We start from the raw sequence: 72,089 nt of genomic DNA on the forward strand, positions 1-72,089 counted from the left end.
GAGTAACTTTGCACCGTCGCGGCAACGGAAAGTTGCCGCTAGTCTGAACAGCACTGTACCGGAGATCACGATAAATGCTGATGGATAAAGATGACTGAGATGATCAAAATGGACAGAGTTGATCGGGGAAAAGTTTATGGCTGAACTTCAAGGTGAAGTTGCCTACGTATCCCTAAGATGGGAATCAAGCCTTACGTAGTTCAGGCTAAGGTTCACTCAAGTATTTTCACTCTCCTTTTGCGCTCTAACTTTTGCCAAGGCCGCCCTTTGTGGGTTTTCAACCTTGCGAGCTCAATTTTTACATTTTCTAATTTTTTGTGCTCTGACTTTTGCCTAGGTCGCCCTTTCGGGTTTTCGGCCTAGCGAGCCTCTCAAGGATAGTATTTCTTCAACTTGTCCATATTGATCGGTTGTGAGAACTCCAAGCCATCTAGATCCATCAGAACCACAACCTCACCTGACCAGATAGCTTTGATGATGTAAGGACCAGTCCAATTAGGTTTGAACTTGCCCCTTGGGTCGTGGATGGGAGCTCGGTTGTCTTTGAGCACCAAATCTCCTTCTTTCAGATTCCGAGACTTAACCTTCTTGTTGAAAGCCAGGGCAATTCTGCGTTGATAGCCTTGGATGTGGTACAGTGCTTTCAGTCTTCTTTCATCAAAGAGCATGAGTTCTTCGAATCTGCTTTGCTGCCAATCTGTTTCGGCTATCTGGCATTCAGCCAATACTCGTAACGACGGAACCTCAATCTCAATGGGTAGAACAGCCTCCATTCCATAGACCAATGAATATGGAGTTGCTCCAGTAGAAGTTCTGATTGAAGTCCTGTAGCCCCACAGAGCAAATGGCAGCTTGTCTGGCCAATCTCGATAGGTTTCCACCATCTTCTGTAGTATATGCTTGATATTCTTGTTGGCGGCCTCAACCGCTCCGTTGGTCTGCGGCCGGTATGTAGATGACTTATGGAAAGCCACATTGTATTTCTCCAACAAGTCTATCACTTCTTTCTTGAAGTGGGAACCATTATCTGAAATTATCTCGTTTGGCACCCCGTAGCGACAGATGATGTTGTTCCTGATGAACTTTGCGACATGCGACGCCTTCAACACCGCGTATGATTGGGCCTCGACCCACTTTGTGAAATAATCTATCGCTACTAGGATAAACTCATGCCCGTTTGACCCCTTCGGGGTAACAGCTCCGATCACATCAATTCCCCAAACTGAAAACGGCCACGGCGAAGTGATGTTGTACAGTTTTGACGGCGGGATGTTCATGCGATTTGCATGGATTTGACACTTGTGGCATCGCCGAACAAAGCTAATACAATCCTCCTCCATGGTTGACCAGTAGTAGCCCTGTCTGAGGATTTTTCTGGCCAGCATTACTCCATTCATGTGTGCACCGCACTCTCCCCCATGGATGGCTTCCATCAGGCATTTCGACTCTTCAGCTTCGACACAGAGCTTATGCATTCCCAGATGGCCCCTTTTGTACAGCTTACCCCCGCAGATGATAAACTGAGCAGCCATTCTCCTGACAGCCCTCTTATCTTTGGCATTTGCCCCTAGTGGATATGTCTCCTTTTCCAAGAAGTTCCAGATGTCGTAGTACCAGGGGTTGCCGTCTTGAACCTCGTCTATGGCGGAAATCGACTCGTATGCTGGCGCGAACTTCTGATCAATAATGACTGGACACATCCGGACTCCGGACGGGATGTCTATCATAGAAGATAGAGTTGCTAATGAATCTGCAAACCTGTTGTTCTCTCTTACGAGGTGGGTGAAATTTAGCTTCTCAAACCGAGGAATTAACAGATCCAAGGTTTGGTGGTAGATTATCATCCTTTCCTCCTTGACTTTCCAATCTCCTTTTGCTTGAGACACAACAAGGTTCGAGTCCCCAATGACGTCCAGCCGTTTTGCCCCTAATTCCAGGGCTGCTTCCAGGCCAGCAATACATGCCTCATACTCTGCTTCGTTGTTGGAAACCTTGAACCGGAGCTTGAATGCTAAAGGAATACGGGAATCGTCAAGCGCTATCAGCAACACCCCTATCCCATACCCATACTGGTTTGACGCTCCGTCAAAGTACATCGTCCAAGTTTCATCTTCGACGTGCAGAATGGCTTCATCTGGGAATAGATACTCAACCGCTTCATCCCCCTCAACCGGGTGGTCGGCAAGGAACTCCGCTACCGCTCTCCCTTTCACTGACTTGCGCGTTATATACTTCAAATCAAATTCGGAGAGCAACAGCAGCCAACGAGCTAGCCTACCCGTAAGTGCTGGTTTCTCGAAGAGATATTTGATGGGATCCAAACGCGAAACCAACATTACAGAGTGGGCTAACAGGTAGTGCCGCAGCTTCCTGGTTGCCCATACCAAGGCCAAACAAGCCTTCTCCAGCGGTGTATAGCGGGTCTCGTAATCCAGCATCTTTTTGCTCAGATAGTATATGGCCCTTTCCACTTTGTCTTCTGACTCCTGCGCGAGCATGCAGCCCATGGTAGTCTCAGTTACCGAAAGGTACAATATCAACGGTCTCCCCGGCTCTGGTGGCGACAATACGAGTGGGTTCTGTAGATACTCTTTGATCTGCTCAAAAGTTGCTTGACATCGGCCGTCCCACTGGAATTTCTTTCCTTTCTTCAGGAGACCAAAAAGTGGTTCACAAGTCAAGGTTAATTTAGAAATAAACCGTCTTATGAATTGCACTTTACCCAGAAAGCCTCGCACCTCCTTTTCAGTCCTTGGTGGTGGCATTTCTAAGATGGCCTTGATTTTGGAAGGGTCGACCTCGATGCCCCTTTGTGTAATCAGAAACCCTAGCATCTTCCCTGCTGTAACACCAAACGTGCATTTCTGGGGATTCAGTCGCAGCCGAAACTCTTTGATCCTTTGAAAGAATTTTTGTAAGGCGGTGTAGTGGCCCTCTCTATCTTTGGACTTGACAATCATGTCGTCCACATACACTTCGACCTCCTTATGGATCATATCATGCAATATTGTAGTCGCTGCCCGTTGATACGTAGCTCCAGCATTTTTCAACCCGAATGGCATCACTCGATAACAATATGTCCCCCACGGGGTAGTGAACGCAGTCTTCTCCCGGTCTTCGGGTGCCATCACTATCTGATTATAGCCTGAGAAACCATCCATAAACGAAAGCAAGGCGTGTCCTGCCGTGAAATCCACCAATTCGTCAATGTGTGGCAAGGGAAAGTCGTCCTTCGGACTGGCCCTGTTCAAATCTCTGAAGTCTACACAGACCCGAATTCTGCCGTCCTTCTTTGGCACCGGAACTATGTTGGCCAACCAAGTTGGATATTCAGATACCAGCAGGAACCCTACGTCAATTTGCTTGGTGACCTCTTCCTTAATTTTGAGAGCCCAATCCGGGCGAATCCTTCTGAGTTTCTGTTTGACAGGACGGGCCTCGGGGTCAAGAGGGATCTGGTGCTGTACAATCTCAGGATCGATTCCAGGCATGTCTTCGTAGGACCACGCGAAAACATCTTTGAAATCTTTTAATAAAGCGACTAAGCGCTCGCGCTCCTCTGAAGACAACGTGGACCCGATCTGGACCAGCCGCGGGTCCTTCTCAGTACCAACATTCACAGTAGTGATTTCATCCATTAAAGGTTTAACAAATCTTTCCTGCTCTTGATCAATTAATCGTTGCAAAACTGGAGGAATTTCTTCCTCGCTGTTTTCATCAAAATTTTGAAAATCCTGATTTAAGCAATAAATCAAAGGCACAGAAAAATACTCGGAAACCACATCCACATCATTCTCATTAAATACTTCCAAGCCGTCAGATTCCTCTGTTACAACAGACTCAAAAGAAAATGAAAAAGACGACCTAGACAGGACTGTGGCATCCGGGTTATCACTCCCAGGAATACCGGACTCAGACTCAGTCGAGCTGGAATCTGATTCCGACGTACAAGATTCGGTAGAATCAGATTCCGGCTCACTACCTGACCCGGAACTGCTAGATAAAAAGCCTTCTTCATACTGCCAGATGAGAGAAGGTGCGATAGATGCATCCAAGATCGGCGCTGGAAAGCCCGCAGCTATTTCATCTCCAATCACAGAAACCGAAGAGTTGTCCCCCAAGCACTCTTGGCCGATCGGAGGATCTGATAGTAGACTCGCCAGTGCTACCCCCATTTCAAGCTCTGTGCTCTCAGGATCCACTGCTTCACATTGCTCAACCTCAGTTGATGGGTCTGTCTGCGCTTCGGCAACGTCATCCCCAGATAATTGTATGTCGAAGAATATTTCAAAACCAGGCACGCGCTTCCCCTCCGCGTTTTGCCATGGCTCCGGGAAGCCGCAGAATGGAAAATCTTCCCCCTCCCGGACGAAACGTCCATTTAGGGTACCCCAGATGGGCCTGTGCATTAAATCAAATGGCTTCCCGGCCTTCTTTGCTCTGGCCCTTCCGGCCATTTCTTTTCCTTTCCTCACCCAGTCCTCTTTGGTAGGCAGATATCCCAGTCCAAAGGCGTGAGGGTTGTGTGCCACTTCGGCCAGCACTGAGACGCCCTTCCGGCCGCTTCTCCCTAATCCCATCCCAGGGGTATGCTTTAGCTTGTTCATGAGGTATATGGATTGTGCACTAACATACATGCCCTCATTCGCAGCCATGACATTCTGCACCACTTGAGCCTCGGCCAAGGTGAACCCCGACAAAAACACATCCTCCGTGCCGTGCTCAATCTCCAAGACAGGTGTAGACACTTCCGGCGGCGGATGGATTGATGAATTCCCAAAAACTATCGCTACCCCTTTCCCGTGGGGGTACTTTAGTATCTGATGTAGAGTGGAAGAGACTGCTTTGACCTGGTGCAACCACGGTCGCCCCAAAAGTAGGTTAAAGGTTGCGGGAACGTCCAAGATGTGAAATTCGATGCTGTGTTGTCCTGGACCAACCTTGGTTTGAATTTTAACAGTCCCCATCACTTCTCTGCTGGTATTGTCGTATGCTCTGATTACTTGGGTGGTTGGGACGAAGTCCACGGGCTTCAAACCGATTGCATATGCCGTTCTGGTCGGGCAAACATTAATTGCAGACCCGGTATCAACAAGTACCACCGGTATCCACTTATCTCTACATTCCACAGAAATATAGAGAGGTTTGTTATGGTTTGTGCCCTCAGGCGGTAGCTCCTTGTTCGAAAAGGTTAATGCCGGGGAATCTCCTCCCGGAAAAACCAGCCCAACCAGCTGTTCAGGCGTGGTGTCTATGGAGAGTTTGGACTTGTCCATAGCAGATAGAACAGCTTCTCTGTGTACTCGTGATGCCATTAGCAGTCCCCAGATGGAGATGTCTGCTTGTATTTTCTTTAACTGTTTCAACACAGCCTCATCTTCAATCTGCTTCTCCTTCTGTCTCTCCGCTTCTCTATCCTTCCCGGATGCCTCGGGTTGGTCCAGATGTGGGGGCTTGAAGTACCGCCCACTTCTTGTCATATGGTCTACTTCATCAAGGTACCAAGTATCATCCGGCTGGTTATTCCCCCAGTCTTCATCCGTGTGGGCAAGACACAAGTCGTCATCTTCCCACCACATTCCGCTGGCAACCAACAGACACCTGTCTGGCTTCGGTCCACTCGCACTCTCAGTGCTCTCTGTCCATATACTCGCAGCATTGTCTGTCTTCGTACACACAGCACTTTCAGTCCCCTCAGGGCCTTTAGCTTTTCTAATTCTCTCAGCCTCCTCAAACTTTCCTTGTTCTAGCTGCGTCAGTACAGCTGTTTGTTCAACAGTTCCCATATCCATAATGCCCATATCTCGAGCGGAATTCTTAACACCGGCGCTCTCCGGCGATACTACTTGGTTTTCGGCCATTCCGGCCACAACTGATATTTCTACCCCTGCCAGGCTCTGTTCTGGTTGGGTTTCCCCCACTACATCCGGTTGATCTTCGAACCATCCCGTGGCCTCCTCTGATCCCTCGTAATCATACCAATTAATCGACGCATCCCCCAGTTCTTGGTCCTCGAGAAATTGCAGGTTGGCAAAATCCTCCTCGACGGTTGTCAGATTATCTGCCCATAGCCCAGACCCATCCCCCCGGATCATGCATAGCTCTCCTGTCTCTGGCAATTCTACGCCTAGCCCGATTCGGCTCGTTGATAGGATGTGCTTGCTTGGATCATAGGCTCCCTCAGCAAAATTCTGCCCAGTCCCTGATTCAGCAATCTCGTTCTTTCCCAAAATCTGCCCTGCTCTGTCTTCGACGGTCACCACCATCGGTTCTGGTCGGGTTTTGGAGATGTCCACCATGCACAAGAAATCAGTGCAATCGGGGAGGAACACCTCCGGCTTGGGTAGGTGGGTGGGTGTAATATAGATGCTAGGATCGTAAGATGCGACCCCAGTCTGGATAAAGTTAATTCTTTTGGGAGGAGGAGCTTGGTTATGTGATGGGAGAGGGTTGGTGGTGACATTGGGTTTATCAGGAAGTGCGATCACTTGTTTGTCAATAAGATCTTGGATCTCATGACGCAATCTGTAACAACGGTCGGTGTCATGACCGTGTTGTTGGTGGTATGCACAGTATTTTGATGGGTCGTATGAGGGGGGGAGTGGATTCGGTAATGGCTTTGGTTCCAGGGGTTTTAAATGATTCTTTCTGATCAGTATTCCCAGAACTTTGGTCAGAGGCATATATAGTGGGGTAAAGGTTCTTTGGCCTCGCGGTTGGAATCTGTTGGTGGCTTGTGTGTTGCTTCCGGACGCGCCGGAGAAGGGTGTGGCAATCATGGGCCTTGGAGGGGGAGGGGGAGTGGTGGTGACCATACCAACTTCCGAGGCTCTCGTATTTGCAGCGCCACTCGGGCCGCATTGTTGTTACGGTTAAAGGTCCTCCTCGGTTGTTCCCTGTCGTGGTCAAACAGACCTTATTTCATTGCGTCTTCGATTTGCACCCCCATATCATGTAAATCTGTGAAAGTAGGGAAGGGGACTACAATCATTCTCAGCATCAGTTTTGGGTGGAGATTGTGCACAATCATCCGGATTTGATCTTTGTCTGTGGGCCTTAAAGTCATTGTTGACGCCTTTGCCCTCCACCGGATCACAAAGTCCGAAAAAGATTCCTTGGGTTCTTGCCTTGTCGTTTCGAGATCACGAGTTGTGATCTCGATCTGAGTGTTGTATGAATATTGTGTGATGAAGGCCTCAGCCATCTCATCCCAATTCTTCTTCACTTCATCTTGTAATCTTGCGTACCAATGGGAGGCCACACCCGACAGGGTTCGGCCGAATAGTGAGAGCTTCTGTGGTCGTGTAAGGCCCATTGGCCGTAAGACATCCGCAAACAATCGGATATGGACCATGGGGTCGCCGGTCCCGTCAAAACGGTCGATTTGTGGCATTTTGAACCTATCAGGGAGTGTTACGGCCTCCTCGGTATATCCATCTCCGATATCCGGCATAGCCTTGACCCATTGGGATTTCTTGAAGAGTTTCTCCAGTTTGCTCAATTTCAGAGCTGTATGATCAACCTCGACCTCGAATGGAGAGTCCGGGTGATTGGATGTATGGACCTTGGACAGTTGTGGTAGAAGCGGGGGCGGAGCTGGCCCCGTTGGAAGATTCGTGTCCTCTTGTACATTTTGGACATGCGGTAGGGTATTCTGGGCATTTGGGGGAGCGTTCTGAACAGTAGGTGCCTGCTCAGGTAACGGAGCCCCTGCCGGAGGAGGGATTTGTTGTGAAGCAGATGCTGTATTCTGCTGTTGCAGCCTGGTGATTAGTTCGGCCTGTTGGGCCATGATCGTGGCCTGCTGTTTGGAAAACTCCGATTGACGGGTGGCATCATCATGCATCTGTCTCATGCTCTCCTGCATCTGGCCCATCAAAGCCTCCATTCCTGATGTATTCTGTTGATCCATCTGTCTAACTGGTATGTCTAGTTCTACAGCAGTAATTGAGACCTCAGTCCTATAGTCCTCTGATGAAATAACCCACTGCTCTGACAACCTCTGTTCTGACGCACTGCGCCTTTTCGGCTTCCTTTTGGTAACAGGGGGTAGAGAATGGAACACTGGCTGTCCGTCGATTAGATCCTTAGATCGGTGGAGTCGACGACCTCGTGTCCAAGGTGCTTGGGGAATGCCTGTTGGGTTGGAAGCAATCGTGCTAAAACTGACCTAGCAAAAGATAAATAAAGCGAAAAGGAAATAAATAAACAGATAAACGGACAACATAACAGCTTAAAATAAAATGCAAGACACACAGTCGGGCATAATCAACACACAGTCAATAAGCTGAATAACACACTGTCCTCAAACACTGATTATTATCCCCGTATCACTGTCCCCTAAAACAGAATCTGATACCCGCAGATAGCTGATTCTCAAATACTAGCTGATGCCCGCAGGCCTAATACCCATAATACTGATCTGATGCCCGCAGGCTTGATACTGAAAATACCGAACTGATGCCCGCAGGCTTGATGTTCAGACTCATATACTGATCTGATGCCCGCAGGCTTGATACTGAAAATACCGAACTGATGCCCGTAGGCTTGATACTGAACTCATATACTGATACATGCATTCCTGTAGAGACGCACTCTAAAGCACATAACAGATAAGTGAGAGCCAAAACACCCCTATGTTGGGGTAGGATTTCCCTGTCCTATTGTGTCAGGAGCTAGAATTTCATTACGCACACAGCGGTTTCAAACAACCTATAAACGGGTAAGCATCCTGTCCTAATTTGGAATGGTCACTATGGATCCGAATATGCACTAGGTCGAATGGTCAAAGAGGGTGCCCCGGTAAAACCGGGGTTTGTGTTCCCATACTGGCAGAGCCCACAACCGGTCAGCCTTATGGTCATGCCTTGACAAGACAAGCCTCCGGCAAACCGTTCAGGAATAGCAGATGGCAAACACGGTGTCCTAGGCGCACCAATGCAAATGCAATGCAAAGAAACACACAAGTGTATTCAAAAATAGATATCATGAGTTCGAGTCAAATTCTCTAAATCCCCAGCAGAGTCGCCAGAAACTGTAGACGTCCCCCGAACGCCCCGGGAGGGTTAGGTCCCGTTCTGTTCATTTGGGGTTACTACAGCTCGGACTCTTAAATGTCACGGTTCCTAATCTGAACCAAAGAGTCCAAATCCGGCAAATCGTTTTGAGAAACAGATTTTTGAAAAAGTAGTGCCAAACATGGACTGCTTTGCCAGATACAGAGTCGCCACCTAAATATTTTATTTTGGGAAATTTAGGAAACCCTGACTCGGTGCCAAAAGGCTACGTGTCCGTCATCACCAAAGTTGCCTCGGCTCGGGAACTTGGGTACGATTGGGGAAGGTCACTTCGTGAGCACCCCCGCTCGCCCGGTCATAGACCGGCCTCTACTAACCATGATATCAATTTTTGGAAAACATTGTGAGTTCTTATTCCGGTTATTAGCCTAGGTTACTATGTGATGCTCACAGCATATAAGTATAGACCGGGTCGCCCAGATTGGAATAAAACATTTCATGTTTGTTTTTGAAAATGGTTTGCTACCCGCAGGTAGACTTGAAACATTTGATGATTTATCCCAATTCAGATAACCCAACCTTCACCCACAGGCATTCAGGCAGTTATATCACATAAGCATTTAGCCTCATGGTAAGCATGCTATCATGGCAGCACTCACACGCATGCAAGGATGCTAAAGCATAAAGCTTACCGAGTACTCCAAGCCAAAATAGAAACTCATTAGAAATCATGCATGATCCTAATTATACAAAAATGCCCAATGCAACACATGCAAAATGCAACTATAGCAGGCTCGGCTATTCTAAGATGGCATATGAAATGCTACAACTATCATGTATTCAATTTGGAATTGAAAGTACAATACAGTTAGTATGATGGGCCGAGCCCGGTGCATGCAATACAGATGAATGATGCAAACATGCTGTCATACTGTATGCTAATTTAAACATGCCCTAATCTAACCATCATAAGCGGATAAATAAAAGGGAGAAAGACGTGGGGTTGGAAGACATACATCACACTCACGCACACTTATTACAATTATGCCCTCGCGCAGAGGGTCCGAATAAATAATACAGTCCCAAATGAAAGAATATTACAGTCCGAAATATTACAGAAAATCCTAATTAATTAATGAATTAACTAAGAAATCAAATAAAACTGTCGTGCAAGCCAGGGACCGCCTTGCTTCTGATGGATGATGCATGTCCGGATCGTCTTGCGCGGAAATCCACCGGAATGCCCCAATTAGCCTCTGTTTACACCTGTTCTTAAAATGCGTGCCAAGCCCCAAAAAGTTGTTGATTCCTGATTTTGCTGCAACAGAGAGCAGGAAAGGGGCATAGCAATGTATTTGCACAGATATATGCATGTCTGGAATCTCGTGCCACCAATCACGCATACCGAGGCATGATGGCCGAGGAGTCGAAATGCACAACTCAATATAGAATGAATGCATATGAAACTACAGCTAAAACCTAACTCCATCATGGATAATCCGGAATGTCGGTGACTGGGTAATTGAGACACATTCCGTCACTCGGAGTACGAAATGTACCTCGTTTCCCGTGCCCGGGCTAACTCCTATTCCGGACACAATGCAATATGCATGACATGCATGAAATGCAACTAAGATACAATCCTAACATACACAATGCTATGAAAATGAGGTGCCTCGAAATGTGTGCACTCGGGCATGCAAACCGAGAAAATGACATGTGTCTCGAAATACGTGCACGCGGGCATGCAAACCGAGGCAATGATATGTGTCTCGAAATACGTGCATGCGGGTACGCAAACCGAGGTGATGATATGTGTCTCGAAATACGTGCACGCGAGCACGCAAACTGAGGCGATGATATGTGTCTCAAAATACGTGCATGTGGGCACGCAAACCGAGGCGATGATATGTGTCTCGAAATGCGTACACACGGGCACGCAAACCGAGGTAATGACAGAATGTGATGAAATGATACGGAAACATGATATGGACTTATACCAACATGAGTGAGCCTCAGCCACACTCACATGGGATGCCGGCGGATAAAAAAGAAGTGCCTCGAAATGCGTGCACACGGGTACGCAAACCGAGGTGATGACAAAATGCAATGAAATGGCATAGAAATGACAAATGGGCTTATACCAACGTGAGTGAGCCTCAGCCACACTCACATAGGATGCCGGCGGATAAAAAAGAAGTGCCTCGAAATGCGTGCACACGGGCACGCAAACCGAGGTGATGACAAAATGCAATGAAATGGCATGGAAATGACAAATGGGCTTATACCAACGTGAGTGAGCGTCAGCCACACTCACATAGGATGCCGGCGGATAAAAAAGAAGTGCCTCGAAATGCGTGCACACGGGCACGCAAACCGAGGTGATGACAAAATGCAATGAAATGGCATGGAAATGATATGCAAGCATACTAATGGAATTTCAGCATTAAAATATGGGGGAAAACAGTCCCGAAATGAAGCGAAATGACATGAAATGCAAGGAAATGTCCCGAAATGCGAATTTAGGCACCCGAAATGGCCTATGGCTATGCTAAACATGCACAATATGGACATGCAATGCAAAGACAGATGCTAGACAGTCCAAAAAGACGCACTTTCACAGTTATAAACATGGCCAAACAGCAAGTATAGGTATGGCAAAAATAGCATGCAAGAATAGGGGTCAAAAGAGGGGTAATGAAGCAAGTGATATAAACAAAACTCAAACTGAAAAATTTCCTTCTACAACATTGAAGAGGGACCAAAAATATGAACATTTACAGTATATGGCAGACCTCAAATCAGTATACAAACATGCTAAAAATGTGATACAAAATTAGGCTCAAAAGTGGCTACAACATGAAGTATACAAAATAATCACCAAACAGCCAAAGAACCTTGATAAAACATGTAGAATGGACCAAAATAAGCACTTTTATAGAACTGTAAAATGGCCAAAAACAAAAGCATGGTAGGTTAACTAAACATGCAAGAATGGGGAATAAAAGAGGGATATAACATGAAGTGACCTATGGAAGCCCCAAACCATGAAAGGACCTAAAGGAAACATGAAGTATGGATCAAAATAAGAACTTTTTCAGAACTGTAAAATGGCCAAAAACAAAAGTATGATAGGCTGCCATTGCATGCAAGAATGGGGAAGAAAAGAGGAGTATAAAGGTAGGTACAACATGGAAGTCCCAAATGGTGTTGAGCCCTTCTTCAATGTTGAAGAGGGGCTCAAAATAAGCCTCATATCAGTTTACAACATGTTCGAAAATAAATTTCTCATGGGTCAAAAATAGCATGCAAAATTATGACATACAAGAGGATCAATGAAGCAAGTGTATTATAGAGGGCTCAAACAGGGTTGAGCCCTTAATGAAAAGTGAAGATGAGCTCAAAAGAGGGCCCTTTTCAGTTAGGGCCGGAGCTTGAAACAAAAAGAAAGTGGGGCTTAGAAATAGATCAAGAAAAAGGGTCAAAAGGGTAAAAGTGTTACTTACCCTTGAAGACTCAAGCTTTTGTTGCTTCTTGGATGGATTTGCAGCTTCTTTGACCTTTGAGAAACCTTCCTTGTTGCTGGAAATGAGATGGTGGTGGTAGAGCTTGGTGGTGTAGAAGGAATGATGGTTAGGGGCTTAGGGTTTTTTGAAGAATTGAGAGGTATGGAGATGAAGTTCTATATGGGAGCTTGAAGATGAAGTTTTCTAACCCCAACAAAGGAGGCCACCAGCTGGTTATAAGGGTTCAAAAGGGGGTGTAAAGGTGGGGGAAAAGGAGAGCAAAATTCCCCCACAAAATATCCTCCGGATAAATATCTTGTCTGGGGGATATTGCCCAACAGCTGTAAAGTGCACAGTGCAAGGAACACGGCCGGCCTCTCACTTTTGCTGGAGGTGGCCGGCCGGCCACACCCCCTAGCCGGCCGGCTAGGGGTCAAAAGGTTCAATGAGATTTTCTGGCCGGCCAGCTACTGGGGAGGTACCCCCATGTGTGTACAACACAGCCATGTGGTTAAAATTCCAAGAAAGTGGGTCTAAGGGGTTGAACACTAGCTCGGAAAGAGGGGTTCAAAAGGGTCAAGTTGAATTACTGGCCGGCCATGAACTTTTAGGGGCCTCTCATGTGTGTAGATCACAGATATGTGGTTCAAAGTTCAAGAAAAAAGGTCCAAGGGGTTCAACATTAGCCCGGAAGAAAGGGGTCAAAAGGGTCAGGTAACCTTAATGGCCGGCCACCAACTTTTAGGGGCCTCCCAGGTGTGTAGATCACAGATATGTGGTTGAAAGTTGGCAACACTAACCCTAGGGTGTTCAACATTAGCCCGGAAGTTGGAAAAACGGGCGCCAGGAGGCTCCGGAGGAGAGATAACTGGCTGCTGCAACAATTGCTGGCCTCCCACCCTTCAGTGACCTTCCCTGTGATAAAACAGAGGTACCTGCCAAAAATGAACGAAAACCGATGCAAAACGAATGTTTGGGGGCCAAAACACGCAGTTCGGGGCCCCGAAAACTGGGCTGTTAAGCACCGAAAGTGGCATTCGGCCACGAAGTGGGTTTCTCAGACCCCAGTGTCCCTCAAAAGGGATGAAATAGGAAGTATGCCAAAAATCAGAGCAATAGGAGATGGTTAAGCGGTCCCGAACCGAGGCACACGGCCAACGGTCCCGAAAACCGGGAACCGGACTCCGAAATGGGCAAAATGGCCTACGGCCACCAAATGTAGCCTACGGACATTGAGAGACGGTCTACGGGACCTCTCCCTTCCCTTAGGAAAAGAAACAGAGAAAACCGAGTCTGGTTCGCAAACCGAGACAAGGTACAGAAGAGGGTTCGGAAGTCCGGAGGCAGGGCTCACAGCCGCAACTCTGAAACTTCTGAACAAGCACATTATGCAACATCACCAAGCGCTCAATCGGTGACGTCTGAGTCTTAAGGTCGGTCAAAAATGGGGTGTCTAATTACATGAATTTGATTTATTAACTGAAACTAGAGAGCTATCTAATGGGGAGGAGTCGAGTAGAAGGGAAATTAGAGACGAGGTGTGGAAATTAAGTAAAATGCAAGAATGGATTTGGCTTCAAAAATCAAGGCAAAATTGGGCGCTCAAAGGGGATAAAAATACCAGATTTTTTCACGTTATGGCAAGCTGCAGACAGAATAGAAATGTAATTGGCTCTTTGAAATTTGATGGAATTGTATATGATGAGCCAGTTCGAGTGAAGCATGAAGTGTTTCAATATTTCAAAGCGCATTTCATGGAAGTGTGGAGTTCAAGGCCAAAATTGGTGGGAAGTTTCAAATCTATTGGTAGCATAGCAGCAGTGGAACACATTGAGGCCGAATTTTCTGAGGCAGAAATTTGGGCAGCAGTGAGAAGTTGTGATGGTAATAAAACTCCGGGGCCGGATGGATTTAATATGTTGTTTTTTCAGAAATGTTGGAAGGTTGTGAAGAAAGAGGTAATCCAGTTTATGCAGGACTTTCATCGGTATGGGAAATTGGTGGGTGGGATTAACAGTTCTTTCATTACTTTAGTGCCTAAAAGGGACAATCCTATTAGTTTTGGGGATTACCGACCGATCAGTTTAATCGGGTCTGTCTACAAGATTCTCTCTAAGGTTTTGGCTAACCGGTTAAAGATGGTGATGGCTAGAATTATTAGTGAAGAACAGTCAGCGTTTGTGGGTGGTAGAAGTATCCTAGATGGGATCTTAATTTCCAATGAAATTGTTGACTGGTGGAAGAAGACTAAAAAGCGTGGTATTATACTGAAACTTGATTTCCAAAAGGCTTATGACTCAGTTAATTGGTCATTTCTGCTATCTATGATGAAGAATTTTGGCTTTGGAGAAAAATGGCTGACTTGGGTGCAGGAGTGTATATCGAATACTCGAGTCTCAGTTCTTGTGAATGGTTCCCCCACATCGGAGTTTAGCCCATCTCGAGGCCTTAGACAAGGGGATCCTCTCTCCCATTTCCTTTTTAATATGGTAGCTGAGGGCCTTAACATCTTGTTGACCAGGGCTAGGGAGTTAAATCTATTCAAGGGTGCTGTTCTTGGGGCGAACGAGGTGTCAGTGTCCCATCTTCAATTTGCGGATGATTCTATTATATTTTGTGAGGCAGAATGGGAGGCAGTGGTGAATATTAAGAGGATTCTTAGATGCTTCGAAGTTATGTCTGGGCTCCGGATCAATTATCATAAGAGTGTGATTTCTGGCATTGGAGTTCAAGATGCCTGGTTGGAGGAAATCGCCGGTAGGCTAAATTGTAAGTGTCAAAAGCTTCCATTTAAGTATCTTGGGATGCCTCTTGGGGCCAATCCAGGAAGGTTAAGGACTTGGAAGCCTGTTGTGGATCGAGTCAAAGTCAAGCTGGCCAGTTGGAAAAGAAGGTTTTTAGCTCTTGCAGGGCGACTAACTCTTATCAAAGCAGTTTTATCTAGCCTCCCGGTATATTATCTCTCCTTATTTAAGATGCCTGAAGGAGTCGCTAAAGAGCTAGACAAAATTCAAGCTGCTTTTCTATGGGGTGGATCTGTCATTAAGAGCAAGATTCACATGGTTAAATGGTCTGAAGTTACTAAAAGTGTTATTAAAGGAGGGTTAGGCATCAAGAGTCTTAGGGATGTGAACGCATGCTTGCTACTTAAGTGGTGGTGGAGGTTTGGCGGTGATGAAAAGTTGTTGTGGAAGAGAGTTTTGTGTGGAAAATATAACATCCAGGGCAGCAAGTGGTATCCAACTACGGAAACCACCCAGATGCACTCCCGGTTATGGAAGGATATTATCTCAGTGGCAACTTCCACCCCTGCTTTGCACAGTTTCTTTGTTAGGAATACTTGCATAATGGTGGGCAATGGGGATAGAACTTTGTTTTGGGAGGATAAGTGGGCTACTGTTAGATGTTTAAAGGATGAGTTTCCTCGATTATGTCGTATCTCTCCTGATAAGCTGAAAACAATTAAACAGGTGGTTGAACTAAGAAGGAGCTTACATGACTGGGAGGTAAGCTTCAATAGAATGCTCCGAGATTGGGAGAAGGAAGAGGTGGTTCGTTTGGTCAATTTGGTAAATAACACTCCGGAGTTAAGAGTTGATAAGGTTGATGTGTTATGTTGGGGGGCTGAAAAATCGGGGTGTTTCAGTGTATCATCTGTGTATAGGTGGTGTGAACACAGCCTACAATCTATAGATTTTGGTACAATCTCTAAGATGATTTGGCAGAACGTATCTATCCCTAGAGCAAAAGCTTTCGTGTGGTTGGCTTGGCGGCAAAGGTTAAAAACGTCCTCTTACCTACAACGGATTGGTGTCATTCCGGCTGCTGCTAATACTCAATGTGTGTTTTGCAAAGCTGAAGCGGAGTCGGTTAATCATGTTTTGTTGTGGTGTCCCTTTGTTTGGCGGGTGTGGGCTGATATATTTTTATGGTGGAGATCTCAGTGGGTCATGCCAGCAATAGTGGATGGAGTTTTACAATTTTGGGCTGGTTTTTCAGGCAATAGCTTTGAGAGAAACGTATGGAATGTGATACCTATTGCTACCTTGTGGTCTATTTGGAAACACAGGAATGAGGTGTTGTTTTCTGAGGTGCAACCTGACCTGTTTAGTCTGTGTGATTTAATCAAAACCAGGACTGCTATGTGGATTCGAGCGGCTGATGTGAAGCTGCCCTTTTCGGTCAATGATTTTTTGTATAACTTTCAACAAATCAAGTTTTGTCGGAGAGGAGTAGGTTGAAGGTCTGGAGTTTTTCTTTTGGTTGCAGCAGTACTGCCTCAAAGCAACAGTTCTGCGAGGTCCTGCTAAATTTTGCTCTGTCTCTGATTGTATGTTGCTCGGTTCAGTGAAGTATACTTGTTCTGCTGGTGTGTTTGGGAAGTATACTTCGGCTTGTTTCAGTTGTATTCTACAGAATTGTGCACTGCTGGTGTTTGGAGGGCTTACTGCGACGGGGTTTGTTGAGGCATTCTGCTGGTTGCTTTGCAGCAGTTATCTCCTAGCTGCTCTGTTTGCTCTGCTGTCCACTTGGTTTCTATTAGCTGTGTGTGTCGTCCCTAGTCTTGGTTGTTTTTTTTCCACTTCTTGGCTGACTGATCTGTCTGATTTATTTTTCTGATTTTTTTTCGCTTTGTTTTGCGCGTTGGTTTCTCACCAACTAGGAGGTTGGAGCTTACTTTAGCTCCAAGCTCCTCTTTATTGATGTAATTTTCCCTTTCCATCAATAAAGTTTTTGTTTGCCGATCAAAAAAAAAAATTGGGGGTGATGAAATGGGGATGGAGCATTTCTCTAATATATAATGATTGTGATTATGTGATAATATATAAATATAGTGTAAAAAGACGGGAAAAATATAACATTAGTGTTTATTTATTGGAGTTGAAAACCACACATCACAACAAAACATTGGCAAATAATGGTTCGAGTGTTTGGTATGGAAAATTTTTTGAGACATTTTATTTATCACTTAAAAAAAATATTTTTAATGATGTATTTGATAAGTATTAAATTTTAATTTGTCAAATATTTTATCATGTGGGGTTTAACATCAATGCCATATCATTAGGGGTCATTTAAGGGTGATAAATTAAGGGAGGTAGTATTGTTAATTTGTAAATCATTACTTTAACAAATGAAAAAAAATAAATGTTTTCTTTTGTGTGTGTATAAATTTTCATTGAATCTTATTACTACTGTGTTGAGAATACCAATTCATGTGTTAATAGGACAAAATAAAAATTTCATTAAAAAAAAAAGAGTAAACATTTACATCCAAATGGTTTTGTTGATATTAATTTTTGTCATATATATTGATAACTCCACACTCACTCACTCTCTCTCTCTCTCTAAGAGAGAGAAACAAGGAAAAGAAAAAGAAAACCCACCCATCCATGGTTTTAAGTTGTTGGTCAAATTTTATAATGCATAATTTTGAGAATTATAGTTAGGAAAACAAGTCACTAATAAGAGTTAAAAGAGTTAATCTCATTTTTCAAGACTGATGTTTTGATGATGTCCTAAAAAGGGATAAAGGTTGAATGGTCCTCTCACGCTAATCATGCTAATAGATTGGTCCCCAATAGCATCCACTAAGATTACGAACCAAATTACCGACATTAATATGGTAACTTTTAATAATATAACATATTGATTTACAACCTTGTGATTGTGACAAAATTGGCATCTAATTGAGCAACAAGTTGCAAATGTTGCCTAAATCACTAACTTTTAGTTTGATAGGATTAGGGAGTATGGTGGCCAAATCATTACACTTTTGATCCAAATATAATGGCAAATAAATTATCCGATGCATGACTGAGTAATTATTTTATCGACAGTGATACGTAGCTCGAAATCAAGCGGATCGAAATGGCTCGAATTCAAAAACGGCCTCGTTTTTTAGATGAGGGTGAAGCAGAACCAGAAGCAGGGGAGGGAGGAGGAGGAGGAGAGGAGGAGGAGGAAGGAGGAAGGAGGAGGGACTGGAGGGGGCCCAACATTTGGGGCTGGAAGCGGGGGCCGGGGGGCGGAGGCGAGGCAGAGCCGGCGATCGCTGGTGCTGCGACGATCGGCGATAGTGCTGCGACGATCGGCGATAGCGAGGCGACGGCGGTGGCGGTGGCGAGGCGAACAGCGACGATCCTCTCTCCCTCTTTCTCCTCTATTCTTCCTCCTCTCTTTTCTCACTCTTTCTCCTCCCTTCTCTCCCTCTTTCGAGCCAATTCGAGCAATTGGATTCGAGCTACGGCTCATTTCCGTTATTTTATAGTACCAAAACAATATATATATATATATATATATATAAGTAAATAATTATTTAGCTTTATTTGATTGTTGAGAATGTAATATAACTAATAAAGTTGTGTCATCATTTAATAATTTAAGATCATATTTGTTTGGGTAGACATGAGCTTGGGATTGGACTAATAGTCCAATAAAATTATTAATATGATATTTGGTTAAACAATTGAAGTACAAACTAACAATCCATCCAGATATGGTATCTCACATATGATAAACTATTCAATCCCACCCACAGAGGGAGGTGAGATATAAATTGAAGGACTAAAGTCTCTCCTTATAATCCTAACTCAATTCAAACATAGGGTAAGATATACAACCCAAAGGGATTTGTAATTCTATGATTATTAGTCATGGGAATGTTAATCCAACCTAATCAAGTCCGCTCAAACAAACATGGCCTAATTTTTAAAACAATTAATAATTAATAATTTAATATAATATACATGAAAGAGCATAGAGAATTTATTATAAATAATAAAATTGACCATCTCTTTAATTATTATTAATATAATAAGAATTCGTCACATAATAAAGAAAATATAATTATCATAATATTATTCTAAAAGGTACCTAAATGAATAACTTCCCCCATATGCTACCCACTATCTTAGAGATGTACATCTTGCTTGGTTAAAATTTTAGAATCTATTTTTTTTAAAAAAATAAAAATAAATACTAACTTGATGACTTTTTGAAAATTATTTTTACCCCAAAAATAAGAAAAACATATGAAAATGATGATTTTTTTTTCTTTATTTTTTGGGAGACTTACAAGCCAATTCTAAGTTCTGCTCATTTTTTCACTTATCAATATAATCAACAAGTGTTGGGACGAAATAAGTAATTTAAGACCATCACATAGGATTGAACCGTAATTTACCTTTTTTTTTGTATTTTTTTTGTACCAAACTAATTTTTTTTTATTTATTTTAAATATAGAATATAAGTTTTAAAAATTCAACCAAACATGATTATTAAAAGCTCTCACAATAAAATCTATGAAGAAGATAGTACACAAATTCACTTTTTAAACTCGTTTTTTACATCTAATGATATGTTAGTGATATATTTAATTAATAATTAGGAAATATATAATTGAAAATTGAGTGTAATTTTTTAACTTAAATAACAATGCTTATAATAAATATATAGGGGCCATTTGGGAAGAAAATTAAAAGTTGCGTTTTGCAGCTTGCCAAAACCGCTATCAAAATCATTTGGGAAGGTAGCTAAAATCTACCTGTGAAATTACAATTATACCTTCCATGTTTACATTTGTGGGTTAGGGCAAAATCCTTTGGGTATAGGTATTTTGGTCATTTGAATATGATATGACAACATAAACAAATATTAATAAAAAAAATCAAAAAGCAACTTTTTATCAACTTCCCAATTGATTTTCTAAAAAAGCCAAAAAATTTAATTAAAAACCAAAAATTAATTTTTAACCATTTTTTCAAAAAACCCCATAGTTGAAGACTTTGAAGAAGATTAGAAGTATATGACCAGAAAGGGGCTGAGCCCCGGCCCAAATTTTTAAGCAACTTGAAAAAACAAAAACAATGTGGTCCAAACTTATACAAAAAAATGTGGTCCAATGTTAGCACTTGGTTGATGGATTAGAGAACCTAGGCCTATTTTGGAAAATGACTTATAAGTTTTTAATTTCTTTAAATTATATCATCTTTCTATATTTTATACTTTCTTTACAATAAATAAATAAATAAAAACTTATTTAGAACTTCTCAAAATAAATCTTGACCTATCAAATTTTTGAATAAAATCCATATTTATAGTGTGGTCTTTTAAAAAAATTTGTACACCATGTAATGACTCCCCAAAAATTTAATTTAACATCCTGTTAGAAAAAAAACATTACCATAAACAAAGAATATTTGATTTGTGTGAAATCAATATATTTATTTATTTTTTTAAAAAGAAACTTTTTCTAAAAGGATTTTAATTCTGCTAGAGAAAAGATATTTCAGGGGCTTTTTCTTTTTTTGTTTTTTTTGATGGATTTCTGTAGTTTTTTTAATTAGACCATTTGGGAAGGTTTAAGCGACTAAGCATATTGAGTAATATCTAAATAATTACATAAGTTTATGAAAAGTGGGTAACATGTCTAAACTTAAACCAATCTACTATTGTTTTTAATTAGACCAATTAGTCTATATTGAGTAATCAACAATGATTCATCCCCCCTTTTCCCCCACCCCTTTGACCCCCTCTCTCTCTCATTGGTTACATTTTCTTTTTCTTTTTCTTTTTTTTCCTGCTCCTCCAATCACCACCCGCCACGTGGCAAAGGGGGGTGAGGGGGTGACCCCCAAAAGGGGGTCCCAAGCATTTTTCATTGAGTAATATTTAATAATTATTTAATTTGTTTGAACTTGACCCAAACCACTATCCACCCACACAATAGCTACCCTATGCGCTCCTCCTGTCTCCTCCAATGAAAGAATCCTAACTTCATTCTTGAGGCCAAGAGTTGAAGTTCCTGCAAATATTACCATTATGGGATAATTAAACTATTATTTCTATAAAAAATATATATAAATAAAATGAAAATAAAGGAATAAAATTAGGATTGTTTGACAGCTAATGACATCTCATTTCGTAGGAGTACTACAAAATCCTAATTTAATATAGAATCAAAGTGTGATTACGGCTATTCAAGACTGGGGAAGGCTTTGAAAAGAAAAAAAAAAAAAAGGCTTTTTCTTATTCCTCGTTGTCGTGGTGTCTATGAGTTAAACAGATCAACCCGATAATTTTCTAAGTCAACCCTCCATGCGAGCCAGTAGGAAATGAGTCCAAAGTCAACTATGGCACAACGAATTCATTTTTATTTATTTATTATTTTTTGGCTATAAATTAAAGAAGAAGAATTGCATGACACTTTGATCTGTAAAAGCAAACAATTAGGCTTGAGAGGAGGAGGAAGATGGCACCACCACACTCCACCGTGGTTTCACCGGTGGTCACTCTTCTATTGAGAGTTCTTACATTCGTTTTCTTATTAATTTCGCTGATCATCCTCACCACCAACACCGCCACCTTATCTCTCAATTTGTCTACGTTCAAGATCCGATTTAATGATGTTTATGCATATCGGTATGTCTCTAACTATCCTAAATTTTCTTCCTGATGTCTCTGTCATTTTCTTGAAATTCTTAGGACTACAATTAATGACTAAAAAGTCTAGTTATCCTAAAATTTCTTCCTGATCTCTCTGTCATTTTCTTGAGATTCTCAGGACTACAATTAGGCTTCGTTTGGGAATAGGCTAATTTAGTAACTTTTTAGCTATTTGGCTAAAATATGAGCTAAAAAAATTAGTATGTTTGGGATGACTTTTTGGCTTTTTACGAAAACATGTGTAAAAAGTAGAGAGAAAAGAGAATCTTTGGCTTTTTGGTATGGGTTGCTGGCATTTTGGCTAATTTTAGTAACTTTTTGACTTTTTGACTAAGAAGGAGGGTTCCCAAACTCACTAAAAAGTCTCTTGGAAGTGATTTGTCAATCTTATTACTACAATAGAGTTATTAATGTTTAATCTGTAAATTTTCCTACATAGTTCATGTGATGCTAGTAAGGGATTTTGGTACAAGAATTCCGATTATTAATCATAAGAGTGCAATTCGGGCATGTTCAACTCAACAATTCAAGTTTAACACGTAAAATTTTAAGACTTTGTAATTCAAATTGGGCCAGAGTCTGAGGTATGATGGTATCTGAACAATCTGAATTTTGTTATTTAAAAAAAAAAAAAAAAAAAAAAAAAAACTGATTTGAGTTATGTACCAAACAGTAAAATTCAAAGAAAAAAACATTAATCAATTTTATTGTTTGGTACATAACTGAAATCAGTTTTTTTCTTCTTTTTTTTTTTTTTTGTTTTTTTTGTTTTTTTTTTTATCGAAAGTGCAATATATTGGTCTAGGACAGTCTAATGCTCAACTCAAAATAATGTGTTGAATTCAAGTAACTTGAGCCCAAACCAAACTATTTCAAATAAACACGAACTTCAGCTTAGGCAAGTTAGATCGGGCTCAGTCTAGTCTTGGATAAATCTCTCAACAGTTTGGATGAATTGAGTTTGAACAAACCTTAAACCTGACTGAGTTACAATCCTAATTTCATAGTGAAAATATCATTTAGTAGAAAATATAATAGTCTGCCCCAATCTGAACCATTTGATTTGGGAATCATATGAGTGCACTGCAGGTATATGCTTGCAACTATTGTGATGGGAATTGCATACACTTTGCTGCAAACTGTGTTCACCATCTACCAACTGAGCACCGGAAATCGCCTCGGTGGTGATCGCCTTTTTCAGTTTGATTTCTACGCCGACAAGGTATTATCTTTTTAAGAAAATATTTCATGTAACAGCTATATTACAATGTTATCCCTCTTTCTCTCACATACATTAGTAGTTATTTTTTGCAAATCCAGCTTTTTATTTTTTTTTTTTCAATTTACACCATCCAAGAAATGTTGGAAGACGGGGAGAGAGAATGAAGGAGACCAAGAAAATTAGAATTTTTTGTTTAGCTAATCTTGTATAATTCGTAGGGTTGGGCATGGGTCGATTGTAGCTATGAAATTTTTAATTCGCCATCTGTTCGTCAGATTGGCGAATTGAAAAAAATCAATTCGCATCTATCCGCCAATCCGCTAAATGTGGATTGAAGTGATTGGCGGATTGGCGAATGGATGCGAATCGGTTTGGCGGTTTAAAATTTTATAAATTTTTAACATAATTCAACTTGTGCACTTCCTTAAAAAAAAAAAAAAACCAAAAAAACAAAAAAAATATTACAGTCAATGACTTAAAAAAGTATTACAATCAGTGCATGCTTCATCCAAATAAAAAAAGTTGAAATTTTAGAATATTACAACTACATGCCTTATCTACATATTACAATTATATCATGTCTCATCCACATAAAGTATTACAATATGTGGTTCTTAAAATATAAAAAATAATTCAAACTACCAAAACCATAAATAAAGTAGTAGTAGTAGAAATTGTAAGCTTCTGTATTGTTACATCTATATCTGTTTTTGAAAACAAAAACCAACCAACATATATAATCTTTTTTATTTATTATCTTTAGAGTTATATTTAAAAACCAAAAAAATATAAATAAATAATACATTAATTTTTTAATTTAAAAAATATATTTGAGTTGAAAACTATTTTTCAACAGGATATTTAAACTCTTTTTCAATTGAAAATACAAATAAAATATCGAAATAAATTAAAAATACAAAGTCTTACAAATTACTAGGGGTGCTCGTGGTTTGGCAGCTCGGTTGTGGCTAAATGAACCTCAAATCCACCATTCATCCAAAACTAGGCAGATTGAAAAAAAATCAATCCACGACCATCCGCTTGTCATCACGTATCGGTCCAAAATGTGGCGGATCGAATTGGATCGGATCGGTTCGGTTCGGTCGGTTTGGACGAATCGATATATCCGCTGCTCACCCTAATAACTAGTCAAATTTAACTAATAAGATTGACAAGTGGCAACACCATGAAATACCTCTTTCTCTCATATACATTAGCAGAAGTTATTAATCGATTTAGGTAGGAGTGTAAAAATGGCTCGTGCCCTATGGGCGGCCTGAAATTCACCTACGGCCCGGGGTAAGCTCGGCCTGTTTGGGCCCGGGCCTGAGCCTAGCCTAAGCCCTTATGCTTAGGCCATCATTTTGAAGTCCGACCCAGCTCATCGTCCCCGCTTAAGAACTACTCGAGGCCTGACTCGCCTGAGGCTTGGTGTTTTTTTTTAGTGAAAAATAATAAAATTTTGGTAAAAAAAATTTTAAAAAACAAAAAAAAATAGTCAGGCCCGCCCAACGCCCAAAATACCCCTGGGCCTGGGCCTAATTTTTTGACTCGTGGGCCAGTCCGACCGAGCCAGATTTACACCCCTAGAGTTAGGACAGTGTCATGTGGATGACGCTCTACATATATTATGATTGGTGGAAGAAATAAAATTCACGATTTTATAATTGGGTAATTGAAAAATATAAGAGGATATAAAAATTTGTGATTGATCAGGATCAACCAATAATTTTTCCATGCGTTAGTAGTTATTTTTTGCAAGTCCAACTCATTTTTTTTTTTTTTTAAATTTACACCATCCAAGAAATGTTAGAAGAGGGGGAGAGAGAAAGGACACCAATAAAATAATAAAGAGTTATGCTAGGCATCTCAAATAATTTATCGAATTTTTTACCAAACTTCTCACATAGGTATGAAACCTACATATATGTGGATTTGTATGAATCCCTCACCCATGTAAAAAGTTCGATAAAAAAATTTAATAAATTATTTGAAGTCATAATATTTTTCAATAATAAATAGAATTTTATGTTTAGCTAATCTTGGATGACTAGTCAAATCTGACTGGTAAGATTAACAAGTGAGAAGAATGTTTGAACAAATTGACACAATAATTTTATGAAATTGCTAAATGCTTCTACTTTTTTTTTTCTTAGGATCTTTTATTTTTTTGAATTCTTATCACCAAAATTGTTTCTTTTCTTATTTTTCTTTGGACTCCTTTCATAATGTCAAATATATTCTTTAAACTCTTCTCTTAACACTTTTTAATCAACAATCTCCTCCTACCTCTAGCAACCCCTTTTTCTCATCGGCAACCCTCGCACAACCCTTCTCCTTAATTAGAGACCTTCATTCAGTCTCCTCCTTCATCGGCGACTTTTCTTTTCTAACGACCCACCTCCCTAGCTCCATTTTCCTTCTCATTCTTCCACCGACAATCCTCCACTTCGTTTCTTTTACCCAAATATCTTATTACACTAATTTCAGCCATTTGTCATTGCTAAGACCCATAAAACTACCCTAGATCCCTTTTTCACATGCTCATGTTCGATTTTTCTTTATTTGAAATCGTCTCGCTTGGTTCGGAAAACCAGTACGGAATATATGGTGAAAGTTTGGATGTAAACCACCAAACAAAACCACTGAACAAACGGTGGTAGCTTGGTTGTAGACCACTGAACAAACGGTTGTGGTTTAGCCCTGAACTACCAAACAGAATATGGGGAAATCGCAAGCAGCATTACAGTCATGACAATCGTGCAAGGAGAGTAGATTTGCCACCATCACTGATCTTTTTGTGATTGCGATTGCGATCTGGTGAGAAATAGATAGATAAAGATAAAGAAAAAGAAAGAGAGTCTAAGAGTGGTATTGGTGGTGGCATTGTTGGTGCTTAGTGAGTAAGGGTGGAGGTGTTAGTGGCTAGACGTCAAGTTGGTGATAGTAGTGGAGGTTGTTGATTGAAATGAAAGGAGGCGGCCGGTGTTAAGGTAATTGAGATGGTTGGTGGGATTAGGGTTAAGGTTTGGAAAATTAGGGTTAGAAAGTTAGGAATGGGGATAAAAATAAAATTTTATCTTTAGACAAAATTAGAATTAAAAATAAATAAATAAAATGGTTACAATTAGCACCTATCTAATTTCTTTAGACTTTCCACTTCTTTGAATCCCTATCCAACTAAATGAGTTCCCTCCATTTTCTCTTTGAACCTTCATCTTAATTCCAATTAAATCCTTTTTCTTTTGGACCCAATTTCTCTTCTTTCTTTCCCTTGCCAGCAGCTCTTGCTGTCGACACCCTTCACTTATCGACGTCACCACCTCACCGCCACAACGTCGCCCGTCTACCTTTCTATCACCTTCATCGCTAGCCGTTCATTTTTTTCTATCTCTCTTGAAACCCTAACCTTAGACCTAGGGTTTTTAGACCCACAACCCATTACTAATAGAGCATGCATGACCCACCAAACCCAAACAAACAAAGACTGAGCAAAACAGAGTAAGAGAGAGATAGAGAGAAAAAAAGAAAGAGAGAGATGAAAGAGAGAGTTACTAGTGAAAAGCAACCGAAAATAAAACCCACATGCTCCACCTGAAAATAAAACCAAAACAGAGTGACAAATTACCAACAGATTTGTAATTTAGCTTTATTATAGAGCTACAAAGCTTAATTGTAAAATATAGTATGTAAATAGGTTTGGGTGGTTAGAGAGAGAGAGATTGTCGTAGCGGTGGGGTTCGATCTAGGGTTTTAGGAGAAAATTAGGAGAAAGAAGAAGGAGGAAGAGGGTGAACGGTAGTGCTGCAATAATGGCGGTGGTTGGGGGTGATGGCGATGTTGCGTTGATGGCAGTAGTTGGACAGCCAGCGTTGAAGGTAAAGTTGGATGTGATAGAATTAGGGTTAAGGTGTGAAAAATTAGGGTTAGAGGGTTAGAGATAATGGTAGAAATAGAATTTTATCTTTGAAAAAATTGGAATTAGAAAAAAAAAAAGAAAAAAAAAAGAAAAGAAAGAGAGGGAGGTCCAAAGAAATAAGATAGGTAGCAGCCCTCAAAATAAAAGATGTGGGGGGTCTTCAAAAAAAAAATGATAGAGGTAAATAGCACTACTCTAATTTTAGGATAAATTACAAATATATCTCTTGAGAGATTTGTTTAAAATACGAATTACCCCATATGATTTGAAAAAGTACAAATAATCCCTTGTTGGAATTTTTTATTTAATAAAGTTAACTGAAAAATGAAATTCTTAACTGTTCTCCTATTAAATAATAAAATTATTTGAATTTTTATTGAAATAAATTTTTGCTGTCATTATAATTTGTTAATTAACTTGATAATTTCTTAATAAAAGAAGCAATTTGTTATAAAATTTTAAACTTCAGAGGGCATGATGTAATTTTTAAAATCACAAAGAACAATTCATATTTTAAACAAATCTAAAAAAATGTATTTATAATTTACTCATAATTTTATTATTAGTAATGGGATTCTTAATAATACAGATCTTATTCTCCACAATATTCTTGTTATTTAAATTTATCCTAATGCATGCCTAAACTTGTATTTTTTTTTAATTTGTTAAAAAAATCTTATTTGGGAAGAATTTTTTGACTTTTTAAACTTTTTGTGAAAGAAATAATGTAATGATTATGGATTTGATATTTTGTCTTCTTGGATTAAAAAATATGTTTTGTCTTTTTGTAATTAAAATAATTCCAAACCCAACTCAACCCTACTTCCCAAATGGAACCTAAATAACTTCAATTTTTTTGTCATTTTTTCATGGAGATTCGAAACCAGACATTTGAATAGTTTTCACACGAAAATTTAATTATTATTAATGAGAATCCTATTTCTATCAAAATTTATGTCATTCAAACCTAATTTTAATTACAACAATGATTTAGACCACTAAAAAATGCATCACTAATAGCACTAATACATTGGAAATGACAAAAAAAATAATAAAAAAATAAAAATAAGGCATAGAAAGTGGACGGAGCCCACTGCCACATCATTAGTGCTCCCTTTAGTGATCCCCTTTTAGTGCTCCCAAGCATTTTTCTTTTAATTATAATTGCTCAAGTAGGTTATCTCCTACATTCTAGCCACCGGTGCTGCTGCAGGTTTCGGGGCAACAGTAGATTTGAAGTCAGTGTTTGAGGGGACTAGCTCCAGCTTTGACCAATTTTTCAACAAGGGAAAAGCCGCCGCTAGCCTCCTCCTCCTTGGTTTCTTGTGCGCCGCAGTGTTGTCAATTTTCTCATCTTTAGCTCTTCGGAAGAGAGGTTATTAACTATTGTTGCCAAGTTGATCAAGATACTTAATTATTAAAAAAAAAAATTTACTATTGCAGATCGTAATAATGTTATGAAAATATCAATTCGATGGAAGATTACTTTGAAATTTTTATTTTTATTTTTTGTTTCTTTTCAATGGTTAATGTGAATTTGGTTCAAAGTTTGTTGTGAATATTATCGTATTAAACAACTAAATATTTGTTGGTATATTAGTTCGTGTTTTAATAAAACTTAAATTTATTTATGTTTGGTACACCGATATATAACATAGATAGCATTCTAATGTTTCATTACTAATATATATATATATATATATATTTACCTTGTATTTTGGTCAATCTCATTAACGTTAGAAAAATGATATTAAAACTTGACTTAAGTATAAAAGATTGATTATTAAAATTGAAAGTAGAGTTATTAAGTGAATTTTAATAAAAAAAAATTACAAAAAATTAAGTTTGATTTACCCCCAATTGACCACCAAGAGTGGTGGCCCAGTAGTAAAGGCATTGGCCTTTTCCAGTAGAGAGTCAAGTTCAACTTCTAGGGGCGCAAAATGTTGAGTAATTTTCAGTGGTTCTCTGCAAAGATCTTACATTGTATTCCGATTGAAACTTGGCCCTGTTAGGGGTGGTCAATGAGCTCCACTGGTGTCTCAGTGATGGGTCTGTTCCTATGAGTTGAGTTAAATCTGGTTAGCAACTAGCTATCTCGAGACCTGAGCCCACGGATGCCATGATGACACATTACAACATCCTATTTTTGTTCAAAAAAAAAAAAAGAAAAAAATAATTACCCCCAATTGGCCCATGCAAAAAAAAAAAAAAAACAAAAAAAAAGTTCAAAATTAAAAATAGCAAAAATAACAAGTCCTAGGAAAAGTCAATAAAAATCCATTTAAAAAAAAAGAAAAAAAGAAATAAGAAGCTATTCTACAAATATATATAATCAATCATATAAAATAATTCTAATAATATACGTTAGGTTAGGAACAGCGGCTAAAGAGATTACCAATTCACATAATTTCAAATTTTTTTCTATGATTGATTATGTTGTCAATTTTGTGTTTATAGAATTATGAACTCAAAAATAACTAAATAAATAAATCCAACACAGCCTTTTTTTCTTATTTACTCCTCATTGTCGTGGTGTCTATGAGTTAAACAGACCAACCAAATAATTTTCTAAGTCAACCCTCCATGTTATCCATTTTTTAAAAAAAAAAAATTTGGCTACAAATTAAAGAAGAATTGCATCAAGCTTTGATATGTAAAAACGCAAACAATTGGACTTGAGAGGAGAGGAGAAAGATGGCGCCACCACCCTCCACCGTGGTTTCGCTGGTGGTCACTCTTATGTTGAGAGTTCTTACGTTCATTTTCTTGTTAATTTCGCTGATCACCTGGCCACCAACAACGCCATCTTATCTACCAATATCGCCACGATCAAGATCAGATTTAGTGATATTTATGCTTACAAGTATGTCTCTAATTAACCACAAAATTCTATTTGATCTCTCTATCATTTTCTTGAGAATCTTAGGACTACAATTAATGACTCAAAAGTCTCTTAGAACTTGGAAGTCTTATCTCAATCTTATTACTAGAATAGAGTTATTAATTAGTGTTCGATCTGTAAATTTTCTATTTAGCTCATGTCATGCTAGTAAGGGATTTTGGTACAACAATTTCGATTATCAATTTGAAAAATACATTACCCACAATTTTTCTTTTTTTTTTTTATAAAGATATTGACACTATAATTTGATTTATGAATTATCATATTTACTAGAAAATATAATAGTCTGCCCCCAATCTGAATCATTTGATTTGGGAATCATATGAATCTACTGCAGGTATATGCTTTTCACTATTCTGATCGGACTTGCATACACTTTGCTGCAAACTCTGTTCACTATCTACCAAATGAGCACGGGAAATCACCTTGGCGGTGATTGCTTGTGGCACAGTTTTTTTTTTTTTTTTTTTTGCTTTTTTGTGTTAAAAACTATAGAGAATTGTTTTGAGCAGCTTATGTCCTACATTCTAGTGACAGGTGCTGCAGCTGGTTTTGGAGCAACAATAGATTTGAAGTCAGTGCTGGAGGGGAATGGCTCCGGCCTTGACCCCTTTTTCAATAAGGGTAACGCAGCTGCGAGCCTGCTCCTCCTTGGTTTCTTGGGCACCGCTGTGTTGTCAATTTTATCATCTTTAGCTCTTCCTAAGAGGCTATTAACTACTGCTTCACAGCAAATATAATTAGTATAATTAGTATCATCTTTAGCTCTTCAAATTTGAAGGTTTTTTTTTTTTTTTTTTTTTCCCTGGTTTATGTGAACTTGGTTTAGAGCTTGCTGTGAATATCATAGTAAATAATGAGTATTTGTGTTCAACTACATGTAACTTAATTCGATAACTGCTTTCAATATATAGCAAAATAAATTAATTGAATCATCAAAATAAGTCTCGTGGTAAAGATACAAGACCCGAACTGCACACCGTCTGTCTGTAGAAATGCTTCGGACATGCTCTCCCTTCCAATTTGAATAAAAGATTAAGCAAAAATGGGACTGATGAGCGGTAGAATGAAATAGAAAGGATTGTTATGACATATGAGAAACCTACTAACCATTTTGACTTCCATTCCATATCAGGTAATACATGTGTTGAAGATCCAAACTGAGAGGGTAATTTTGGTGAAAATTAGGCCGAGTTATGAGATGGACTTTATGGCCTAAAGTACGAAAGATTGGGTAAAAAGGCCGAAAAGTTACTCCGGCCCAAGAGAGATAAAGTTACTCCGGCCCAATAGAGGTCGTAAAGTTACTCCGGCCCAATAGAGGTATAAAGTTACTCCGGCCCAATAGAGGTATAAAGTTACTCCGGCCCAAGATAAATGTAAAGACACTCCGGTCCGGCAGCGACTTGAAGTTAGGCCGGTCTTAGAGGTAGTCCGGTCATGACATATTATGGCTAAAATAGCTAGAACCTTGTTACTTGGTAGCTCGGTTTAAACACACCATGGGTCGTGCATGAGAGAACCAAGATAAGGTGTAACGAGCGGAAGAACCGAACTAATGATAGTACGGCTTACTCTGTGGCTCAGCATAGCCGTGGGTACTTCGGTCATATGGGAGTTCGGCCATGGTAATAACCATCTCACTTGGTTTAAGCAGTGAGGGAGGTGTTGAAGGATAAGCATTATCTTTCAGGAGTATGAATCCTAGGAGGACTCTGCATGGAAGAATAGAAGTCCTACTAGGATTGTGCCGCACAAAACCTATAAAAGCTCACAAATATCACCTTTGGAGAGGAAACACACAATTTTGCTTTCTGAATACACAGAGTTTTGTCTATTTGTCAAGGTTACTGACTTAGGCATCGGAGAGGTTTCCGGCACACACCCGCCGGCTAGCTCACGTTTGTGTTTTCAGGTGATAAAATGACGACGTACGGAGGAGCGCAGACTTGGTCAACAGGATTATACGAGAAAGTATATTTCTTTCCCGTACACAAACAAACAAAAAAAGAACATAATGAGGATTAAGAAAATAAAATAAATAAAAATAAACAGACAGACAAAGACTAATCCCATTAACATACCTTGACTCATACATATTTTCAGGATTTATGAATTTAACTGGACTAAGATTTCCAGAAGCGGCACTACAATTCCTAATGTATCGCTGGAAATTATACTTACTATTGCTGCTACAAATGGGCTTACTGTCTTCAAAGTCTCAATAATGCCATTAACAGTACTTTTGTCTGAGTTGGGCATCATAAGCTGCAAATGTTAGATTTATTTTTCTAGTGTGGCCCAATAGCCTACATATTTTCTACATGTTTTAATTTATTTGGACTCCACAAATAGATAAAGCCAATATTTGAGATCAAGTTCAGTAAATAGAATTTTAATATAATCACTCTTCTAAGATAAGAAGGAAACCTTGATGGATTAGGAATTCTTCTGATAGAGTTCATCTGACCCTCTTCTCTCCTCTATATAAGGATGGGTGACTCCCCTTTCATATCATGAGTATTTTTCCATCACTTTAAGTTTTATAGTCATCCTAATTAAGAGAGACAGAGAGAAGAAGGTGAGCCAAAATCTAAATGTTCAACTCTAAAGGGTATTTTCTCAACTTCTCTAATTCAATGGCTGACAAAGGTATATTCGTTTTATTCTTGAGTTGTATTGAATTCAAGATCCTGTAAAGTTTAATTCCGCATTATTATTATGGTTACATGTATTATTAAATCTTACATGTGGTATCAGAGCTTTAGTTTGTGAATCAATACACCTTGGAATAATAATATATTTATGAATATTGTTATTATATTATAATTATAATTATTCATAACAACATTTTTTTTTTTATTATAAGGTTTGAACTCTCGGCATGTGTTGGTTATCTTGAATATACGCTGTATGTTCAACCTTGTAAGCTGCATGCCATATTTATTAGGCAATATCTGAATGGTACATATAATCTCTTTCATATTCATTATGCATCAAAGAAACTCTTTTTGTGTTGTTAAAAGTCAAAGGTTGTGTAAAAGAAGATTTCATTCCTGATTTCTAAATCGTAACTAAGTATGCACATCATGGACTCCCTCACTCACTTTGTTTTGTGATATGTTAGGTGCAAACTTTTGTGTAATTCTATATGCTGTTCATATGCATGTTTTGATTTATTATCAATTTTAGTGATAATAATTTTTATAATCATCATAATATGTTATTGAATTGAGTGTATTGCTTGCCGTTATAATAAAGTGCATAGATTAAAAGCAATTTTAGAATTTTGTTGAATCGTTCGGACTATTAAATAAATATATTTATTTGATTGTATCACATTAGAGAATTATGTTTTTGCTTTGTTTAATTATGTACACTTATTGTCTATTATTGTTAAATATTTATATATTTTCATGATTTAAAATTGATATCATGATATAATTTTATGACATTGAATATTAAATATTAAAGTGGTTAATTCATATCAGGTGTAATTCTTATTAACCATTATTTTAGATATTCATGATTGTTATAATACATATATAAATATTCCTGTTCATCCAGAGTTATTATTTTTATATTGGTAATAGCAATCACATAAAAGAAATTTTAAAAATCATAAAATAGTGATCTCATTAAAATTGTGATTGAATTAATGATAATTAAATAACTCAAAATTAATGAATAGAGAATATTGTTGGTTAGTTCCGTATTCATAGGGTTTACTAATTTAGTAGCTGCCAAAGTGGCCTAGATTTGTAAAACTTATGAATATAGAACTACATAAAAGAATTGTTAAAAAGGGTAACATTAAGGTTGATAATATTCTCAATTGCAGTTATAATTAGGAGATTGATACTAGCCCAAAGGAGAGTCACTTTCAAATAATTATGAACTGGGTAGGATAATGTAACTTATGTAATTTGAAAGATTAGGATTGAATACCCAAAGGTAACATGACTAGCTGAAAAATTGCATAAATTATTTTAGACCTACATAAGTGATTCTTGACGAATGGACAATAGATATGCCTAAGTTTTGCCCAAAGGAAAAACTTATGTGATATCAATAGTTCATCATAATTCTCAAAGCTTTAATATGTATATTGTTCTATCTTATTTCAGTAAAAGTTCCCACCTCATTGCACTCTCTTGCATCGGGCGTCCCTCTACTTACTGGCTCGAATTTTTCGGAATGGTATGAACATGTTCAGTTTACACTGGGTGTGTTGGACCTCGATATGGCATTGCTTGAAGATAAACCTGCAGACATTAATGAATATAGTACTGCAGAACAAGTTGCCCTTTCTGAATCTTGGAAAAAGTCCAATAGACTCAATTTGATGTTCATGAAGATGACCATTGCAAATAACATCAAGACCTCCTTACCTCAAATTGTTAATGCATTGGAATACTTAAAGGCTGTTGAAGATCGATTTAGATCTGCTGACAAGTCACTTGCTGGCACTATTATGGCTGAATTGACAACAATGAAATATAATGGCAACCGAGGAGTTCAGAATCACATCCTCAATATGGCTGACAAAGCTGCAAAGCTTAAAACTTTAGGAATGCAAGTTGATGAAACTTTCCTCGTGCAGTTTATTCTCAACTCACTTCCATTATAATACAGCGCATTCAAAATTCACTATAACACCAATAAAGATAAGTGGAATTTGAATGAGCTGACTAATATGTGTGTTCAGGAGGAAGTGAGGTTGAGGGACGAAGGACGTCAAACTGCATTGGCTGTAACTCATGGAGCTATAAAGAAAAAGAAGGGTAAGTTTGTAAAATCAAAGAAAAATCCACCAAAGAAAAAGAATGAACCTGGGGAAGAAAATCAAGCTAAGAATGGTTTCACTGTCAAGTGCTACTTTTGTGGCAAGAAGGGACATGTGAAGAAAGACTGCAGCAAGCGAAAGGCTTGGTTCGAAAAGAAAGGTAAGAAATTTTCTTTTGTTTGTTATGAATCAAATCTTGCTGAAGTACCTTCTAATACGCGGTGGATTGACTCTGGGGCCACGACCCACATTACAAATGACATGCAGGGATACCTCTCAACCAGGAAACCGAAGGAAAGTGAAAGATTTGTCTATATGGGGAACCGTTTCAAAGCTGAAGTCGTAGCTGTAGGAACCTATCGACTGATCTTAGAGATGGGTCATCAAATGGATCTAGAAGACACTTTTTATGTTCCTTCAATTTCTAGGAATTTAGTTTCGTTATCCAAATTGGATCGTGTTGGATATTCAGTTTTATTTAATTGCGGAAAACTCAATTTAATGTTTAATTCAAAAGTGATTGGTTCTGGTAATTTATGTGATGGTTTATATAAAATTACCTTAAATCATGAGTTTGCACAATCATTAGTAACTCTGCATTCGAATATTGGCTTAAAACGTGGTCTAATTAATGAAAAATCATCAATCTTGTGGCATAGACGGTTGGGGCATATCTCCATAAATAGAATTGAAAAATTGGTGAAGAATGGGATTTTGGAAAACCTAGACTTCACTGATTTTCATATATGTGTGGATTGCATTAAAGGAAAGCAAACCAAACACACCAAGAAAGGTGCCACAAGAAGTAATGAGCTTCTTGAGATAATTCATACAGATATTTGCGGGCCACTCAACATCCCATGTCTTAGTGGTGAAAAATATTTTATCACATTTATAGATGATTTCTCACGTTATGGATATGTGTATCTAATTCATGAAAAGTCTCAGGCTGTTGACATCCTTGAGGTGTACATAACTGAAGTCGAGAGACAATTAGATAGAAAGGTTAAAATAGTGAGATCAGACAGGGGTGGTGAATATTATGGTAAATATGATGAGTCAGGCCAAAATCCTGGCCCATTTGCCAAATTCTTAGAAAAGAAAGGCATATGTGCTCAATATACAATGCCTGGTACGCCACAGCAGAATGGAGTTGCTGAAAGGCGTAATCGTACACTTAAAGATATGGTTAGGAGTATGTTAAGTTACTCAGTTGTACCTATTTCAATGTGGGGTGAAGCTTTAAAAACTACAATGTATATCTTAAATAGGGTTCCTAGTAAGGTGGTCCCAACAACTCCTTTTGAGTTATGGACTGGTAGGAAACCTAGTTTGAGACACTTACATATTTGGGGTTGTCCAGCAGAGGCAAGAATCTTCAAACCACAAGAGAAAAAGTTGGACTCAAGAACAATATCTGGATATTTCATTGGTTATCCAGACAAGTCTAAAGGGTACAAATTTTATTGTCCTAATCACAGTATGAGGATAGTGGAGACTGGTAATGCTAGATTCCTAGAGAATGGTGAAATCAGTGGGAGTGAGAAAACACGAGTGGTGAATTTCGAGGAAATTAGGGTAGATGTGCCAACAGTTGACCCTTATCGAAAAGTTGTTGTTCCTCAGACTATTCCACAGGCTGAGGAAAACGAACAACATGATGAAAATCCTTCACCACCTCATGTTTCACCACTTCATGAAGATACCACCATTGAAAATATTGTAGAACCACCACAACCGGCAGTTCTGAGAAGATCTCGGAGGGAAAGAAAGCCTGCCATTCCAGATGATTACATGGTGTATCTACAGGAATTTGATTTTGATATTGGGATTAACAAAGATCCAGTCTCATTTTCACAAGCCATGAATAGTGATGATTCTTCTAAATGGGTCAACGCTATAAATGAAGAGTTAAAATCCATGGAACAGAATAGTGTTTGGAATCTCGTCGAATTGCCTAATAACTGCAAAAAGGTCGGGTGTAAATGGGTCTTCAAGACCAAGCGTGACGCAAAAGGCAATATTGAACGATTTAAAGCCAGACTTGTTGCCAAAGGTTTTACTCAAAAAGAAGGCATGGACTATACAGAGACCTTCTCTCCAGTATCTAAGAAGGACTCGCTTAGAATCATCCTAGCATTGGTAGCTCATTATGACTTAGAGTTGCATCAAATGGATGTGAAAACTGCTTTTTTAAATGGGAATTTGGATGAAGAAATTTATATGGAGCAGCCCGAAGGATTTGCAAAGAAAGGTAAAGAACATTTAGCTTGCAAATTAAAAAAATCCATATATGGCCTTAAACAAGCTTCTAGGCAATGGTATTTAAGGTTTAATGATACCATTACCTCTTTCGGATTTAAGGAAAATGTAGTTGATCAGTGCATATATCTGAAGGTTAGTGGGAGCAAGTTCATTATGTTGGTGCTATATGTGGATGACATTTTGTTAGCTAGTAACGACCTTGGCTTATTGCATGAAACCAAGGAATATCTCTCCAAAAACTTTAAAATGGTCAATATGGGTGAGGCAAACTATGTTATTGGCATAGAGATCTTTAGGGATCGATCTCGAGGATTGCTAGGACTATCTCAAAAAGGATATATTGATCGTGTTTTGGAGATATTCAATATGCAGTTTTGTTCAGCCGGTGATGCACCCATCATGAAGGGTGATAAATTAAGTGAAAAACAGTGTCCAAGGAATGACTCGGAAAGAAAACAAATGAAGGACATTCCATATGCATCAGCTGTAGGGAGCTTGATGTATGCCCATACATGTACCAGGCCAGATATTAGTTTTGCAGTTGGAATGTTGGGAAGATTCCAAAGTAATCCTGGAATGGAACATTGGAAAGCAGTAAAGAAAGTTATGAGATATCTTCAGGGAACAAAGGATTATATGCTCACCTATAGGAGATCAGAACAGTTGGAAGTTATCGGATACTCAGACTCAGATTTTGCTGGTTGCCTTGATAGTAGAAAATCTACATCGGGTTTTGTTTTTCTACTAGCTAGTGGAGCAATTTCATGGAAGAGTGTGAAGCAGTCCACTATTGCCTCATCTACTATGGAGGCTGAGTTTGTGGCATGCTTTGAGGCTACAAATCATGCTTTATGGTTGCGAAATTTCATCTCAGGACTTGGTGTTGTTGACTCAATTGCCAGGCCGCTGAAGATATATTGTGACAATACCGCAACAGTTTTCTTCTCTAAGAATGGAAAGTACTCCAGTGGTTCCAAACACATGGAAGTAAAGTACTTGGTTGTTAGAGAGAGAGTCCAGAAACAACAAGTGTTAATTGAAAACTTAAGCACCTCTCTTATGATTACTGATCCATTCACAAAGGGATTGCCATCAAAGACATACAAAGAGCATGTTATCAGGATGAGTCTTTTAAGCAACCCTTGATGTGTATGGTTAATCATGAGTGCTTATTTTTTTGACACTATTTGCGCAATAATAATTTTGTTTCTGTTTTTCCTGTTTCTAAAAGTGTGTGTACACATTATTTTGAATATTGATAAACAGAAAATGTCTTAACAAGACAAATTACAGGGGCCTTTCAGGCAAATAATTATATATCCCAATAAAGGACTGGGTTGGTGAAGGTTATCAATGGTGTGGTGCATAGAAGGAAATATGACATAAATGTTATATAACCGCTATGACTCACATTGGTGATATGAAGTAATCACAGTATTATAGTTTCTAATATATCTGAACTTATTGGCTATTTTTTAAAATTCGTGATCACATGTCAAAGTTTTTAGTGTGGAATCCAATGAGTCAAAATTTTTAAGTTGCATATTTTTTGAAAAAAAAAAAAAACTCATAATTGCATCATATTCGGCTTAATGGGCCAAGTGGGAGAATGTTAGATTTATTTTTCTAGTGTGGCCCAATAGCCTACATATTTTCTACATGTTTTAATTTATTTGGACTCCACAAATAGATAAAGCCAATATTTGAGATCAAGTTCAGTAAATAGAATTTTAATATAATCACTCTTCTAAGATAAGAAGGAAACCTTGATGGATTAGGAATTCTTCTAATAGAGTTTATCTGACCCTCTTCTCTCCTCTATATAAGGATGGGTGACTCCCCTTTCATATCATGAGTATTTTTCCATCACTTTAAGTTTTATAGTCATCCTAATTAAGAGAGACAGAGAGAAGAAGGTGAGCCAAAATCTAAAGGTTCAACTCGAAGGGGTATTTTCTCAACTTCCCTAATTCAATGGCTGACAAAGGTATATTCGTTTTATTATTGAGTTGTATTGAATTCAAGATCCTGTAAAGTTTAATTCCGCATTATTATTATGGTTACATGTATTATTAAATCTTATAGCAAATCCATTTCTTTGAGTGCTGTAGAAATATCATTGGCACTGTCATCAATGATAACACCTTTCTTCCAAGCTTCGTGCACCATTTCAGTAATGCAATACACATGAAAATGAAACTTGGTTCTTGTACAAACATAAGAACAACCACCTGGATCGTGCGATTTTGTACTACTCGATGATGCTTGCTTCTTGCACCACATACACTCTGACGATGATGATGATGATGAGACCACCTCATCTTGATGAACAAAATCCATGCCACATAATTTGATTTTGAGTTTGGCACAACATGGATGTAGATTCAATTGATTTGATTTGCAATGATAAAAATAGCCATGTATACTTTTTCCGCATGCATAACAGGACCTGCTAGAGAAAAGTAATTTGAATTGTTAACAAGCCATCTAGCAGACCGGTATCTAGGTGAAAGCCCCAAAAGACATTGAGAAATAAGTTCCCACAAAAAACAATCAAAATCATACTTTCAGTGCTAACAAATTCATTTTTATCGATGGTATTAGAGTTTGCTAAAAATTCTAATAATACCTTGTACTTTGTTTTGGTTGACGACAAAATTCAAAGATGACTATTCGAAAAAACTCGGGGGAAATGGTAGGTTCAGGTGACGTGCACTCCTGGTGCAATTCATAATTGCAGTCCTCGCATCAGTTTCGTGATCCAAATCCATCCTGCATACATCCATCGCATGTGAACCGTTTGTTAGACTTTTTCAACTTGAGCTCACGGTTGCACTTTGGGCAGCAAACTTGAGATTTCTTCACAGTCGGTTTGTCAACTTCATACAAAAACATTTAGAAGTAAGCCGCATTGATAAAGTCTTCAATTACAATCACCAAAATAGAATATTTGATGTTTACCTGGCTGTGGTGGTATCATATGTTGGTCACGAATTCCTGAAACTGGATTCTGTGGTAATACAATTTGCTTTTTGTGGTTGTTTATGGTCGGGTTTTGCTCAAAGTGCTCCAAAACTTGTTTTCTTTTATTTTTAAGAACTGTTTTAACTCTCGATGGATCACCAGTGATTGAAATGGTCACCTTATTTCTTGGACTTCAGAAAATTTTGTAAATTCAACCAGCATTTTCTCACAACTTCCACAGGGGCAACAGTAAAACTCGAGGATAACCATTGTGTGTAGGCCAATTCAAATTTCAAAATGACGACCCAAAAAAAGCCTTTTCTTCTTTTGAAAAACCTCCTCTGTAGGCAAAGAGAGTAAAGGATTATTGAGAATTTTTTGAGTTAAATCACTGATTTTTTTAATTTTTTATATTATCAAATACATATAGGATATTATTTACATTCATTATTTTCTTAAATGACTGTTTGCGAACAAGGAACAAAACAAATCAGGATCATGGTTATGACCAAAAATAGATAGCATATAACATGAATTTTCATTCTATACATAAATCAATTGTGATTGATCATAAAAATATATAAATTAGATGTGGAAACTAAAATTTGACAAAAGTTTTTGCCTGCCAGACCGGTTCATCACAACCCTCTGTTTTCAAACCCTTCTTCCAGTAAAAAGACCATCTGGCAAAATAAACCCAAATCTCTATTTCCAAAGTGATACATATAATATTCATATATAATCTCTTACCATAGACACTCAAAAAAGACCACATACACACACAATAGCAAAGATTCTTCCTTTAAAAAGCATTAAAAGAAAGGGGTATGGAGAGGAGAAGACTCACCGGACATACACCAGTCGCGAGTTGCGTTGGTTTTAGATCTTGTATTGAGTTGGGATGTTAGTTTGTGTTTCGGCTGCGGAGGAGGGTATTTAGACAACATATGAATTGGTAACGTACTGATCACGTTGGTCTTGGAACACCGCCATTCAATGGAGTAAGGATTCTCTCCTTGCATTCCCGTTTCACTTCCTTGTAATGGTTAAGATTCATCTTAAAAGAATTTAATGGCTCGGATTACTTTATTAAAAATTAAAAAATAATTTTTTTAGAATGATCTATACCATTAAATTTTCTTAAAATGAATCTTGGCTATTGCAAGGAGGAAGTGAAGTAAGAAAGGCAGGGAGAGAATCTTTGCTCCATTCAATGATATTTAACACCGCCACTCAATGATGATATGGTGATTAATGAAAGAGCTGAGTGCATAAATTTATGTTGGGTGATTTAAATGAAGAGTTAGGTTTGGAATTATAAATATTTTATCAAATATTCTATTAAATTTTTTTATATGAGTGTGAGATTCACACCTATGTAGATTTGTATGAATTTCGATTTTATCAAATTTTTTTATATGAGTGTGGAATTCATATGCAAGTGAATTTGTATGAGTCTCACTCCATGTGAGAAGTTTAATAAAATATTTGATAAAACATTTGAGATACATAACATTTTTTTAAAAAGAATGAGAGAGTATAATAAATTATGATTAGCCTGGGGTAAAGTTATGTGATGCTCTGAAATTAATCAATAATTTTTTTTTATGACAGACTCACACGTCTCCAAACGTGACTAAATCATTCATGAGAGTAATTATTTATGTTGGCATTGTATCCAATCAGTATTAAATTGTTAAATAAATATATGATCCTAATAATAAGTAAATAGTGGATAAAATATAATGTTTAGAAAACTTAATATTCCTAACTTATTAGAGCATCCACATCAATCTCTTTAAATTTTTAGTCAAATTATAACTTAAAAAGCTATTTTGTTATTTTAGCTAGTCATATTTTTAGTACCCACTTCATCAAATCTCTATTTTAATTTAATTCTATTAAAATATTATTTTTTATTGTATTTGTTTTTCTTTCTTTTTTTTATTAAATTAATGGATTGGCTTGATCAAGTAGCATTTCCAGAGGCTTGATCAGGTAGCATTTCTTGGAAGAAAACAGGGGCTTGCGGTTTGGCCCGGGCAACCATCGTGCTGATCTCCGATTGAGTTGAAAATTTTTGTAGTTGATCTACTTAATAAACTCTAAAATATGAACGGATCGGATCATTAGAAAGTCACTAACACGGTAGCCAACTAGTGCGTTTCGGATAAAATATAAAGACCCCAAATCCAAAACTACACCATATTCTTCAATCATTCTGCTGTGCATGCCAACGGCTCTATTTATCAACGGTCAAAATTTTTCAAACGGTCATATTCTTCTACTATAAACAATAGCATATGTTCTCTAATTCTCACAATCTAAATGAAATATTTTTCTTTCATTCTATCCTCATTAATTTTTTATATATGGATCTTCATTTTCTAGACATGATTCTTTATGACTCCGACTCCGATGATGAGTTGGAGATAGTTACAATAGCTTCTATGGAAGCCGAGAGTTCATCAAGGTCACAACATGCTGCTCGTAAACGACGCGAGTTTGTTTGGCGTAATCCTTTGCAAGGCCATCAAAGGCTTTTTCTCGACTATTTTGCTGATCCACCAGTATATCCTCCCAAATTATTTCGGAGAAGGTTTCGAATGAATCGTTCTCTTTTTCTCCGCATTCAATCTAAAGTAGAAGCTTATGAACCATATTTTGTTCAGAAAAGAAATGGTGCTGGAGTGCTCGGTTTGTCTTCTCTTCAAAAAATAACTGCGGCTCTTAGAATGCTTGCTTATGGAGTAGCAGCTGATTTTATGGATGAATACTTGAGGATTGGAGAAAGTACTGCAATGAAAAGCCTAAAGAAATTTGTCAAAGCAATGGTTGCAATTTTTTCTGATGAGTACTTGAGGTCACCGAACAACGACGACATTGCTAGACTTTTAGCTGTTGGCGAAAGTCGCGGTTTTCCTGGGATGTTAGGGAGCATTGATTGTATGCACTGGACCTGGAAGAATTGTCCAACTGCATGGAAAGGTATGTATACTGGCCATGCACATGAGCCAACAATTATTTTGGAAGCAGTAGCATCATATGATCTTTGGATATGGCATGCATTTTTTGGGTTACCTGGGTCTACTAATGATATCAATGTTTTAGAACGGTCTTCCGTATTTACTGAGCTTGCTCAAGGGCTTGCTCCTCGAGTTAATTACACCATTAATGGAAACGAATATACCATGGGATACTACCTTGCTGATGGTATATATCCACAATGGGCAACTTTTGTTAAAACAATTCCTTGTCCACAAGGAAAAAAGAATAAACATTTTGCTGAGGCCCAAGAGGCGTATACAAAGGATGAAGAGCGTGCATTTGGAGTGCTTCAAGCACGTTTTGCAATTGTGCGAGGACCTGCAAGACCATGGGATCTTCAGACTCTTACAGATATTATGAAGGCTTGTGTAATACTACACAACATGATCATTGAGGATGAAAGAGATGACGGAGGAGAGCAAAACATTGATTATGAACAAATCGATAAAATCCCTCTTTCACAAGTGTCACTTGAACGTACACCTGACATCATGGAATTTATTCAACAACATCGTCGCATAAGAGATAGAGAAACTCATTCTCGACTCCAATCGGATTTGGTTGAGCACTTGTGGCAAATCTATAGCCAATCTTAGGTTGGAATAAGCAAATCTATAGCCAATCTGGAATTAATGAGAATGGACCTAAACACTAGGTTGGTTCTCATGATTACAACCTTTGCAGTAGCTTGTAAGTTTTTTTTGAACTGTTGTAGCTTGTAATTTGAATTTTTGGAAAGTCATGTGTTAGACATATTGATTTTGATGATTTTATTTATATTATGTTTTTTTATTTTGGTTGATGAATTCATTTGATCAAAATGTTATAAATTATCCATATGAATTCATCCTATTATTTTGTAGTTTCTGGAGGTGAAAATGAAGCCCAAATTCAGCACAAAAGCAGCCACAAAAGGGCTCCAGATTCAGCACAAAAACAGTCACAAAACAGCCCCAAATTTAGCACAAAACAGTCACAAAACAGCCCCAAATTTAGCACAAAAACATCCACAAAAGAGCTCCAGATTCAGCACAAAAATAGTCACAAAACAACCCCAAATTCAGCACAAACACAGCCACAAAAGAGCTCCAGATTCAGCACAAAAACAGTCACAAAACAGCCCCAAATTCAGCACAAAAACAGCCACAAAACGGCCCCAAATTCAGCACAAAAACAGCTGCAAAGCAACCCCGAAACAACAGCAAAATAGCACTGAAACAGCAGCAAAATAGCTCCGAAATAATAGAAAAAACAGCAGCAAAAGTATCCGAAACAGCAGTAAAAACAACCCAAAAAATAGCAGTTCAGCTCAGTGTCATTCTGAAATAGAATAATCTTTGTACCATCAAACTCCAACAAGTAGAGCTTACAAAATGCCAATGTATTATATAGGCAAAGGTTACAAAATATACATAAACCTTACTTTAGTCAAAAGTCACAAAACAGAACCCATGTTTCTACATCATGAAACCGTATAGCAAAAAAGGATCCAACTATTTCATCCAAACAAAATCTACCAAACTAACAGTCAAAAGTCACAAAAAACATAACAGCTTCATAAATTACTCGGAAATGTTGCTCTTTCTTCGACTCTCAATGATTTCCATTTGACGCTGATAATAGTATTCTTGTTGCATTGGGGACATCCCACTCGTATCCATCATCATGATTCTCTCTTCTTCCTTCAATTTCTCCAATTCAGCTTTTTCAACATGAATAATATATGATTTCTCAAGCATTTCAAGTTTTTTCTCAGTTCCTTTCTTTCTATCTTCTTTCATGTCAATTAGCAAGTCTACAATTGGGGAACTTGTAGTATCTTGACTCTTCAATTTTTTCGGCCTTTCTTTTTCTTTCTTCTTGCCAATTGGTCTCTCCAATTGTATATGCGCATCTCGTGAGATCTCATCTTCCTCTAGATTGACTAACTTTGGTGTTGAAGGTGAAGATGTGGAATTTCGACTCCTTTTTGGATTTTTCTTTTGGTACGTCTCAAACCATTTTGGTTGATGCCTCAACACATTCCAACAATGTTCGAATGGAAATGAGGTGTTATGAACCTCCTGGTACATAAGTTTTGCCTTGCCAATCTGGAAATATATATATATATATATATCAAAATTTTAAAATTTATTGAATGGTAAATGTCTAAATATCTATGTAATTGATACCTTGTATATATACTCACAACTTTTACTGGAAGAAAGATATTAAATTTCCCTAAAACATATAATTTCAGGAGCTCCAACTATTTGACCTGGTAGTTCAAACATCAAATATATGTGAAAAACACAACTTTTTGAACTCTAACTATATAACCTAGCAGTTCATAGGCAATCCAAGTGAGGTTATACATTCTCACTTTCCATTTCAAAGGTAACAAAGAAGAATAAGTTTTGACAATCTATGAAAATCATGCCTGGCATATACGTACTTCACCAAAAAAAAAAAAAAAAATGCTAACAAAAGGATGAAAATCAAGTTTTTACATAGTTGTTTACTAAAATTAAGTCTTTACATAAAATCAATTATGAAAATCAAGTCTTTACATAATTGTTTTCTAAAATTTGAATTTTTTTCTTTTTTGAAAGGTGCTCATATATTGACCACATACTATCCATGACATCTCTCAAGTGGAAAAATGTGCTCATATATTGACCACATACTTATAAAATGCTCTAGAGTTGATTCTGTCATGCATGTTCTTGAAATAAAAGGAAGAAAGCAGATTTTCGATTATATTATAGGAAAACACCTTTTTCAATTTATTTGTTGTCTAACTTGAACACACTTCCCCTTTATCAAACACTTGTGATACAATTTATTGATTCTGTCAATTTATAGGAAAACACCTTTTTCGATTCTGTCAATTTATTTTCTTTACCCAGTTTTAAAGATTTTAAAAATATACAAGTAATCTAAGCTTTAAAATATCAACATATATATGCATTCACTTTCATTGAGGCAATTTATCAAACACTTGTGATACAAGAATTTTGTGCATACAAATTTTCAAAGATGTTCAAACAACTTAATTCAATCAAAGAGGCATTGATGGTTCTCAAATAAAATTACAGACCCCAATTCATCCCATCTAATCCAAATCTAGAATACAGCAGCACAAAGAGAGAGAGAGAGAGAGAGAAAGAGAGAGAGAGAACCTGAGTTTCAGATATGGTGAAAGCAAATGCTGTGTAGTGGTTGCCGCTATGTAGTTTTGGCGCGGAAGAGAAAGAGGGTAGAGTTTGGCGGGAAAAAAAATAATAAAAAAATGAATAACGATGAACAGTAGCTCGTTTGTTGTAACGAGCTATTGTAGCATCCTCAAATTTTGGCGCGCTTGTAGCGAGATTGATGCACCTGGTTTTTTGGAATTCATCTCGCTAGTTTAGCTGGAGAAGCTGTCTACCGAGTTTGATGAGGTTGCTCTAACATCCTCTCTTTTATCTTCCTCTAACTCTCTCTCTTTGCTATCCATTGCACCGATTGCCGCTGTCCACCCCCTGTGCCTCTCTATCTATCTATTTTTCTTTCTCTCACTCCTTTATTTCTCTTTCTCTCTCATTCATGGCATTAATCACGTGGTCTTTTACAATGGACAACTTCAGATTTGAGCGACGCCACACATATCTCAAAGATGTTCATTGCGGCTTAGATTTGGAAGGAGCTCTCCGTCACCGATCTCTCTCTAGATTTTACTGTTGTTATTTTTTTTTTTTTGGATTTTTATAGCCTTATTTTGAGTCATCTTTGAGCCCAAATATAAGTGAGACTCATACGTTTTTCGAGGTAGGTCCAAGTGATGACGTGTTTTTTGTCACATGGCAACTCACATGATGAAAACGGATCGTCAAAACCATTTATGAGTGAATGGGAAGTTGACGTCGTTTTCGAGTTTGTGAAATGGAAAGTTGAAGACTCAAATGTAAGTTTCCTTGTTTTGGGTGTCCCACATAAAAACTTTAAGAGAACTTATATTAGTATATAAGCTTTAGGTTGACATACTTGGGGTGGGCCCTAAGGGGCACCCCAAATTTTGGAAGGTGAGGAGTTATAGACAAAGTAGGGTTGACCCAAATCCACCACATGCACGCCACCACTGCCGTCCGTCTGTCCGGTCGAGCCGGGTGCGAGTTGTGGGTCAGGTCTTAGCTTAATTTTTTAGACAAAATTTATTTGAATTTTTTCAAATTCTTGATAGAAAAATTTGAAATCCTAACAGATCTATTTAAACGTTTGAGCCAAATTTGAATTCAAAATTTTTCCCAGAAACAGTGCCTTTCCGGTCACCTCTCTTCTTCAGTCCGGTCACACCTGTTCGAAGGGTTGTCTACCTTTCTAAACAAACACCATATGGCCGATAAATACGAGGTCCCTCTAACAAATTCATTCATTTCAAAATTTTCCTTTCTTTCTTGCATATACTACATTGTTCTTCATATTAGTTCATAGAGAGTTGCAGAACACAGGTTTGGTTCGCCTAACAGATTGTTTGTAGTGCTGCTACAATCTGTGTAAGTGATCATTGTATCCTGGGAGATAAACGCCGATACTCTGTAAGCACCTGTGCAGCAACAAATCTGTCTTAAGGATAGAGTGTCACATACTCGCCTTGATTATAGTTTTATTGGTTTTTCTGAAACAAAGAACTTTCTGTGAGTAATAATATTTTATTTGTTTCAGTTTTATTATTTGTTTTACATAGAAGATTGTTCCAACACTTAATACCACCACCACTACCACCACCACTACGTCGCCTACACTTTCCAGATCTTCGTGCAAATCTGGCGCTTCACCACCAACGGCCGTGAGATCTAGATCCACCGCCGCCACTGTGAGATCCAGAGCCATCATCGTTCTCTTTGCACTCTTCCTCAGCTTTTCATGGCACCCGATCATCTCCAAAATCGGTTAATTTTAGAAAAAATTCTTTAAAATAGTTTTGGAAACAATATATCAAACAAATTTGTATGTTTTCCAAAAAAATATAAAAACAAATAGGGCAATTGTCATGTTGGCTTCTAAAAAGCATTATGGCTATAATGATTAGGGTTTATATCTCAAATCTATAGAATTAAAATTACTTTGAGATATTAATTACATCAACTTCTTATATGCTATAACTACTGAAGTTGATATTTACAACTATAGTGGCGATGGATTTCATAATATTTTATATATTTTGTCAATTCTAGAGAACATTTTCATAATTGTATTTGTGCGTTTTTTACTCAGTCTCTTTGAGGATGACATATGATTTGGTGATGGAAGAGGAAAGTGATGTTGGATCTAGTGTGGCTTGGCGTTGGATGCCTCTCAAAGAGACTACTCTTCTTCATTTTCCTCACTTTCACAATCTCTGATGATGATGACCATCTCATGATGATACATATTATTTGTATAAAATCATATCGTTGTGTTATTATTATTATTATTATTATTATTATTATTATTATTATTATTAGATATCATTGCGTTATTCAAATTAGTTGTTTGTTGTTGTTGTTGATGATAATTATGACAGTAATAAAACATGTTGCAATTGATTAAAAAAACATAGGTTTAAAAGAATTTGTATTGGATCTATTCAATTTTGAACGGGCAGATTTCAAAAGATAGGGAAAAATATAACAAGTTTTAAACAGATAGATAGAAAAATTCACAAATTTTAAATAGATAAAGGGAGAAATTCACATATTTTGAACTGATAGGGGAAAAATTGAATAGATAGGGAAAAAACTCAACAGATAGATACAAGTTTGAATAGATAGAAAAGAATTTAAACAGATAGATATAAATTTAAACACACACGCGCACACACACACACACTGTAACGCCCTAATTTTCATGCCCAAATGATAATACAATAATCATGGTTCTTTTATGTAAAACTGAAAGTAAATCTTCACGCTTGCAATACATGATACAAATAATCCTCATGCAAAAATACATTCACCTCAAATCAAGATGACATAAACAAACAAATACCTTCATGGGTTTACAAGTTTCCAAGACTTAGGCCCGGTTACACAAATCAGTTATTCAAACCATACAAATATAGCCCTTGGCTTACAAAATAGAGTCACGCAAAGTGAGAGCATTGTACTCCTAACACACACATTTCCACACCATCAGTTGGGCGGAATCACCACGTCTTTTTCTGCACAATAATCCCGTAGGGTGAGCATAAAGCCTAGTAGGAAATTCTTAACAAAGTATATACGTTTTATACAAGTTTCAAAAGATGTATGCATATGCCATACTATGTCTTTTTGCAAATAAATTACATCTTCCTCTTTTAAAAATCATCATGCTCAATGATGTGATGCAATTCCATTGTTCAAAACTTAACAATTTCATTCAAGGGGCGGTAAATACAACTCTGGTAATCCTTTGGTCGGTGTCTGCAAGTAGACTATACAAGTACTACCAAATTGTCATTTTTACCGGTATTAACCGGAAGGCTCGACACCTATTCGCGCGACTTTCTAGTCTTTCACCAAGGACACTCAGGCCAACTTAATCAATTTCATCTACACCACCTATCGAGACTCACCACCGTACTTACCCCAAAACCATTTCATGAAAACCCGTTTCCAAATATTCTTTTCTCAATGCAAGGTTTTCAAATCAACATTCAAAGCTCAATGTAACCAAATGAATTGATGTGCCAATGCAACAATAATCAATACAATACAACAATTCTTCCATTTCCAATTCTTTCACACAATTCTACCATTATGATCAAAATTCTAATTTCTCCTTTCCATGCAATTTCACAAAATGAATAAATATACATTTATTCCAATTCATCTGAGGAATAGCACATCTTCCATATTTCGAGCATTTTCAACAAATTAGCTATTTCAAGACTAAATCAACATTTGAATAACAATTTTCAAAATAAACAACAACTCTCATATTTTCTCAAAAATTGTCATTTATACAATATAAACAAGAAAATTTTCAAACATCACTTATTTTGGGCAATCAAAATAGATATAACAATATCAACCATGGATTTTCAACATCATATAAAAATCCCCCATTTCTAGGTTTTTCTCACCAAAAACCATCAATCTTCAACATTTGAGAAAAATCTCACCAAAACCCTCTTTATTTAATCAACATAGTTTAAAATCCTCGATTTCTAATTTTAAAAAAGTAAACCCACTTTCGAAAATTACTTATCTTCTTAAATAAACTACCCATTTTCAAAACTAATCAAAGAATGATTTCAAAATCATTTAGATCTTGCAAAAAAACATATATATAACTCAAAGAAAATCTCTACCTCAAGTTTGAAGAAGAAATGAGTTGGAAACCCCAAAATCAACGACGACAAAACTCGATCTCCACCGCACACAACGTAGCTCTTGTCTAGACAACCAACTTTGATAAAGAGCTTAGATCTAAATCTCAATGGATTTGGAGAAATCAAAGATCTTGTGAGGTTTTTGGTAGGAAATGTAGAGAGCAGGAAGAGAGAATGTTTCTAGAGAGAGAGAGATACAGAAAAGTGACACTTAGGCCTCGTTTGGCAAGAGGCTATTTTAGCCAATTAGCCAAAAAGTTACTAAATTAGCCAAAAAGCCAACAACCCATACCAAAAAGTCAAAGATTCTCTTTTCTCTCTACTTTTTGCACATCTTTTCGTAATTAGCCAAAAAGTCATCCCAAACATACAAGTTTTTTTTACCTACCTTTTTAGCCAAATAGCCAAAAAGTTACTAAATTAGCCTGTTCCCAAACGAGGCCTTAATCAGCCCAAAGGAGGAGAAAATAGAACAAAAATTCGGATCCACTTACCTCCCGCACGTGCGGCGCATGCTCCAGCACATGCAGGCAACACTCCCACATGTGTGACCCTCCTCTCCCCGCACCTCAGCCGCACCTGCTTATTTAGCAGTGTGCTGCAAACCTTGCCCCTGAAACCCGCACATGCAGCCTCACACCCCGCATGTGCGGCCCTGACTGTCAGCCCAGAATTTCCTTGGTTCAGATGCTCCAGACCGACCTCGGACAAGCAACATCGAATGCGTTTTGCATTTTTGTTTTGAAGGGCGCTGCCCCCCGGACCACCGCAAGCTGACTGGGCAACTCGACCCCACCAGGGTGTTGCCCTTGGACCCGCGAAGGAGCGCTACCCCCTCGACCCCCGACCGGCCCAATCGAAGTGGCAAAATATAAAAGGAGGATCGAAACCGGGATCACTACACACACACATATATATAATTTAAACATATAATCAATAAAAAATAGGTTAACAGTAAGGGGTAAAATTAAAACAAAATGTCCTTCAAAACTAATAAAATGACTTCTCACCAAACTATTTAACAAATGATAGATCTCTCACTAATAAAAAATATTTGCTAGACATAATGCTTTATACCCTCTTTAAATTGGACTTTTCAACAATTTTTTCAAATATTTTTTAGTTGTTGAAATTAAGTATTTTTTCATAAACAAAAAAGGATAGTGTTCATCAATTATCTCACGTTTTGAGAAATATATTAATTTCCTACGATATTATTTTATAGAGCTGTATTGATGAAATTTTAATAAAATATAATTTTTTTAATTGGTTACAATTTTTTTTCTCATAATTTGGAAAAAAAAAATTGATGAATCTCATTGTTGCTTATGATTTTGTAATATTCATAATTCTTACAATTAAACAACTATTCTTTGAAATTGCCCACATTAAATGAGAAGGATAAAATTAAAATAAATTACACAATTATTATGAAGAATTGAACTTTCCAGGAATATTTTATAAAAAAAATAAAACTCAGTTCTCCAATATAAAACTTGATAAAAATTAATACTCCAATAATCTTGAATGCAAAATAGTAGTTATTAGTATTTTTTATTTTTTGGGGGCATATTCATGAATTTAGCAACGGTTTCTTCACTTTTCTCTCGCACTTGATCTGTAGAAATGGGCCGAAAAGGCCTGATGCGGCCTCGAGCTAGGCCCAAAACAGGTTGAGCTACGTCAGGCTATATCACTATAATTTGACTAGTTGGGCCAAACAAAGGAGGGCTTGGGGTTAATTTTAAATGAAATAGACTGAGTAAAAGTTGATTTTATTTTATTTATTTATTTATTAGGATTTACGAATAAGTCTTAATAGATAAATTTATTATCCAATAAATCTTATGGTAATTAATAATATTTTTCATCAAACATTATTAAAAAAAGTCACTAATTATTAATTTTCAATGATAGTTTAAAATTTGTACCATAAAAAATACAGAGAAACGTCACTCACTATAAACAATTATAAAAATGGTGACCAAAAAAGTTTTAATTTTTAGCAACATGTAAAAAATGTTACAAAAAATTATTTTTACCAACAATTTTACAAGGACTTATTTTTAATAAAATTTTATGAGAATTAAGTCAAACTATTTGTAGTTTACCCCTTTTTTTTTCTTTTTTTTTTTTTTAACGGGAATGATCTTTTTTACTCATTATTTGGGCTTTCTACCTGTTGTGTGGGCAAGACAGTGGAAACCTTGGGCTTTACCAGAATAGATTGCCAAAATGGGTCATTTGGGCCAATTTAATTAGACAAACTATATGGGTTGGACCCATGACCAATCTTAGCCATCAGCAAACCCATAACTAATTTTAGCCATCAACACTTCACAAAATTGTAATGCACAAAAAAAAAAGAATAATGCTTGGGACCCCCTTTTGGGTATCACCCCCTCACCCCTTTTGCCACATGGTAGGTGGTGATTGGAGGAGCAGGAAAAAAAAGAAAAAGAAAAAGAAAATGTAACCAATGAGAGAGAGAGGGGGTTAAAGGGGGTGGGGAAAAAAGGGGGGATGAATCATTGTTGGTAAAAAAAATACCAAATCACAAAAATGTGTATCAAAAAATCAAATGTGGGTCGAATTTATTTTAGATGCGGGAATCACACTAATGAACGGCATATTAATATTTCTATGCACTTTTATGTGTACATAGCATTAAATTACAAACAATTTCTTTATTATTGTTATTATTATTTGAAATACAGTTTATATATTAGCATATTCAAAAGGAGGATGTGGATAGAAATACGGGCATTGTGCATTTTACTTCCGGGTCCAAACTAGCTCATGATGAAGCTTGACCCGGTGTCAAACATTGATATTGAATATGATAATTAAATTAATGAATTATAATTTATAATAACAAAGATTAAATATAACATATAAATCATACAAAGAAAATCTCAGAGTGAGAGAGAAAAATATTCAGTGTGTTTGGTTTCAATTTTTTGAATTCAATTTTTTGGAAATTGAATTTTTTATTCTTCGTATTTTTTTTTTATTTTTAGTGAATATTTTTTAAATTTTAAGTAATTTTTTTACTTTTTAAATGCACCTTATTTAGATGTATCTAAAAAGTAAATATTTGTAAAAAAAATATTTTAAAAAATCAATAAATATACAAAAATACGAAAAATATATTGAATTCTTGTATTTTTTATATTTTTGATATTTAGTGAATTTTCTAAAGATTTTTTTTTTACAAGTATTATATTTTTTTAAGTATATTTATGTTGGGTATATCTAAAAATTAAAAAAGTTACTTAGAATATTAAAAAAATTCAGTGAAAACAAAAAAATATAAAAAATGAAAAATTTTAATTTTCTGAAAGTGAACCTTAAAAATTCAAACCAAACAATCTCATTGTTATCCCAACAAATACATCAAATGTTGGCGTGGATAGATTTAAAACACTGACCTTCGAATGAGATTGAGAAAATGAATATGATATAGGAAATAGAAAGTTGACTATTTAATTTTTTAATTATTTTAACGTGATTAAAAAAAATTGTGTTTGAAAAATTAATTGACTTTTTTTTTATATTTATTTAATAGTTTTGAGAAAAAAATAAAATGATTATAAATTTAATGTGACATTTTATCTTATTAAATATTTAACTTATTTTATCTTTTAATGGACTATTTTCATCCAACCATCTTCTAAAATACTTTTATAATGGATAAAATAATCATACAGATTACATTAACAAAGCACAAAAAGGAAAATAAGATTCAAGCTCACAATTATTGAGGGATTAAAAAAAGAAGACATATATATATTTTTTTAAAAAAATCTCACAATGCTTATCTAAGGAAACAATAGCAAGCACAAGCTTCTTCTTCTTCTTCTTTTTTGACACTGTAAAAAAATTAATAAAACAATGCTTCAAAAGAAGGGGATACAAGAATCTTCTCCCAAGTACAAAACTATCATGACCTTTCCCAAGAAAGGAAACAAAAACAGACTACACAACTCCTCTAAAATTCAATACAAGAGATGAAATCAAAAATCGGAACAACTATAACTATTCAACCCCTACACACCTTTACCCAGCAAGCAATACAAACCAGTACCATATTCGTTCTACTTTGAGAGTAACTTTGGGAGCGTGTTCAAGAAAAATTCAATAAGCACAGGCATGAAAGCTCCAGTTGGATCCCCCAAAAGAATACCAATTATTGTCCCAAGGAATGTGCCTAACGTCTTCAAAATCTCACCAAATCTCCCACCACTTCTATTTGTGGGTCAAGAATTCCTGAAACTGGGTTTGGTGGTAATACAATTTGCATTTCTTGGTTGTTCATGGCTGGCTCAAAGTACTCAAACCTTTTGCCATACTTTCTAAGCGCCTTAGTGACTTTGTACGGATCTCCAGTAACTAAAATGGATGCCTTGTGTTTTTCTGCATCTCTGTCTATTTGCTGCACTTCAAGAAATTTTTCCAGTTCAACCAACATTTTGTCGCAGCCCATGCAGGAGCAGCAATTAATCTCGAGGACACCATTGTGCTGAACAGCCATTGTGCCGGAAATTCAAAATGGCAATCAAAATTAACCTCCTCTTTAGGAAAGCAGTTGCTGTTGGCAAAAAGAGTGAAGGATTATTGAGACAAAGCTAGCCAAGAAGATATTTCTTCACATTTTAATTATCTATATGCTATTTGAATAATTTCACTCTACAATAAAATGGCCACACATGATTTTGGCATTTTTTTTTTTTTTTTCACTTTAACTCTATACCATTATAACATAATTTGGTGTTAAAAGTGCAAATTTGTCAAAATTAACTTACTGTGGAATAGCAACAAGAAGCCACAACATCAACAAAAACAACTATAAAATAAATTTCCATCTCACAATTCTTTAGCTTTAATCTATATCCTTTTTTAAGAAATCCTCACTTACCAAAATATAAAATTATGATGTAATGTATTTCATCTATGGCATATAGTTAACAAGTCTAATTACCGATGAGATTAAAATAATCTCATAATTAAATAAGCACAACGGTTAATCAAATCATGATGATTGCATGTTTGCAAGGAATTTAAACAAATTCTAGCCCTAGATTTCTTAGTTTACAAAATCTAAAAGGCAGGAATATTGGGGGCCGTTAGTTTCTGAACAGGGGTAAAATCTTTCGAGTATTCTATATGATTCATGCTATGTATATCACCGATTTTTTCCCCTTTATATAAAGGGTGGATACAATGGAAGATATTATTTGCATTCATTTTTTTCTTTCATTACTGTTTTTCCAAACAAGAAACAAACTATGAACATGGTGGTCACACAAAATAATGACAAAAAATTGATGATCAAATGTAAAAACTTCCAAATATATTATAGAACAAAGCATTGGAGTAGTTTCCTTTCTATTCATGTGCTTGCAGTAAAAACAGCAAAAATACACCCAAATCTCTATTCTCAAAGTGATACAAACATAATTCATACATATGAGACCTGGGTTTCACAGAAACATATACATGGACAAATATAATACAGACACAACCCAAAAAAAAAACAAAAAAAAAAAACAAAGACACATATAAAAATGCATACATATATGTAAATCAACGGTGGGTAAAAACGCAATAGATCTAAAATTTTGGATGGTTTGATGAATGAGGAAAGTGGATTAAATTTAAAAATCGTTTAATTGGAGTTTTAGCACTTAAAATTTTTATGGGAATTCTTGGAAAACAAAATGGAGTGACAAATGTTCAAATTTTTTAGTTGTGCATTTTATAAAATAATAGTAAACATACAAGCATGTGTGAACAAATGCATACAAATACACTAATAAACATAAACCCATACGAGATTGGGGATTTAGAATCAGAGATTGGATGAGAGGGAGAGTAAGAGACTTGGAATTCAGTGAGTGAGACCTAGGTAGGTATAACGTGGAATTCTTCGATCTGGGTAGGCCAAGATTGAGACAAAGATTCAAATTTGTGAGTTGTGCATTTTATATAATAATAGTAAACATACAAGCATATGTGATCAAATGCATACAAATACACTAATAAACATAAACCCATATGAGATTGGGGATTTAGAATCAGAGATTGGATGAAAGGGAAAGGGAAAGGGAAAGGGAGAGGTTGGGGATTTAGAATCAGAGATTGGATGAAAGGGAAAGGAAAGGGAAAGGGAGAGGGAGAGTAAGATACCTGGAATACAGTGAGTTAGAGTTGTCTGTAAAGAGAGTCTGCTTTGGAGGATTATTTTATAGAGGAGATGGATGGGAAGTGAGCGCGTGTTTGGATGTCGGTTTCTCCTTCATCTTCTACCTGCCACCTGGAGTAGTCAAATTCCAATTTGCATGCACCGACCGTCCCATTTTTTATCATTTTATCTTCGTGTCCACGGCACCCCAAGGCAGGCAGCATCTTAGAGCATCATCAGTATCTTCAAAATGATAAAAAATTAAAATATAACTATTAAATCATTAAATTTTTTTACTATTAGTCTTAATAAAAAAAAATTTAAATTTACTACAATAACTCTTCTGATGAAATCCGCTCAGATGTCTAACTGGTCAATCAATCAATGGCAATTTTTTTTTTTCTTCATTTCCTCTAGTTTTACCTTTTATAAAATATGAGAATTGTTTAGTTAATAGCTCATCAATTTAATTATAAAAAACAAATAACAAATATTTTAATAGGATTAAGTTAAAATAGAGCATTTGATGCAGTGGACGATTAGCTAAAATGGAAAAATGACTTTTTAAAATTAGCTAAAATAGAAAAATGACTTTTTAAGTTATAATTTGATTAAAATTTTGAAGAGCCTGATACTGATGCTCTTAGCGGTGTTTTGTGAAGTGAGTCAAAAGTCACTTTTCAGCTTTTAACCTACTTCCTTCTCTCATAAAAAAGTTAAAAAGTATTTTTTAACTATCTTCTCAAAACACTTCTTAAGTTAGGATCCACTCTAACGGATCAAATTAAGAGAAGCTAATCCATCCATTTAAACTATCGGACTTATATTTAAATAATAAAAAATTAACATACTATCCATGCTACACACAAGATAAAATAATATATTATTTAATAAAAATATGATAACTATATTTAATTTTTTTTATATAATGTAAAATAAAAATTAAATAGAGGTTAGTCAATCAAAATTTTCTTAATTGTTTAAAATTAAAAGAATCAAAAAAATTAGTATAAGACATTAATCATAACACTTTTCACTAAAAATCTCGTTTTGCTTATATAAATTGGAGTATACTCCACTTTATCTAAGTGAAACAATTCACTTTTTTTAAGTGAAACAATTCACTTTTTCCTTCTTTTCCCGATGTGAAATTGTAAAATAAAAGTTAAATATAAACTAACCAATGGAGATTTTCTTAATTGTTTAAAATTAAGAAAATTCAATAATTTTAGAATGAGAATTTGAACATTTTTTAAGGCTTCTCCCTTAAAACTCGCTTTATAAGATTCATTTTATATAAGTGAAATAACTCACTTTTTATTTCTTTTCTCGATATGGGATTGTAATACTTTATATAAGTGAAACAACTCACCTTTTTTTTTTCCCGTCAATGTGGGATTGTAATTATTTTTAAATAAAATATTATGAGAGTTTCAAAATCTCATACAAAATTATTTTTACAATAAAAACTATATGAGATTGTAAAATAAAAGTTAAATGGAAGCTAGTCAATGGAAAATTTTTTAATTGTTGAAAATTAAAAAAATAAAAAAAATAATTATGAGATATTGATCATAGGGCTTCCCATTAAAAATCTCCTTTTATTTATATAAATGGGAGCATAAGATTCACTTTATGTAAGTGAAACTTTTTCTTTCATTTTTCGATGTGGGATTGTAAAATAAAAAGTAAATAGAAGCTAGCCAACAGGAATTAGAGAGACATAGTTTAGGTTGGTGAATTCATCATACTAGATCATTTTATAAACTCATATGCGTATTAAAAAAATAAAATAAAATAAAATTCATTCTAAAATAATGTTCATGTGTTTTCAATGTAATTATCTTTAATAAAAATATATGATCTATTTATAAAATTATATACATTATTTATTTTTAAAAATTAAATATAATAAAATTACGTGATTATAAATGATAGTCTAGCTCAAAATAAATCGAACTTTAATTTGTTCAAAATATTGCTAATAAAAATTGAAAATTGATAATGCTGTCTGTCCCGGGTGGATGGGTCGGGCTGGTCCAGGCTCTTCAAGTTCCGGTTCAGGGTGATGATTCCGTCAAATGACCTGTAAGCAAGTCCAAAAGGGAACGAGGCAGTCCCCCAGTGAACCCTCCGGCGAGAGAATTAGCAGTGGAAGAAGGAAATGTAGAGAGAGAGAGAGAGAGATAAGAAGCTTAACCTTTCTCGTGTCTTTCTATTCTTGCTTATATCCTTTGGTAATCATTTCACTATCCCTTGTGACGTGCCCCCCTTCCGCCGAAAGCCTGTGCCGTAGCTTACCTTGTTCAGGGTGAGGGGGCTCTGTTCCGACGGGGAGGTGTTGTCGTAATAAATGCTGTGATGGGCTGCATTAATGGTGATGTGTTGTGGTAATAACTCTGCAGATCTTTGTCTGCTGATGTGGCCTGTGTTCCACCTGCCATGTGCCCGAATGCCATTCGCCCCACATGCCTAGATGGCCTCCAGCTGTCCTGGGCTTTGCCAACCGGGTTATGCTATTGGTTCCGAGCGATGGGTTTGGGGTGGTTTGCTGTGGGCCGTATGCCTTGTGGGCCTATCCATGTCAGTAGTCCCCCATTTCCGAGTGCAGCTTTAGTCCAACGAAGGGAATAGTAATAAGGAAGAGAAGTGCGAACCGAGTGGAGAGGCCGACTGGAAGCCGTGCCGACCGCAAGGGGGACTAAACGGGAGAAGCTGACCGTGAGGATGGCCGAGTAAGAGGGGTCGACCGTGAGGCGTGCCGACCGCGAGGGTGGCCGAGCGGGAGGGGTCCACCGAGAGGCGTGCCGACCGCGAGGGTGGCCGAGCGGGAGGGGGCGACCGAGAGGCGTGCCGACCGCGAGGGTGGCCGAGCGGGAGGGGTCGACCGAGAGGCGTGCCGACCGCGAAGGTGGCCGAGCGGGAGGGGTCGGCCGACAGGCATGCCGACCGCGAGGGTGGCTGAGCGGGAGGGGTCGACCGAGAGGCGTGCCGACCGCGAGGGTGGCCGAGCGGGAGGGGTCGGCCGACAGGCGTGCCGACTGCGAGGGTGGCCGAGCGGGAAGGGTCGACCGAGAGGCGTGCCGATCGCGAGGGTGGCCGAGCGGAACGGGTCCACCGAGAGGCGTGCCGACCGCGAGGGTGGTCGAGCCGAAGGGGTCGACCGTGAGGCGTGCCGACCAGGACGGCGCGGGGCTAAAAAAGAGAGGGGGTAGGGTGGGGCCATGTGATGATTTGAAATGGAAAGGACAAGGTAAGGGGAGGGGACAGTGCATCGTGGCCATACATGTGGCAATATCGTGAGGGAAGTGAAGCGTTGGAGCAGAAATGAAACGATAGGACATGAGGGGGGTTTTGAAAAGGCGGTTTTGGTAGTTAATTTGAAAGGTTTTGAAACGGGCGAAAATTAATGTGGATCCATGGAATTCGGGTAAAGTGGGTTTTTGGTAGGATGCGCCTCACCTACCTTTTTACAAAAACTCAAAATATCCAAGTGTTAATTCCTTCATTGCGTACGACACACCTGTGTAGCATTTTCTCAACTTCCTTGCTCCTGCGTCAAAAGTGATTTGTAAGCAAACCCTAGAAATGGCACAAAAAGAAGTAGTCAATGTGAGGGTGAACCCGCTGGGAGACGATGATGCGGAGCAGTTAGCAGCGCGATATAGGACGAAGACACGGATGGTAGGGGCGGGAGTGGGGGAACCGGTGGGAGAATCGCAGGCGTCAGCCCTGATATTGGCTCCAAAGCCACTAAGCCAGGTAGAGCCAGATCAGTGGCACACTAAGGCGGACAAATCCACACTCACGGCGGCGGATTTGGAGGTTATCAGGGAACGATACCAGATTCCGGCGGAGGTGGAGTTATTACTACCAACATCAAGGGAAAGGCCGTCTACTACTAGGCCAGGGGAGTTTTCCCTGTACGAGGAGGCGCTAAAAGGTGGGCTGAGGTTGCCATTGCCCCAAGTGGTGGTTGACGTGCTGAATCGCCTGGAGGTGGCGCCGGGGCAATTGATGCCCAATGCATGGAAGATTCTGCTGGCCTGTGCGAGTGCGTGGCCCAAGGCGAATGGAGGGGAGGCCATGACGGTAGACGAGTTCTTTTCGTGTTACAAGGCGTCGGGGCAGCAAGAAACTTGGGTCACCCTACAGGCGGTGATAGGGAGGGGATTGGTGGCGGGGCTGCCGACATCGATCAAGGGGTGGCGGCCACGGTGGTTCTATGTGTCTGCTAATGGGGGAGTGGGGGTGCGCACCATCTGGAAGGTGCCAACTAGGTCGATGGAGTCGAGACTGGGGGCAATGGCGGAAGAGAGGGTGAAGAGAGTGAAGGAGTGGAGAGAGAGAGAGAAGGCCAGATGGGACGAGCTTGTTCAACCGTCCGCATTGTTTGAGGCGGGGCTGGGACCGCAGCCGAAGGGTGGGGACCTCGACCGAGCAGAATTGGAGGCGAGAAGAAAAGCTCAGGAGGTAGAGGATCAGGCCGTTCTGGCCAAGGCCACGAAGTTGAAGGAAGCGCGAGGAGACCGACCGCCTCAACCGATCGCGCGGGAGAGGATCCGACCGCGCCCAAGGCCGTTGGGGGGAAAAGACTTGAGCAGTTTTGAGCCGCGGCCACCCCCCGTAGACCCTGTAAAAGAACAGGCCAGAAAGGAGGGGGAGGCTCTGAAAAAGAAGAAGAAGAAAAAGAAGAAGAAGAGGAGTGCCCCAGAGGAAGCCGCAGATGAATCTGGGGCCAAGAGGGCTAAGGTGGCCCCAACTGAGGTGGAGGTCCCTGTGGCCAAGGATGCCCTAGAGGTGGTGGAGGTCATCCCAACAGTGGAGGTTGTGGAGATTGCTCCAACAGTGCAAGTAGAGGTTGGGCTGACTGAGGCGGCGCCGAGCGGAAGGGAGCAGGTCTAGAAGGGGCCTACCCTCCAGGAATGAGGGGTCCGCCTGGCTACGGCAATCTATCATGTGCGCGCGGTAGCTGGAAGGTTGGAAGGAGAAGAAGGCCCAGCCAGGGCGGGGGCAGACCGCTTGGTGAAGATTATGGAGGAGACAGCTCTGCGCGCGGCATCAGGATATAATGAGGCTGACCTGCTGAGGGGGTTATGCTCCGCCCAAATGGAGGTAACTACCTTGGCAGGGGCCCTTTTTAGGAAGGCAGGGGCTGCCAAGTTAAAGGCTGAAGAGGCCAAGGCCCAGTTGGCCAAATTGAAGAAGGACAGTGCCGACTGGAAGACTGCCCATGCTGATCTGCCAGCAGTCAAGTTGGAGCTGGAGGACACACGCCGTAAGGTCGTGTCGCTCGAGTTCCAACTGGCTGGCGAACAGAAAAAGTTGGAAGAGTCTGAAAGGGCCTGCGCCGTTGCGGTCGAGCGACATGAAGAGGCCATGAGCAGCAATGAAGAGCTAGTCAGGCAAAAGGATGAAGCAGATTCCAGAATTGAAGATCTGTTGAAGGAGTTGGGGGAGGAGCGCGCCAGAGCAGAGAAGGAGAAGGGGAGGCTTCTGAGGGAGTGGGAAACAGAGAAGGCGAAGGTGATGGCGGAGCTGGAGAGTCTGAAGAAGGGGGTGGAAGAGGAGAGGGCGGCGGTGGCTGCTGAAAAGAGGGCCCTGCAAAGAGAGCTGGACGAAGAGAGGGCGAAGACAGCGTCTGAGAGGGCGGCCTACCCTGATCTGTGCGTCGCAGCAGTGGAGCAATATAAAGGGTCCCCCGAATTTCAGATGGTGGTAGACGCCGCTGTCGCCAGGAGTCTGGCTGGGCAAGAGTCTGGGGGGGTGGGCCCATCAAGGAAGACTGCTGGAGGTAGGACAGAGGCAAAGGTGATTGAAAGCTTCCAGCAGTCAGACTTCTACAAGCACAAAATGGCCGAGTTCTGGGACAGCGGTTGGAAGATGTTCAAGCGCAGAGCTGAAGAGCTGTTCCCACACTTGGACCTGAGTAGTGTAACGATAGGTGAAGATGATGTGGCCCAGACCCCCCTGGACGAGGGCATTGAAGAAGAAGAGCTGGCGTCCAGCAAGGAGGAATAACCAAGAAGAAGAAAAGCTGGGCATGCTTTGTGTTTGTGTTTTTTTTTTTTTTTTTTTTTTTTTTTTTTTTTTTGTAATGAACTTGTGTACACATTGTAAATGTATGAGTGAATGAATGAATGAATGAATAGTTTAATTGTAATGAATTTGTGTACAAATGTTATTTTGTTTATGTTGCCAGTTGACTGTGTGGGCCTATATTGTCTAAAATGAATGAAGTCTTGTTATAAAAACTGGTCATAAAAATTGTGCAATAAAAATTTCGTGCAAAGTTAAAGTTAAAGTTAAAAGTTCCTTCCTGCGGAGTGCGATTGGAGTTGTATGAAAATTGAAAAGATGATAGTGGTTGATTGAAAAATTGGAGTAGGAAATTGTAAAACATAATATTAAGTACGGATGAAGAATCCACAGATGAGGACAAAGGGTAGGTTGCAAATTGTAACTAAACAGTTAATTGTAAACTTGTAGAGGAAAGATTGGAGAAATAAACTGGGTGAGGTGGTAGATAATCTGATTAGTAAATGAAATTCGTGAGAGCATGTTTGGAACTTAACTAGGTAAAAACGTGGTCCTGGAATTGTGAAGAAGCTTCAAAATGTGACTAAGTGTTAAAAATGTGGTCCTGCTTGGCTTTGAAGTGCTCAGTCTGGCTGAGGCTTTGAGTGCTCGGTCTGGCCGAGGCTCCAGGTGCTCGGTCTGGCCGAGGCTTTGAAGTGCTCAGCCTAGCTGAGGCTTTGAGTGCTCCGACTGGCGGAGGCTTTGAAGTGCTCAGTCTGGCTGAGGCTTTGAGTGCTCGGTCTGGCCGAGGCCTTAGGTGCTCGGTCTGGCCGAGGCTTTGAACTGCTCAACCTGGCTGAGGCTTTGAGTGCTCCAACTGGCGGAGGCTTTGAAGTGCTAAGTTTAGTTGAGGCTGTGAAATGCTCGGTCTGGCCGAGGCTTTAGGTGCTCGGTCTGGCCGAGGCTTTGAAGTGCTCAGCCTGGCTGAGGCTTTGAGTGCTCCGACTGGCGGAGGCTTTGAAGTGCTCAGTCTGGCTGAGGCTGTGAAGTGCTCGGTCTGGCCGAGGCTTTGAGTGCTCAGTCTGGCTGAGGCTTTGAAGTGCTCGGCCTGGCCGAGGCTTTGAGTGCTCGGTCTGGCTGAGGCTTTGAGGTGCTCAGTCTGGCTGAGGCTTTGAAGTGCTCGGTCTAGCCGAGGCTTTGAGTGCTCAGTTTGGCTCAGGCTTTGAGGTGCTCAGTCTGGCTAAGGCTTTGGAGTGCTCAGTCTGGCTGAGGCTTTGAAATGCTCAGTTTGGCTGAGGCTTTGAGGTGCTCAGTCTGGCTGAGGCTTCGAAGTGCTCAGTCTGGCTGAGGCTTTTGAAGTGCTCAGTTTGGCTGAGGCTTTGAAGTGCTTGGTCTGGCCGAGGCTTTAGGTGCTCGGTCTGGCCGAGGCTTTGAAGTGCTCAGCCTGGCTGAGGCTTTGAGTGCTCCGACTGGCGGAGGCTTTGAAGTGCTCAGTCTGGCTGAGGCTGTGAAGTGCTCGGTCTGGTCAAAGCTTTGAGTGCTCAGTCTGGCTGAGGCTTTGAAGTGCTCGGTCTGGCTGAGGCTTTGAGTGCTCAGTCTGGCTGAGGCTTTGAGGTGCTCAGTCTGGTTGAGGCTTTGAAGTGCTCGGTCTGGCTGAGGCTTTGAGTGCTCAGTTTGGCTGAGGCTTTGAGGTGCTCAGTCTGGCTGAGACTTCGGAGTGCTCAGTCTGGCTGAGGCTTTGAAGTGCTCAGTTTGGCTGAGGCTTTGAGGTGCTTAGTCTGGCTGAGGCTTCGAAGTGCTCAGTCTGGCTGAGGCTTTTGAAGTACTCAGTCTGGCTGAGACTTTGAAGTGCTGCAAGTGAAAATGTCATGGGAGCTACATACAGACAGTTGAATTATGAAAGCTGAGATCTGCAATCGGAACTTGCATTATGTATTAAAAAGGGAAATACAATAATATTGACAATACAAAAGTATGAACTTATTGATAGTAACGCTTCAAATGTTCCGCATTCCAGGGATGGGACAGGTCTCGGCCTTCCATGTCTTGAAGTCGGTAAGTGCCTGGTCGTGGTCGGGCTTTCACAACGTAGGGCCCCTCTCATTTGGCTGCCAGTTTGCCCTCGGTTGGATTCTTTGTGGCAAGAGTCACTTCTCGTAAGACCAGGTCCCCCACGGAAAACTCTCGTGGTCGAACTCGGCGGTTGTAGTGTATTCTCATTTTCTGCTGGTACAAAGCCAATTTGACAGCAGCAGTCTCTCTGAGCTCTTCGACGAGGTCCAGGTCTGTTCGATGGAGCTCTTCGGCTGAGGCCAGATCCGGATGTAAAACCCTGGGAGTGGGCAGACCGACTTCGACCGGAATAACCGCCTCAGCGCCATATGTTAAGCGAAAAGGGGTTTCCCCAGTGGGAGTGCGAGCAGTGGTTCGGTAAGCCCAGAGTACATTTGGTAGTTCCTCAGCCCAAAGGCCTTTAGTAGCTTCGAGCTTAGTTTTGATGATTTTCAGAAGGGAACGGTTGGTGACCTCAACTTGGCCGTTTGCTTGGGGGTGACCGAGGGAAGAGAAGCATGGTTGAATCTGGAAATCTGCACAAAATTTTCTGTACTTCGCGTTATCGAATTGTTTGCCATTGTCAGAGATGATGGCTTGAGGGATGCCAAATCGGCAAATGATCGATTGCCAGATAAACCTGGTGGTGTTCCGCTCGGTGATTGTGGCAAGGGGTTCAGCCTCGACCCACTTGGTGAAGTAATCAATGGCGACAATTGTGAACTTGGTCTGGCCTCGACCGGTGGGAAGTGGACCAACCAAGTCGATCACCCACTTGGCAAACGGATAAGGGCTGCAGAGTGTGATTAACTCCGTAGGAGGAGCATGGGGGATGTTGGCGAAGCGTTGACATTTATCGCATTTGCGCACGAAGTCGGTCGCATCCTGATTAAGAGTTGGCCAAAAATACCCAGTACGGAGTATCTTCTGGGCAAGGGACCTGCCACCTGAATGATTACCACAAATTCCCTCATGGATCTCCTACATTACATAAGTTGCTTGAGCTGGATTGAGGCACCGTAGATATGGCCGGGAGAAACCGCGCTTGTACAATATACCGTCGACAATGATGTAATTGGACGCTCGGGATCGAACTTTGGCAGCCTGCTGTTGGTCATCTGGGAGTGCTCCTGTGGTCAAGAATAGGAGAATGTCGGATGCCTAAGGGATGGGTTCGTTTTGGATGTATTGTACAGCTTGCAGGTCGGGTGAAATGGCCGGGTGGTGTAGATATTCGACGTGGACATCATGGCTGAGAGTAGGATGGTCAGCAGAGGCCAACTGAGCCATCTCATCTGCTTTGTAGTTTTCTGCCCGAGGCATGTGCCTAATGTGGAAGGTATTGAAGAGGCGAGCAAGGGGGAGTGCCATGTCCTTGTAAGCTCGCATCGTGTCTTCCTTGGCATCAAAATCCCCCGTCATCTGACCAACGACGAGCTGGGAGTCGCTGAATACTCGGAGGTGGCTGACCCCTATGTCCTTGGCAAGGTGGAGTCCTGCTATCAATGCCTCATACTCGGCTTCATTGTTGCTTGCTTCAAATAAGAAACGGAGGGCACATTTGAAGTAGTCGCCCTCAAGGGAGGTGAGGATAAGGCCGGCACCACTTCCTTCTCTTCGAGACGAACCGTCGACATTGAGAGTCCAAGAATGAGGATCTTCTGGCTCTGTTGGAGTTGGTGGGGGCGGAGGTGTAGCAGTCGGGGTCGGCTTGGTGAATTCCATGATGAAGTCAGCTACAGCCTGCCCCTTGATTGCTGTCCGAGGGCGGTAGGAGATGTCGAACTGGCTGAGTTCTACGGACCACTGCATCAGTCTACCTGAGAGTTCTGGTTGCTGCATGACCTTTTTCAGGGGCTGGTCGGTGAGGACCACTATGGAGTGGGCTTGGAAGTATGGACGGAGTCGTCTGGAGGCAATGACCAAGGCCAGGGACAGTTTTTCTAGCAAGGGGTAGTTCTGCTCCGCGCCCCTGAGAGCCCGACTGATGTAATAGACCGGCCATTGAATTGTGCCATCTTCTCTGAGGAGAGCTGCACTGACTACGGTTCCCGATACTGCTAAGTAGAGGAAGAGGGGTTCGCCTGTGATTGCTTGGGAGAGAAGGGGAGGGTTGGCCATGCATTGCTTTAACTGTTGGAAGGCCTCTTCGGATTCAGCTGTCCATTCAAAAGTCTGCCGAAGAACTTTGAAGAAGGGCAAGCACTTATCTGTTGCACGGAAAATGAAGCGGTTGAGGGCCGCCACTCGGCCGGTGAGTTTTTGAACCTCTTTGACCGTCCTAGGCGACTGCATCTCAACCAAGGCCTTGATTTTCTCAGGGTTAGCTTCGATGCCGCGCTGACTGACCATAAAGCCCAAAAATTTGCCAGACCCTACGCCGAAGGCGTACTTCTCTGGGTTGAGCTTCATCTAGTACTTGCGCAAGGTGGCGAAGGTCTCGCGTAAATCAGTGAGGTGATCGGAGGAGTATTTGCTTTTGACTAGCATGTCATCGACGTAGACTTCCATATTCCGACCTATTTGGTGATGGAAAACGGCATTAACCAGCCGCTGATAAGTGGCCCTAGCATTCTTCAATCCGAACGGCATTACACAATAGTGGTAGGTACCTCGGTCGGTAATAAATGATGTGTGCTCCCGATCAGATGTGTGCATCAGGATTTGGTTGTACCCAGAGAAGGCATCCATGAAGCTGAGCATTTGATGACCGGCCGTGGCGTCAACCAGTAGATCTATGCGGGGAAGGGGGTAGCTGTCTTTGGGACAAGCTCGGTTTAGGTTAGAGTAGTCGACACAGAGCCGCCATTTGCCATTGTGTTTGCGGACGAGGACCACGTTGGACAACCACCTAGGGTAGTCCACATTTTTTATGAATTGGGCCTCGAGGAGCTTGTCAACTTCTGCGGCTATAAGAGTGTTGCGCTCCGGATGGAAAATGCGTTGCTTCTGGCGGTGGGGTCGAAAGTGGGGTTCGATGCTGAGGCGGTGGGTTATGAAGGAGGGGTCGATGCCTGGCATGTCAGAATGGGTCCAGGCGAATACATCTCTGTGCTCGGTCAGGAGAGCAGTAAGGTCGGCCTTGGCTTGGGAAGGTAATTGGCTGCCAATTTTGGCGGTTTTGATTGGGTTGGTGGGATCAATGTTAACTTCAACAAGTTCCTCTACGGGTTCACCTCTGACCAGCTCGTCCTCGTCTCGGACGTCAAGCCCTTCGATGATCATGGCCTCTTTTAGCTTGACTTCTTTGAGTGAGGCGACATAACACTCCCTGGCCACGGTCTGTTCTCCTTTGACAGTTCCGACACCGAGATCGGTAGGAAATTTGATGGCAAGATGATATGTGGATGTGATGGCTTGGAAGGCGTTTAGGGCTGTGCGGCCAAGGATGATGTTGTAAGCAGAGGGGCAGTCGACCACAAGAAAGGTGAGCAACTTAGTGGTCTACCGCGGGTGCTCGCCAATGGTAATAGGTAGATCGATGAAGCTGATGGAGGTCACACGGTCGCCGGTGAAGCCAACCAGAGGGGTTTGGAGAGGAGACAAGCTTTCTTCCCCAATCTTGAGCTGGCGGAAGCAATTGAGGAAGATGATGTCTGAAGAGCTGCCGTTGTCTATGAGGACTCGTCTAACCTTGTAGTTGGAGAGGATGGCGGAAATGACAAGGGGGTCATCATGTGGGTAACGGACTCCTACACAGTCGGTGTCGGTGAAGGTGATGGGTTCGATCCATTGTTTTGACTGTTTGGGAGGTCGGTCCACCGTCGCCACTGCTTTGTCTGAGCCCTGCCTAATTTTTTTGAGCTCTGCCTTCTGAGTCAAGCGGGATGGTCCCCCGCAAGCAAGGCCGCCTGAAATGACTCTGATTTCTCCGACTGGTGGAGGGGGATTACCTGGAGGCCGAGGCTGTGGTGGTGGGCGATCGTGGCCTTGGTTAGGCGGGGCTTGATTGCGAGGTGGTGTGTGTCGGCGATTGTTCCTGGGAAGGTCGGTTCTTTGCCTCTGTGGAGGGGGGGTGTCTGTGAATTGGCTGAGGCGGCCTTGGCGTATGAAGGTCTCGATCTGACCTTTGAGGTTAATACACTCGTCGGTGGTATGGCCATGGTCTTGGTGGAAACGGCAATATTTGGACTGGTCTTTCCGAGTGGAAGGGTTTCGTGAGGGTAGGGGCCACTTGAGGGGGTAGTCCCGCTGGATCTGATTGAGGACGTGCTCCATGGGGGAGTTGAGAGGTGTGTACCGCTCAAACCGACCGGGCAATCGGGTCGGAGTCGACCGGTCGGCTCGGGGGGGTCGGTCATTATAGTGGGGTGTTTGGCTATTATACTGGGCGGTTCTGGGTTTGGAGTCTTTCCTCTTGTCTCTGGGGGTCGGATTTTTAGGGGTCGGCTCTTGCCGAGCGGCTAGGGAATCTTCAGCATTCATGTATTTCTGGGCTTTGGATAGTAGGGCTGCCATGGTGGTTGGAGGGTTTTTGGAGAGGGAGAAAAGGAAATCCGACGACCGCAGGCCAACCATGAAAGCGGTGAGGATGACCTTGTCATCATTCTCCGCTACTTGAAGGGCCTCGGTGTTGAAGCGGGTGATGAAGCTGCGGAGCGACTCCCCTTCGGTCTGACGAATGTTTAGGAGTTGGGTGGCTGGGCGTCTCTGACGCTGGGCTCCGATAAAATGGCTCAGGAAAGAGTCACTGAGGTGTTGAAAAGTGGAGACGGAGTCCGCCGGTAACTGGCTAAACCACAACCGAGCTGATCCCTTTAGTGTCACTGGAAAAGCTCGGCACATGATCTCGTTAGGGAAAGCATGGAGAATCATGAGGGTGCGGTAGGTTTCCAGATGGTCGACTGGGTCCGTCGTGCCATCGAAGGAGTCAATGGTAGGCATTTTGAACTTGGCGGGCAATGGTTTGTCACGGATGGAGGCAACAAAAGGCGAGTTGGCGGTGACTGAGGGCTTGTGCTGAATGTTCTGCATGACCCCTTGTAGTTGGAGTTTCATAGCTCGGTTCAGCGTCCCAGAGGGAAATGTTGTCGCCATGGTCGGTCAATGGGGGCTGGACACTGCTGGCTTCCCCCTCAAGGCTAGTGACACGACTGGCGGGCGTAGAGGTGGAGGTGGTAGGTTCATATGTGGAGGAGAAGGGGGTTGTGAACCTTCTGGGTTGAGGGGAGGGGGTTGTGGAGCAGTGTGGCCCGGGGTTCTTTCTTGGTTGGGTGGAATGTCTGGAGGTGGAGCAGGGAGGTTTCTTTGGAGTAAAGCATTGATCAGGGCCTGGTTTTGCTCGCCCATGCGGTTAATACTGTTAGTAAGTTCGATGATGTACTGTGGTGGGTTGTTTGGATGGGAAGGGTCTGTTTGGTGATCGGTGGTATTATGGTGGGAGGCCATGGACCTAGTCGTGACCATACACCTGGACGGGTGAGAGGAAAAAGGTAATGGTGAGAAAGGAGGGCTCCGGCGATAGTGAACACAACTAACGCACGAATAAACCACAAGTTCCTACAGACGGCGCCAACTGATAATGCTGTCCGTCCCGGGTGGATGGGTCGGGCTGGTCCAGGCTCTTCAAGTTCCGGTTCAGGGTGATGATTCCGTCAAATGACCTGCAAACAAGTCCAAAGGGGAACGGGGCAGTCCCCCAGTGAACCCTCCGGCGAGAGAATTAGCAGTGGAAGAAGGAAATGTAGAGAGAGATAAGAAGCTTAACCTTCCTCGTGTCTTTCTATTCTTGCTTATATCCTTTGGTAATCATTTCACTGTCCCTTGTGACGTGCCCCCTTCCACCGAAAGCCTGTACCGTAGCTCACCTTGTTCAGGGTGAGGGGGCTCTGTTCCGACGGGGAGGTGTTGTCGTAATAAATGCTGTGATGGGCTGCATTAATGGTGATGTGTTGTGGTAATAACTCTGCAGATCTTTGTCTGCTGATGTGGCCTGTGTTCCATCTGCCATGTGCCCGAATGCCATTGGCCCCCCATGCCTAGATGGCCTCCAGCTGTCCTGGGCTTTGCCAACCAGGTTATGCTATTGGTCCCAAGCGATGGGTTTTGGGTGGTTTGCTGTGGGTCGTATGCCTTGTGGGCCTATCCATGTCAAAAATAAATCAAAATCAATCAAGTGATCTCTTCTCCTCTCCGACATGTGCCTTGTTACATTGTCATTTATGTAATCATAATCGTGGAATTAACTTGAATCATTGCACCATTGCATTTAGAACTAAGAAGAGTGGTCCCACCACTAAACAACTCTAATTTCTCTCTCACGTGGCAAAAAGATACTTTTGAAAAAACGAAAAACAAAAGAAGCACAACGTGATTTCGAAATAGGATTACAATTTGGAATTTCTATGAGAATCCGCCCAATAAAATTAGGGTTTCTTCTTCTCTTTAGGGACAGTGCATAATTTATTTTTTTATTTAGATTTTGCTGCATAAAAAAGTTTTCACTTACGACATCATCTCATCTTCAAAATCAAATTAACAGAATTAATCATGTATGGAAGTTCTATGAGACCCGTCCAACAAAATTAGGATTTTTTTTCTTCTATTTTTTATGTATTGTACACAATTTTGTTTGTTTGTTTGTTTTTGTTGTGTAAAAAAATGTTTTGTTTTCGTTTTTGTTTTTATTTTTAATTTATATTTATTAATGATTTTTTTTTAAAGGGTTGTGTGGTTATCATGTTTTGTATCCAGTAGGAAACGAAAACAAATTAAAAAATGTTTCCTACTGAATTCAACTTCTTTCTGTTCAGGTAAGAAAGGTTTTCGCATGAGAAAATTCGTTTTAATTGTTCAAAAACATAAGGCATTAAGACTTGTTTGGATTAGGTAGATATCTCCAGGAGCATGGTAAGCCATGAAATTTTAGCTTGTTAAGAATAACATATTTTGAAAATTAAATTAAATTACTTATTGAATGACCAGGCTTATTATTATTGTGGTGACTTTGGTTGGTTGGTTGGTTGGTTGGTTGCAGTGCCTGGGTGATGATGAATAAAGAGACACAAAGATTATCAAGGATTCCAGATGAAGTTCAAGTGGAAATAGGTCCATATTTCTCTTTTGTTCTTCGTTTGTGGAAGTATTAATTTTGTATATCATTTAAAGTTCAAGCCTACATCATTTTAGAACGGTTTAGTGACTATAGTTTTTCTTGTTTTGATTGTTGTTTATTGCAGTAGTTTTTGGTTTATGTATTCTGATTTTTGTTTATTGTAATTATTTTTTCCCCCTGATTTTTGTTAGTAATTTCTTGTTCGATGATTTTAGTTTTTTTGTTTATTGAATTTCTGTTTGAGTTGTTCTTTTCGTTTTTATTTTTTATTTTATTTTTTTTATGAATTTGTAGTTCTTGTTTTCTTATTTTCTTTCTTTTAAATTTGTTTCTTTGTGTTTGTTAGTATTTGATTTTGGTAGTTTTTGAGTTTTTCTAAACTTTGGT

General features: G+C 39.6%; 1 protein-coding gene and 3 long non-coding RNA genes across 4 annotated transcripts; 2 read left to right on the forward strand and 2 right to left on the reverse strand.

Annotated features, from left to right (window-relative positions):
• Positions 1 to 21,700: 21,700 nt before the first annotated feature.
• LOC114314371 (CASP-like protein 4D1) lies at positions 21,701 to 28,739 on the forward strand. Its single transcript, XM_028260846.2, has 3 exons — positions 21,701 to 21,946; positions 23,060 to 23,192; positions 28,288 to 28,739. Exons 1-3 carry the CDS (start codon positions 21,777 to 21,779, stop codon positions 28,492 to 28,494), a joined length of 510 nt encoding a protein of 169 aa, XP_028116647.2. The 5' UTR covers positions 21,701 to 21,776; the 3' UTR covers positions 28,495 to 28,739.
• Positions 28,740 to 29,739: 1,000 nt separating this feature from the next.
• Positions 29,740 to 35,335, forward strand: LOC114314381 (uncharacterized). The gene is made up of 4 exons (XR_014333433.1): positions 29,740 to 29,977; positions 30,354 to 30,759; positions 34,144 to 34,962; positions 35,070 to 35,335. It is a non-coding gene; the product is annotated as an uncharacterized LOC114314381 (long non-coding RNA).
• A 4,130-nt stretch (positions 35,336 to 39,465) lies between these two features.
• Positions 39,466 to 40,373, reverse strand: LOC114314372 (uncharacterized). Its single transcript, XR_014333432.1, has 3 exons — positions 40,029 to 40,373; positions 39,697 to 39,946; positions 39,466 to 39,516 (listed from the first exon to the last, which is right to left on the reverse strand). It is a non-coding gene; the product is annotated as an uncharacterized LOC114314372 (long non-coding RNA).
• Positions 40,374 to 54,154: 13,781 nt separating this feature from the next.
• On the reverse strand, positions 54,155 to 56,816 carry LOC145793011 (uncharacterized). Its single transcript, XR_014333435.1, has 2 exons — positions 56,584 to 56,816; positions 54,155 to 54,985 (listed from the first exon to the last, which is right to left on the reverse strand). It is a non-coding gene; the product is annotated as an uncharacterized LOC145793011 (long non-coding RNA).
• Positions 56,817 to 72,089: the final 15,273 nt, after the last annotated feature.

The sequence above is a fragment of the Camellia sinensis genome, chromosome 1, assembly GCF_055761805.1.
Source record: "Camellia sinensis isolate YWXY chromosome 1, ASM5576180v1, whole genome shotgun sequence".
NCBI lineage: Eukaryota > Viridiplantae > Streptophyta > Magnoliopsida > Ericales > Theaceae > Camellia > Camellia sinensis.

What these genes read in the sequence shown, in the direction of transcription:
- LOC114314371 (XM_028260846.2), top strand. Translation starts at nt 21,777, where the DNA reads ATGGCACCACCACACTCCACCGTGGTTTCACCGGTGGTCACTCTTCTA. An exon ending in AATGATGTTTATGCATATCG is followed by an intron (nt 21,947 to 23,059) that starts GTATGTCTCTAA and finishes AGTGCACTGCAG; the next exon opens with GTATATGCTTGCAACTATTG. An exon ending in TTGATTTCTACGCCGACAAG is followed by an intron (nt 23,193 to 28,287) that starts GTATTATCTTTT and finishes TTGCTCAAGTAG; the next exon opens with GTTATCTCCTACATTCTAGC.